Below are 72,089 nucleotides of genomic sequence, written 5' to 3'. Positions count from 1 at the left end.
GCGGTTAGAGTTGGCAGCTTGATGAGACAGTCTTTCATCTCGCGGAACGCATTTTCTGCTTCCGGAGTCCATTGGAATTGGGTTTTCTTCATGCAGTTTCGCAAGGTCTTGATGAATGGGAAGGATTTTGCCGCGTGGTTTGCTAGGAATCGATTGAGGGCTGCCAATCGTCCTGCGAGCTTTTGCATATCTTTGATGCTTGCTGGTGAAGGCATCCTCTCTATGGCCTGGACCTTTTCTGGGTTCACCTTAAAACCATCTTTGGTGACTATGAAGCCCATAAACTTTCCTTCCTCCATTCCAAATGAGCACTTTGCTGGATTCAGTTTGATGCTCACGCTGCGCAGCGTGTTGAAGGTTTTCTGAATATTTACCAGCATCGCGCTCTCTTCCCTGCTCATGATTACCAGATCGTCCATGTATACCTCGATGTATTTACCGATGGCGTCACTAAATGTTTCGTTCATCAACCGTTGATACGTAGCACCTGCATTCTTTAAGCCGAACGGCATCTTGGTGTAGCAGTATAGCCCCGTTGGCGTGCGTAATGCGGTTTTATCCTCGTCTTGAACAGCCATCTGGACCTGGTGGTATCCCTTGTAGCAATCCAGAAAACATTTCCACCGAAACGTTGCCAAAGAATCTATTTTCTCGTCTATGTCTGGCAACGCATAGCAGTCACGGGGGCATGCTTTGTTCAGATCCTTGTAGTCGACGCACATTCGCCAACTACCATTCGGTTTCTTTACCATAACTGGGCTTGCCACCCACGTTTGGTACCGGACTTCCCTGATGATTCCTGCGTTTAGCAGTTCTAACACTTGTTCTTTCATTGCATCATGTTTGATGTCCCCCAGGTGTCGTTTGGCATGCACTACTGGCTTCGCATCCTCTGAGACGTTTAGCCGGTGTTCCGCTATATGCCGTGGAACACCAACCATATCGGCCGGTGTCCAGGCGAACACGTCCATGTTGTCATGCAGTAATTTCTTTAACGCCGCACGCGTTAAGTCAGACATTGCGGGTCCCAGAGTGACCGTTTGTTCTGGGTATGCGCTATTCAATACCCATTTTTCTGCCTCTCTGCGCGGTGCGGGCTTGCTTGCTTTTGCCGGCCTGATTTCGTCTGTTGCTAGCACTTCCTTGCTTGCGTATATCAGCGCAATGCCTGTTTCGGTTGGAAAGCCTATGGCAGAATGTGGTGCGGAACAGATCATACTGAAATCTCCTTGGGATTCTCGTCCTAAGAGGATGTCGTGTCTTGAATGTGCCGGTAGCACCATGAATGTGACTTCTTCAGTTCTTGAATTTCTCCCATCAGAAAGTAATACTCGGAAAGATATTTGTCCTAGGGGAAAGACGGCCTCGTTGCAGAATCCAGTTAATGGGTAGTCAACTGGTTCCAGGCGCGCCTTGTCCTCTTGGTCGAATTGATTGAAGCACTGTTCATATATGATGTCTGCGGTGCTTCCGGGATCAATAAAGATGTAATCTGTTTGGTAGTGGCCGATCACCCCTGCAATGACTATTGGCCGCTTTTCTCTTGGACCTCCCCTGACAACTGGGAACACTACTTGCTTCTCGCGCCATGAATCATCCTGCGCGCGTTTGTTGTAGTTTTTTCTTGGTCGCCGTGGTCCTCCTTTCACCATATGAGTTTCTAGCTTTCTGAGCTTCTTGTTGTCTGGACCTTCATCTCTTCGTTGTATCTGGCGGTAATCGCGCTTTCCTCCTTTGACTAAGTGACCGAGCTTCCCATTTCTTAGAGCTCTTTCGATTTCTTGTTTTAAGCTGAAACAATCGTCGGTCAAGTGGCCCGTGTCTTTGTGGAATTCACAGAAGAGATTTGGGTCCTGACCCCTTTTGTTGCGCATCTGCAAAGGTGGTTTGAATTGATGGTTCTCTGTAGCTAGGACTTCAGAAGGTGTTTTGGTTAGTGGAGTCCACTGCTTTTCTCTATTTTCGCGCTTTACTTCTTTTCGATGGGCTATCTGATTGATCGTATGGCGTGCGTCGTCCCGTGGGGGGCTTCTTTCTCTGTTCCCAGAAGCCCTCCAGGGTTGATTTCTGCCCCTTCTGTTGTTTCGATCGTGATGGTTGTGTGCGCGCTGACGGTGATCGTCACCGGTCAGTTGCCTATCCGTCTGCGCAATGGTCTTGGCTGCTTCAATGAAGGTTTCCCAGTCTTTGGGTCCTCCATCTCGCCCTTTGATTCTTTTAACCAGATCATCGCACTTGACTGCTCGCATGAAGTGTGCACGCATCATTTTTTCTGGTATGTCTCCGATCTTTAGACATTCTTTGTTATACCTTGTAATGAAATCTTCTACGCTTTCATAATCTTTTCTCCATATGTTCAGACAATCACCTGGGTCTCTTGCTTGTCTTCGTTGCTGAGAGAAGTGTGCCAAGAACTTCTCTCGGAAGTCGACCCATGATTTGATTTTGCCAGCCGGTAAGTTGTCGAACCAAATGCGCGCCGCGCCGACGAATGTCTGAGCGAACAGGTGGCACCATGTTGGTAAGTTCCATCCGCCTGTTGCTCCCGCTCCTTTAAACACCTGGAGGTGATCGTCTGGGTCCGTCAACCCATTGTATTTACCTACGTTGTGTGGTAACTTTGTTTTGTCGATGGCTGCGCACGCGATTTCTGGAATGAATTTTGAATTTTCAGCCATGTCCTCAGGACGATAGCTCAAAGTGAAGTCATGCTCTGCTTTGGGGTTGTACCCCGCGCGCTTGGTTGGTTTGTAAGCCTCGTGTTCTGGAGGAAGTCTGCTAAACACTGTGGATTCTGCCTTGTACGTTGGGTCGTCTTCCTCCTCTTCCCATTCTGTATTCATGTTGCGTGCGCCCAAACGGGTTTGGATCGGCCTTCGTTGTTGATTGGGAGTTTGGACGAAGTTGCTCTCTGTTTCAGCATAGGTATCGCGCGTGTCTTGTATGCTGGGTCTTCTGACCTGTTGCACTGGTTCTCTTTCTGGTCGTAAGTTCCACGCGTTTGTCTGCTGAGCCGTGTGTGTACTTAGAGACCTTGGTTGTGGAGTTACGAATGTTGATTGGTTAGCCTGTGCTTGGAGCAAGGCTTGTTGTGCGCTGAGCTGCGTATAAACGAGGTTTATAGACGCCATCTGTTCGGCATACCAGGAAGCCAGAGTTTTTCCTTCGGGTAGCCCTAAAAGTGCAGAATAGTTGAGTTGTGCTTGTTCCGATGGCGCCGAAGGGCCTGGCCCATGGCTTACAGTCTGCATCGGCGGTGGGGTTTGATGTAACATCCCCGTTGGAGGTTGGAGAGCAGCCCCGTTTGTGGTTTGAGTAATGATTCTTGTTGGTGTTTGGAAAATGGGTCCAGTTGTGGTCTGGCTAGCAGCCCTGGACGCACTTCCAAAAATGGACGGAAACTCGTTGTTCAGCTGACCTTCTTGGATGGTCTCGTTCCTTTGACCGCGTTGGACGTGTGCCGTGTCCGAAACGAGTTCAAAAGAAGAGATTTCTCCGTCAACTGGGTGTGAATGATTCTGGTCTGCCATTTTCACGAGTGTTTTCTAAAAGAGAAAAAGAGGTGAGAGTGGTCTTGCGAAAAGCGGATGGCGCCAATGTTGAAACAATGGTTAACACAAAGGATAACCAAGGGGGTCGTTTCACTTATGGGGTTCAACCTCTTCTCTTGCTCGTATCAAAGGCCTGAGATCTGCAAAACAGTAAACACCGTTAGTCTCGTTAAGAGGGGAAAAGGGGGTTTTCCCTCTTAACCAGGCTCCGGCGTGAGAATAAGTACTGCTCTGAGATGAATAAAACAGTGTGTGTATAGAGTGAGTAAAGAGAGCCCAGATCCTTAACCTGAATGATGAAGGGTCCTATTTATAGCCGGATGGTGAAGAAGGAGGAAGCAGCTGTGCCAGCTGTGGGTGTGCGCCAGCTGTCCGACCAAGGGGAATATCCTCTTGGTCTGCTCTCTCGCGAAGGGTGTAGTGGTACACGTGGCGTCCTTCTATTTGCTTACGCTGGATACCTCGTACTGGTTGCGTCAGACTTGCTCCCTGGATCGTCGCAGGCCTATGTGGCCTTCTCTCAATGGTGACACGTGTTGTCCTTTATGTTGGGCAAAGCATCTTTGATGCCAGCTATGAACCGCCTAGATGTCTTCTGGAAGCTTCTAGAAGGTCCTGGTGACATGGGTGCCTTGTGTGCACAAAAAGTGGTGTGGTCCCTGCCATGTAGGCAGGGAATTGGGACCATACCTCTTCACAGTCCGACTTTCAAAAAAAAATTATAAAGCTGGAGAACGATGCATGCATGAGTTGTTTGTTGCATGTATAGAGATATAGCTACGGTCCCGATTATAATATTTAATATATCGTCTGTATAATCATTACCAATGCAGTATACATCTTTTGAATATATCAGTTTTGTTCTTACCTTTATTCATGATTCTATATCTATTTACTATTTATAAATATATTATATAGGTATATTCACTATTATATGTTAATTGAAGCAAAATTTTAAATAAAACAAGTCTAACGTATAAATTTATTAGCTTAAAGAAAATGAGGTCGAACTTATCGACAGTCGCAGAAAATATATCAAAATGTAAGCAAACGTTTTACCTGAGGATATTAAATGATAACTGTAAAATTAAAAAAAAAGGAACACTATATGAAAACGGGGCAATAGCGGCGACAGTTGTCGCCGCTAAAGGTGGCAATTTACGCCGCCATTGCTGATAATAAACCCCAACCTCAAGATCAGGATAATAAATGAATAACCAGGGATTGCTTGGGGACATCGTGTCCGTAAAGAACCAATAGCGGCGACAGAAGGCTTGTCGCAGCTATTGTTGTCTCCGCTATTGTAGGTTATTCTTGTAGTGGAAAAAGAGTGAGAACATGAAGATATATATTTGGAAAATAAAAATAACACACATACATTCATAGACGTGGACATTTTGTTAAATAGTTATAAACGTATAATAATATGATCAGAAAATGACCACTTCTATAAAAAAATACTCAATTTTATAAATACATATCCGCAATTAATAATTTGATCTAAATATAAAAAATTGACCCTGTTTTTTTTTTTTTTTTTTTTAACGGCAAATTTGGATCACTGACGGACCACTGGAGTATCATCGTGCCACCAGCAAAACCACCCGATCATATCCATCTCCACTAGGCAATAATGCTTATACACCAATTCAGGAGGAAACCCAATAAATCTGGGAAAACCCCCTTTGTAGGAATCGAACCCATGACCTAATGGTCATAAGCCTTATCCAAGCACCAAGATACCACTAGGCTATAATGCCATGGGTAAAAATTGACCCAGTTACTCATTAAGGTGAGACACCCCATCCTTATGTGTAACTGCATAGAGTTTTTGAAACAAATTCATCTATCATCTTTTTAATTATATACTTAATAATAATAATAATAATAATAATAATAATAATAATAATAATAATAATAATAATAATTAATAAATAAATAAATAAATAATAATACGCGGCATGAGAAGTTGGGCGACTGAAAATCCAGTTTGTTACACAAACGACGAGACATGCAAACTTACAGAGAAATTGCAAGGCTATTTTTAAATCCATGCATCTTCAGTCATTTTCATCGTATCACTCCTGTATAATATAATATATTGTTTTAATGTTTAATTTACAGCCTGTTATAACCTAAATAAATGAACATGGTGAAATCAAAATGTAACAGCTGTTACCATTCAAAATCATATATAAAACTTTGTTTATTGGTCAAGTACGTACAGCAACAACTTCTGGTCTTTGGATGGATATGAAATGATATTTATTTCATATTGGATATCTTATATAAATAAATAAATGAACGAAATAAGACGGGTATAATACATAAATAGATACAAAATAAGTTAATGTACGTAACACTATGTAGTTTGTTTTGCCATGATAACTAAAACGTTATTTTTAAATATAACTAGCTAGCATCTATGACTCGCGCTTTGCAGCGAGACTGCTAAGCCGAACAAAAAGGAAGCGTAAAAATGATGAATCACGCACGCACGTTACAGTGTGTTAAGTTGCAAAAATTAGACCGAAAAAGTAAAACATTGAAAAGAATAACTAAGTCGGCTTAGGGCTCGCGAGTTTCAAGTGAGCCATTAAACTGTAAAAATATAGACACAAAAACATTGAACTACACGTGCGTGTTGTAGCGTGTTAACTTGCAAAATCTAGAAGGATTCGTAAAACGACAAATTTGTAAAAGATGTAAAGTACAGAGGACCAAAGTTGAAAGTGGAAAAGTGTTGGGGTTAAAAACAAAAAAAAATGTTTGTGACAAATTTGTTAAATATGAAAACTATAGAGTTAAAAGTGTAAAAGATGAAAACTATGGAGGTTATGTAAAAGATGAAAACTTTTGGATTAAAAGTTAAAAAGTAAAAAGGTAATTAAAAAAAAAAAGAAATAGTGTTTTTGTGAGCATAATTTTTATTTTTTGTAAATTAATATAGAGTAAATATGTTCTCAAGATTGTAAAGTATAGATACAAAATAAGTTAATGTAAGTTGTTTGTTCTGCCATATGACAGCAATTTGTCACGGTAATAAGACTCCTCTCTTCGAGAGAAGATCAAGATTCAAATCTTGCATGGGTAAATTAGATTTATTTGGTATGATTTAAGAGTAAAGTTATTGTAATATTCGCCGTTTAAAAAAATTAAAACATTATTTTTAAATAAAATACGTTCTCAAAACGAATGGATATGTATTAGGATTTTTTTTTATTTGGTGATATCCTTCTTTTGCATGCATTGCAAGAAGATAAAGTTTTGGTCATGTTTCATAAGTACGGGCGGACCCAAGCGAGGGGTTAGGAGGGCGGGGCCCTCTTAAAAAAACTTTTTAGTTTATTTTATAGGTTAAAACCTTAATTGCATCTTTTAAAACTTTGGTTGAACCACTTCGTTCGCACCCATCACAAAGGGTCCTCGCCATTACAATGGGCGCCTCTTGATAGATCGTCATTGCCAGCGACAACCTCTTGAGATATCGCCCTTACAATGGCGGCTTATTGTGAGACCATTGTCAATCGCAACAACTCACATTGTGAAAAATGTCTAATATTTTACCTTTTGTGATGCATACAATATTCTGAAACCCTAATTAAGTAAAAAAATAGTGATGATTATTTAAATATAATATTATATATATATATTAAAAAAGGAGGTCCCAAAATCTTACATAAGATTGCTCAATGGTAGTAGGTGTAGACAGCAAGCACAGAAACACCCATGCAACTCATGCAGATTGCAGATCTTTGATATGCGAGTCGATGGGCACATGCTTCAAGGATTCTCCTGCGACTGCCGATGGAACTACCACTCCTTCATCATCTTTTTCATGAATTCACTCCACTTGCCCTCTTTCCATTTTAGGAAACTTATACTTTCTTTTAAAAAATTTTAGGGTTTCTTCATCACTCGTTTTCTTATTAAACATTTGAAAATTAAGTATTACTTTATACAAGTATATATGGAAAATTAAGTATTACTTAATACAAGTATATATGGAAGTTTTAAAATTATATACAAGTTTGTCATTCGAAAAGTAAATTATGTTATATGCTAGAGTAAACTGCCAAAATGGTCCCTGAGATTTGGTCACTTTTGTCATTTTAATCTAAAACTCAAATCTTTTGAATCTGGGTCCCTCTGGTTTCAATTTTGTTGTCATTTTCATTCAAAATCAAAAGAGTTAAATGCCATTTTAGTCCATGTGGTTTGGACCATTTTGTCAGTTTAGTCCAAATGTTTCATTTTTAACCTGTGGATCCAAAAAGGTTTCACAATTGCCATTTTAGTCCACTGGGTTAACTTTATCAATTTTTTCTGTTAACGAGAAGGCCAATTCGGTCATTTTATATGGCTGAATTGCCCTTTTAGTTAACAGAATTACATACAAAATAACCAAATTGGTCTTCTCGTTAACAGAAATAATGGATGAAGTTAACCAAGTAGACTAAAATGGCAACTGTGAAACCTTTTTGGACCCACAGGTTAAAAATGAAACCTTTGGATTAAACTGTCAAAATGGCCCAAACCAAAGGGACTAAAATGACATTTAACTCAAATCAAAATCTGGTCAGTTTTTTCAGTTAACATTCAGCTTTTTTGGTTTTTTTTCCCTTTTAACGAAGGACAAAATGGTCTTTTAACGTTTTCTTGTAACAAATTAAAAAAATCTGACCATTTCGCCCTTCCATAAAAGAGAGAAAAAAGACAAAAACTGGATGTTAACTGAAAAATCTGACCAGATTTTGCTTTTGGATGAAAATGGCAACAAAATTGAAACTATAGGACCCAGATTCAAAAGGTTTGAGTTTTGTACTAAAGTGACAAAAGTGACCAAACATCAGGGACCATTTTGGCAGTTTACTCTATATAGGATGGAGTAAACTGCAAAGTTATGTTATACACCGGGTGGAAACGAGTTGAGCTACTCGAGCTCGGTTTGAAAAGAAAACTCAAATGAGCTGAGCTTAAACGAACTTGAACCCAAATCTAAAATCCAGCTCGTTTAGTAATCGAGCTCGAGCCCGAGCTTTGTTTATTGAGTTCGAGTCGGATCGCGAGCCTAAACGATCCTACTGTTTATATATACTTTATTAAAGTGTCAAATATATTAAAACTAAGAGTATTGGTAACACAAATTAATAATATTGGTAACACAAATTATATAAAAAAGTGTCAAATATTAAAACTAAGAAGTATTCGGAGATATTGACACTGGTAGGAGTTCCAATGCACAATTCATGTGGAATTTTTTATGCTTAATGTCTACGTCTCATTGCTCCACACCATCAACCTTGGTCCTCTCTCTCCTTGACCACCTCTTCCACGGCCATGGAACTATCCACAGCAAGATTTCACGATCGTTATCCACGTTTGGCAGCTTGGTTTCACTGGGTTAAAAGACAGCCAGGTTCAGGTAGAACCACGACGCCTCAGCCACACCCCTAGATTTGGTTGATTTTTTTTTTTTCTAAAGTAATTAGGTGGAAGATTTATAATTTATATTGAACCTCGATAACAAGATGTGTTTTTTAATTTCTTTCAGCCCATCTAATTTTAGTTATTTATTTCCTCTTTGTATGATAAAAATTATGTAACACAATATCGAAGCGGTAACTCACAAACTCCCTTAAAAGGGTGGAAGGGGTACTCTCCAAATAGGTAGTGATAACTTTTTCTCTAGCCAATAATTTCATACCATGTCAACTTTCCTCTTCACTTTCCATTCTGCACTCAAACACTAGGGGTGCTCCTCACCATAGGGAGTAGTAAACAATTTAAAAAATAAATAAATGTTTGATTGGTTAGAAGAGAGTGAGGCCCACCATTAACCCTCTCTCTCTCATCTTTTCCCACATTGGTGACTACTCACAGTTTCACCATCTCACCGAAAATATGATAGCAACGCCTCACCACTCGGCAAAGAAGACTCACCGAAAGGGTCAGTGATGATGCCCCTTCCATCCTAAGTTAGCATACTGTCTATTTAACTCGCTGTCTAATTTAAGTATACTCAAATTGACCTATTGCTTAATATGGTGTGAGCCCAATAGACCCATATACACTTTATATTTGCCAAAATACCTATTTTTAAATAACGGGGCATAATTGCCGCCTATGATTTTACCACTTATAAATAACCTTTTTTTTATATTTTATTATAACCGGATAAATCATTTGAAAACACATTTTTTACTTGTAACATTTTGGCTATACTAAATGATTAAGTAATAAGAAGTTTTTAGTTATATTAGTGATTAAGTAATATGAAGTTGTTAGTTATATTAAATATAGATGATAAATAGCATAAAAAATTGCTTAAAACCCCATAACCAGAAAAATGTCAATTTCTTTGAAATTTGAAGAAAATCAAAACAAATTAACACAATTTAATATGCTATTATATATAATAGATAACTATTGCTATTTATCAATATATACATAAGTTAAAACTTACAATTTAGACAATTTGAATTACTAATAATTTGAAATGAAAAGCTACACATGATAAGTATGCTAGTACGCCTAAATCTTAATAATAGCTAGAGCACATGTTTCATTAATGAGTTTCACTTTGATATCATATTTTGTTTTTTTTTTTGTGCAAAGAATTAATAGTATAATTTATTATTTTAAGTTATCACAAGATTTTTATACTAATGTTTAAGAATTTTATTCCATTTGTTTTTTCTTTAGGTTGCTATACCGAATGACTGTATCGTAACGAATCAAACTGATACCGATCGAAGCTGAATTTCTGCCGCATTGTGCGAGGAATTCCACCATTTATAACTTTAAATTATATATTTGTTATTGTTGATAAGTAAAAAAACTAAACTCATCTCTTAATTTATTCCACCGATCAAATGTAAACTCATGGCTCTATGTAAATATTATTTACAATAATGAAAAAGAGCTTATATGTATGCTTGATCGTAAATAGATTACAACCATAAGTTAAATAGAATTTAGTAACTATATAAAACTAATTTAAATTCAAAAGTGTGTATTCATTGATTCTCCAAACTTGTATAGCTATATTCAGCATAATTATATATAAAATATATTAATAAAATAATATTAGAATTAGATTAAAATCCGTGCGAATTAGATCAATATCCTTAAATTATATCATAATTAATAATTATAGCTATATTCAGCAATAATTTATATTTATATTATATATATATTAATAAAATAATATTAGAATTAGATTAGACCCGTGCGAATTAGATCAATATCCTTATATTATATATTAATTAACACTAATATTAGAATTATTAGAAAATATCCTTTATGTTATTATATTATATTATATTATATTAATAATAATAATAATTAATAGTTAAAGACCTATATTAAAGAAGAAAATGTCACATGGTATAAGCTCGTGTATTACACGGTTAAATATAAAAAAATTATTGATTGACTATATATTTTATTTAATTTATAGGTGTTATAAACTGTGTATTACATATTTACATGGGTTAAATATAAAAAATATAAATCATAAACTTTTATATAATCATTATCACATGTTAGAAGAATATAACAATATTATAACTTTATACATTCATGATTCATGCTTTTTTATCACACAGGTTAAGGAAATATAAAACTATATTATTATAAAAAATGTATAATAGCGTTAATAAATGTAAACTCTAAATATAATAGTATTATAAAGTTAAAATTAATTTATGATTTTAGTTTTAAAACATCTTGTTTTTTAATCTCTATATATTATGTATATTTCATATAACATATTTATAAAGATTTCTTGTTTCTAAATCTTTATATATTATTGATTAGTTATAATTGGTCACATAACGATACTTGATCAATAATAGTCTTAATTAATTAGATACAATTGAAATTCGTCAAACATAACCATACTTGACCATGAGTAAGCATACATAATCAAGATTCACCATTTAGCAAAAGGACTTTCAATGAATTAGTGAAAAGCTTTATTAGTTTTATTTATAAGAGTTTTAATATTAATTAAAGTCAGATGGAGAGATCTTAAAAATTAAAATTGAGATAACTTATAATAAATAATAATAATTATTATTATTATTATTATTATTGAGATAACTTATAGTAAATAATAATAATAATATAACAACATCATAGCTTCCTTCTTGGGCAGCCTTTAGAAATGTGACTCATGACAGATTAAAAATCATACAAAAATAAGTCTTTATTAAACACAATACACAAAAACAAAACAACATTTTGTTTCATGTTCATACCATCACCAACATAGAGAGTCACTCAACCACCTCACCGGAAAACTGAAATATTAAACTTAGTCTTAACCATCTCCCAATGAGTCGATCTATTCGAAAAGAAGACATGCAAGTGAAGCTAATCTTAGCTCCTCAAGCCTTCGTCTCTACTAAATGTGTTAAATGGGTCAACTCGTCAGCCCGACCAGGTTAACCCGAACCTGACCCGTTAACCTAAATGGGTTCGCGGGTTCAACCTGAAACTGACCCGAACCCGTTTAGACTAAACCTAAACCCTCGAATTTCGTGTTAGGTTCGTGTCGGGTTTTCGGGCCGTGTCAGAAATTCACACCCCTAATCCAGGTGAAGGGCGAATACGGGTGGCGTCGGTTCGTCTTGGATGGGAGGCGAGGTTTTACCGATTATTCCACTGTCGTGCCTTCGGGCGGGTAGAGGCCGGGTTTTCGCGCATCTGGGAGAGCCAAGGGGCTAGCGGCAGTCAAGTAGTCAACTTTGGCCACAGCGCCCGGTGTCACGGTGGTTGGTACGTCGTTCCTTGTCGTTAAAAAAAAGACTCAATTTAATGCCACATGAAAATCTCTCCTTTAACTCACAATTTTACTTTTAATTTATTTAAAAATAATTTTGTTATCATTATCCTTATTATATATTATGAATTTGTAACCCAACTAGGCAATAAATAGTTGTACATGATGCATTAGTGTTTTATTTTGCATAACAATGTTGTTTTTTGGGGCTTGAGTTGTCGTATGTATTTGTCTTCCAGCCATGTATCTACCTACTTCTTATACAACAAGCCACATGTCTAGATATCGCGCTTAACATATGAGACAGTCGTTTTTTTCTCATGAAAGAGAAGAGGGAGATAGGCAGGCGACAACAACTCTCAAACCACCGTTCCAGCAATGACTACTAGGCTCCAGCGGTGACGATACCAGGCGGAAACGGCGGCAGCGAGGACCACTAGGCCCAAGAATGATTGCTGACTTTCCGCCGATGTGTACGCTACGTTTCTCCACGAACACCATTTGTTTTCCTCTGTCAGAGTACCACTCTACAATGACCACAAACTTCCACCTTCCACAGTCACGAAATTGATCCCTGGAGAGTTGATGTTTCATGTGCCGATCAGCCCTTATAAATCACAGAACACAGATCGAGAGCAAGACTGAATTGATGGCAACCGAGAAGTTATGTCTCATACACAAACCCTAACTCTATTCACAACCATGGTATGACTGACGTCACCCGTCATTTTACATTTGTTACCATGATTGGGTTTGGAGGATTTTATTTTGAGTAAAATTCAAAGCTTAGTTGATTATATTATTAAATTCTCGAAAAGTAGTGGTAGTAATATTTGAGGATGAAATCAAGGATATTAAGGTATGATTTTCTTATGTTATTGTGATTCTATGTGTTGTTTTGAATATGTTGATGTTTGAATGTGATTAAAAGATTGTGCTTAGTTTAATCGAGGTTTGGTGGTGGTGTTGGCTAGAGTAGAGGCGAGGAGCGATGATTGTAAGAGTTAAAGACCCTACATGATATTATGTGATAGCAGAGACTAGGGGTGCTAAACGGGTCGTGTTCGTGGGTTGGCGGGTTCAACCCGACCCGAACCCGAAAATTTTACACAAATCCGAACCCGGAAATCGTATCATACATAAAAACCTAAACGCGACCCGAAGTTTCATGGGTTGACCCGAACACGATCCGTTCAACCCGATTTTTTTATATTTTTTCTGAAATAAATATATTAAAATTAAAGTTTACTTAAAAAAACACAAATGTATATTCTCTTTTTAACTTATAATCATGGCATAAAATACACACCCCATTTAATTTATGTTAAAAAAATTAAATATATACTATTTTTGGTTTATCACAACAAATTGTTATTTATTTTCATTTCTTATCATTATATTTTCAGAAAGTTTCATGTGAGATACTTGTAATTTTCTTTACCATCATAGAAAAGTAACATTGTATAGCCAGTAAAAAGATATTAAAAATAAACGTCATTTTACTTGTTTACAGTGGCGGAGCTTGATCAAAAGTTTCGAGGGGACCAAAAGTCATGGGGCCCAATATATATATTGTATAAGTATTTAGGCAAAATAATTGGGGGGACAATCCTATGTAATTTTAAATTTTTCGGACGAAAGATAGGAAATTTTACACTTCTAACCGAAACATTCGGGGGGGGGGGGGGTGCATCCCCCACTTTACTGTAAGCTCCGCCAGTGCTTGTTTATAATGTTAAAATGGTAAATTTATTCCGTGCGGGACGTAGAAACATGCATACTACAAAATATAAAAGTATTTACATTAGTATTAGGTTTAGTTACACATTAACGTCCCCGTATAACCAAAAGGAAAATAAAACCGTGATATGTCAAAAAGGATATAGACGTGTGTTTTACATCCACCGTAAATCACTAAAAAGGAATACCAATACAGGTTCTGATAATATCGATATTTGTACTAATATTGTTTGGTCGGTACTGGTTCAGTTCGTTATAATACAATACCGATACTGTGTATAATTTATGATAGCAAATAACTTCTTTACAACAATATATTATATTTAATTACACATTGACGTTCTCATCACTAGTGCATAAGTAGGCAAGAGAGGTGATTGGGTTTTCAAATTGCACCCGCATCTAATGATTCATTTGAAAAAAGCTTTTTAGTATAACCGCATCTTTAGCATATTTGGCAAAAAAAATCAAGAGCCAAGATATGCGATTCTATAACCGCATCTCTTGATATAACAGATAGATTTCCAGATTTTGAGCATGATCTTCTTCCTATCTTTTTCCTTTATTACCCGAAACAAATACGGATAAAGTTCTAAATTTTCTTGATCTTCATCCTTTAATACTTGAAAAAAACAAAGGCTCACATTAAAGATTTATCATCTTTTTTACACCCCAATATTTCCATATAATCCGGTGGGGAGTATCGTGACGTAGTTGATATCATCATAGACAATTAAACACAGTTATAGCACAGTGGAAGGCTTAGAAGGTAAATTACTATTACAACCCAACTGTTCAAAGTACGAATGAAAGAATATACAAGTGGTTGTAATTAAAAATCCACAGGCGGATCATTAAATAAAGGGAATATGCCACAGAATAGTAATGCAGTTTTAGGAGTGTTCCAATTAGGTCACTAATAAAATTTATTGTTCCAGTTAGATTATTCTACTTTATTTTGGTGTTCTAATGCTAGCTATTTTACCTGAATAGCAGGTTATAGTCCTACATGGCATTTATTTATGGTTAGTTGTTTATCTTCTTTTATTACGATAATTTAACCCTTACATAATACATAAAACAGAGTTCGACAGACTTTAGGCATCTAGGGATTTGCAAGATCCTCTTTTTAATGCCAAGTAGCTCTAGCCTATTTCGTGAGGTACCTGTCACATAGTCTTTGGAAAATATGTCAGTTTACACTGATAAATACAATTAACTGTCTCATTTGAAAAAAATTATGAAAATTGGTTTAAGTGCTTGAAGCACAAAGATTCTTTTATAACTTGGGACAATTTCATTTAAAATCTTGTATACAGCTTTACATGTTTGTTATACATTTGGGGCCGGTTTGAAAACCGGTCATGATTAACTGACTCACTACTTATAAAACCCACAAAGGAGTTATCCCCAACTTGTGAGTAATTTAATAATTTAGCATTTGCATCTGTCGGGTGTATGCCTACACCCCGTGCATAGGTCGTGGCCATTAATAACTTAAATGAGCCGAGGATATCCAGGACACGGTCGTTAGCCCCCAAAGTTTATGTTATGAAACAAAACAGATTAAAACGGGTTATGCGGACTTATTAATCACAATCCGAATAAATGATCCCATACTCGACCAAGCGGTAATAATTTACTGTATTCCAAGCCTGTATAAGGGAAAATAAGTTAAAAGTATTTACCAGAGTTTAAATGCAAGAATTCTACTTAGCCGTATAATACTAAGACTTTATGCAGGTATCTTCTATCGAGGCTACTTAATCTGAAATGAAGGTTTTATTTAACCTATTAGGATACTAACGGATCTTATTTAAGTCAAGGACTTAGACCAGTTAGTTTTAAGGATGTTTTACGGTACGAAACGCTAGGTAAAGCGGAGACCTGATAGAATGTAATTTAGACCCAACAAGTATGAAGACTTGTATAATATGGGTAAACTAAATACATTCTGGATTTTGAAATTTAGATGACAAGGTTAGACCCGTTTCGGTTAATTCATGCAAACTAGTTACATAAGCCGAACCGAACGCGTTTAAGCATAAACGGGTTACTGAACGAGTCATATACAAGTTCCATATGTTGTTATGCTTAAAATATGTTATGAGATCAGTAGGATATCAACATGTATGCTCGGAAAGATTTTAAAACCGAATTAGGCCGCATAAGGGCATTTTGGTCATTTTAAGGTTTATAAAAGGGGTTTATAGGTAAACTGAAGTTCTGGTCAAAAACATTCTGTAAAAATATTTAATTTGTGATGTTATAACAGTAGGATATCATACATATGTGTGGTTTACCATTTATGGCAAAACTATGCCCCGAAAGGGCATTTTGGTCATTTCACATATGCTTTTAGAGACTTAATTGGGATTCTGAGTTCATGACTTATACCTACTGTAAATATATTTAAAATCATTTATAAAATCAGTAGGTAACAAGTCTTGGGTGCTAAATATGGTTTAAAACCATACTATGCACTTAATTAGCGTAAAAGTCGATATTTGACGATAATTCCGAGGTTTAAGCGATTATGAGATTTTGACCAGCTTTGAATGGTCAAATATTTTATTTTTCATAATACATCAGTAGCAAAAGGTTTTGCATGTTAATTATATGTGAAACTCATTTTATTCACAAAAAGGGTATTATCGTCATTTATAGGCATTATGCAAGAACTCATGGTTAAGGTTAGTATATAATCTGATCTATCATCCCAATAAATCCTAAATATGATATCATAACAGTAGGTAAAGAGTTTTGTGTCAAAATTATGTTAGAAACTTGATATACATGCCAAAGGGCATTTTAGTCTTTATAAAAGCATAATTTACGATTATTTGCATAACATCAGTTTATAACCAGAATGTAAGTGTCAAAATATTTTAAATATGTTTACTAATCAGTACCTAATCCATTTGCATGTTTATTTATATTAAAAAACTCATTTTTAGATCAAAGGGCATACTAGTCAATAAGCATAATATCGGAAACATGCATATAATTCAGATTACTAAGTGACCATGTAGCATAACCTCAGAGGGTTTTGCTACTACATAATATGGTCACAAAGGAACCTTAAGGCATAGAGAAAATAAGCTAATTCGGGTCAGAACTAAAAGTCAAAGCAAAAGTCAAGCTTTTGCGACTTTCGGTTGCGAACCGAGCTTAAACTTAGAATTGTCGGGTTGAACATGATTAGACATGTTCTATTTATGTTTACCAAGTTATTAAAGTGACAAAACATGTTTTATAACCTCTATATTATCAGATTTGATTTTTATTTTAAAATCTGACCAGTTTGACTTTTTATTTAATTACTTTGACCCGACAATTAACAAAGTTAACGTGGTAATTAGGAGGTGCTCTTTTGAGTGATTAACACCTACCTAATTACGATCACGTAGCCATATTCGCCAAGAACAATGGCTGGACAGTTTAGGTCTAAACCGAAAGTCAAAGCCGATTAGCGGCAACTTTGACTTTCGGCTTTTAAACGCATAAAAACCGAACTAGAGTGGCTAAGGACACTTACAACAGGTCCTAGCTCGAAGATTAAACTATGAGGAGCTTTCTTTTTTATCAGGAACCTCAGAGAAGTGAGAAGAGAAGAATTTGTAAGGTGCAAGTTTAAGTGTTCACCCATTGCACCTATTTATACTAATCCAAGGAGTTCTAAGATTAATCCAGGTGTTTTTGATCATCCTCAGATCATTCCAAGTGTCCTAGTGTCAGTAAATACCATCAAACAAGCCCTGGTTTCGAGTTCTGAGCATGCATGGTGGTTTGTGTGGGCAACAAGGCTGTTAACAAGCAGTTGTCCATTTTTTGGTTACTAGGCACTTTCTCGCTGGCCGCGAAAGATGACTCTTAAGTCTTCGCGGGCCGCGACTCTCTTATGGCTCCGGTAAAACAAGTTTTAAATATGGCAGTTTCAGTCCCTGGTCCTTATAACCTTCATATAACTTTCATTTTTAGCACTATTGGCCCCTATAGTTAGTTTTTAAGGATCTTGAAGGTTATATAATAAACACCGTTAGGCTCTTGTTTGGTTAAAGGTCACCCGAAGACACTAGTTTCTCTCATTGATGCTTTTAACCCTTCTTCTTGAAATCTTGTATAACTATCACATAACGATACCTAAACCTTTCGAATTCATTAACATGTATTCTCGAGAGTATAATCGAATATTACGAAGCCCCGGGTTCGTTAAAAGGTCACTCAGAGGTAAGAATTAACATGTTAACACGTTTAACCCCTTTGTCTTGTAAATTTTTCGATTTCTTTCACAAACGGATTCTCATGTCCAATAATTCACGTGTTTGAGAATACGAACATCGTGTAAGGTCAATCAGAGGCATAAGTTTAGCATTTTGACACTTTTAGTCCCTCCGTATACATCTTTTCACTGTTTGTCAACTTTAGTCCTTTAAAGTCAACTCTTTACACGTTTAGTGTTTAGAACACGTGGCTTCACATAATTGGACACGATTTTACGAGGTGTTACAATCTTTTTCCTTCGTCATATTTATACATTAAGTTGAAGGTTTTATTTCATTTTGGAAAATTTTACTTTAGTTTTATTTAATATTATCGAATACATTTTGTTATATTTAGGTGAAAGTCAAATTATACAAGTTTTTTTAGATATTTCATTCAATCATCAAGCAAAGGTATAGAATTTTACTTTGTTATGTGTGTATATATATCTGTGCATAATATATATATGAATGTGTGATATGAGTTTGTGCGTGTACATATATATATATATATATATATATATATATATATATATATATATATATGATTAAGATCATGAGTGAACAACTTCTTGAGAGTGAACTGAGTGAACTAATCTTGGCCCTTGATCATTTTTTAGATTAAAAGGGTAAGATTGACATTAGCCAAGTACTTTTAATTAAAATCCCTTAATTTTCTCCTCTCTTAACTCTCTCTCTTTCTCTCTCTCTCTCTCTCTCATTTATAATTATTTCTCTATTATTTTAATTATAAGAGATTGAAGGGCTAATGTTTTTTTTAAATAAACTGTTATGTTTCTTTTAAATTAAATATTAAACCTAACTAAATTATGATTTTTAACATATGTGTATACAAGTCAGTATATACAAGACTTATACACTTGTGTATTATTACAACTTGTTTTCACGGGTCAGTATAAACCAGATTTATACACTTGTGTATTATTCAAGTACGTATGTGTATACGGGTCGGTATATACCAGATATATACACCTGTGTATTATTCAACTACATAGTGTATACATGTCGATATATACCAGACTTATACATCTTTTCATCAAACATTGGTCTAATACATATATGTATGGAGAATGTAATTAAATATTTTTAATTGTGTTCTAGATGGAATAATATTTGATAATGTTTGTATTTTTTTAAAATTATGAAATATTAAGTTAGGTAATATGTGAGAGAAAAAAAATATAGAGAATGTAATTAAATATTTCTTTTAATTGGAAAGAGAAATCAGGAGAGAGAAAAAATTAATTAATTAAATGAAGATAAAAATATACAATTACACCCTTGTCTCTATTAAAATACATGTAAGTTACAAAAGATAATTACAATCTTGTCATTTAAGAAAAAATCTAGATCTACAAAATCAATGGTCAGGATAAATTCATTTTGTTCACAAATAAATCATTGTTCACTCATGAACCCTACCCTATATATATATATAGCAAAGTGAATATGTGGTGCATTTACCTATATATTAAAAATAGAACGTAATGAACAGTAACAATATTGTATTTATCTATAAGTTTAAATTTAAATTATACAACCTTATGAATATTACTTTTTATATTAAGTTGGATAAGTCTGGTATCAACCGGCTCTGGTATCGAAGATACTGGTACGCCCCGGTTCGGTATCATTAGTGCATTCTATATTATAATAATTTTTAAATTTGTATCACGGGTCGGGATAAACTTGGTGTCAACCGGTACTGGTATCGAAAATATCGGTACGCTCCGGTTTGGTATCAATACATAAAGGTAAAAACCGTCACCAGCCTGGTACAGAAAACGTCGAAAGTCAGTACCGAATTGATATTGAAAATCTTTTAGTTTGGAAAATTCAGTACTGCTAACCTATATATTAAAAATAGAACGTAATGAACAATAACAATATTGTATTTATTTATAAGTTTAAATTTAAACTATACAACCTTATGAATATTACTTTTTATATTAAGTTGGATAAGTCTGGTATCAACCGGCACTGGTATCGAAGATACTGGTACACCCCGGTTCGGTATCATTAGTACATTCTATATTATAATAATTTTTAAATTTGTATCACGGGTCGGGATAAACTTGGTGTCAACAGTACTGGTATCGAAAATACCGGTACGCTCCGGTTTGGTATCGGTACATGAAGGTAAAAACCGTCACCAGCCTGGTACAGAAAACGTCGAAAGTCAGTACCGAATTGATATTGAAAATCTTTTAGTTTGGAAAATTCGGTACTGCTACCCGGTAACATTTGGAAAATTCTTGATCACGGGCACCGTACGAACAACAATGGTATCGTACAACTTTTTTGTTGATTTTCTTCAACTTTTAATGATTTTTTAGTTTCAAGGGTAGGGATGAGCTCGGTGCCAACCGATACAGAATTGGCACTGATACCGAAGATATCGGTTATGGTACATGTATATGAAGGTAAAAACCGGTAGCGAACCGGTATCAGGAACGCCAAAAGTCAGTACTGAATTGGTACTTAAGATATTTGGGTTTGGGAAATTCGGTACTGGTACCCAATAGAAGTTTCATACGAACAACATCATTATCATACAATTTTTTTGGTTGATTTTCTTTCGGTTATCTTTTGGTGTTTTTTCTACATTTTATTTTTATTCTTGTCAACGGTTGGTTTCGGGAAATTCGGTACTGGTACCCAATACTATTGCTCATCTCTGACTACAAGTTTCATACGAACAAAATCATTACCATACAGATTTTTTGGTTGATTTTCTTTCGGTTATCTTTTGGTGTTTTTTCTACATTTTATTTTTATTCTTGTCAATGGTTCCGTGCGCAACGCGCTCATAGTGATTTCAAAACACAAGTAAACACAGACTAAATAATAAAAGAAGTTAGCCGCAACGCGGCGGGACGAAAAAACTAGTTTGTATAAATTATGTAAAGCAAGAGTGCATATGATGAAAATAATTGTATTATACAAGCATTCATAATTTCATATTATACAAGATATACCCACGTATTATACAAGATATACCCAAATGTATTTTACATTGATTGAAAACTTTAAAAACGAATACGGATACTAGTTCCGTGTGAGGCTCCCAAACCGGATACTAGCTACGCTGAGTGAGTTATGACAGTTTAAGTTGAAGCATAAACACATCCCAAATGCTTTATTTGAAAACCAAAACACCATCATTGTAAAAGCACCAACGTTTTTCATAATACATTAACATCATTTTAAAGTTTAACGACTCCAAACCATCACTTAAAACTGCTCAAAACTCCACCCATATCCTAGCTCCAATCATCCTACAAGTAATCCTTCCTGATGTGGGGCAGATTAGTTAAGCACCAAAGGATAACCCTCAAAGCAACTTGATTCATAGGCCGATTAGCTGTACTGAACCATATCCAGGACATAACAATTAATGGCCTAAAAACCCAGTTGTAACTTAACCTCATCCAACAACTACACAATTTAACGTCACTCGAAAACTGCATAATAGAACAACATTCATCACTCGCATCATTTAATATCATTCGTCAATTGCACAAATAATTATCGTTTACCCACAATTTAACTAGTGTGAAACACGTAAGCACATAAGGTGGGAACCTAACACATCAGTTGTTGCCTATAGGCTACCATCATTTGCCCTCGTTAGGGTTTCGTCTCCTACAATTTGACCTCGAAGAGTCGGTTACCTTCACATTAACCCCGAAGGGTCAAGTGTTGCCACTAAGGCTAATCATATAAACATCTCAAGGATATTTCTTGTGACCTGACGCCACCCCGAAGGTAACTCCGCCATCACAAGTAACCCACATCTCATTACCTGACGCCACCTCGAAGGATGCAGCCATCACAAGTAGCCCGCATTAAGCACCTCAAGGATGCTAATTCACATAAAGCACGTAGATACACATACAAGGTTAAAAGCGTGTTGACTACCCGACAACTACTACCTTCTCGTTCCCGCTACCACTAAGGTTCGGAACCTATGATAGAATTACCAATTAAAGTTTATCATGACACAAGTCGTGCTTTTAATATCGACACCTAGCACGCCCCATACCTATACGACCTCAACAATCACTAAATAAAATGCCATACGCTACCACAATACTAATAAAGCCCGATTAATCACTACGTATTAAAAAAAACATTGTTCGCGAAAAAAACGTTTATAAAACATTTTAATCGAAAAACTCGTTAATATATAAAACTCCTAACACGTATGAAAACATGTGAAATGCATGTATGCTAGCCCCGAAAATATTTAAAAAAATGGGGATTATAACTCACCGGTTGCAAAGCTTCAAAATACACGAGCTAACCGTCTCGAATTGCGTCCTCAAACAAAACCTCAATATAGCGTGCGAACCGCTGAAAGTTAGAGAAACAAGCGAAGTCGCGAAACTTATGATGGCATCAACAACCTACACGTTTTCAAACTTTGTCACACGACCTAAGCGTTCAACGTCTAGCTTCATTTGAATGGTTAAACACTTTACCCGCTTTTAGCCATGACTGAAAGATTAGGACAAAATTTTGGGTTTTACAATATTTATTCTATTACATTTTAGTTTATTTAGTAGATGTACAGGATGAAAAGACCAAAGTAACTTCACATGAAAGTCACATAGCTTGATTTAAATATATAAAATTAATGGAGCTTGCTATAAAAGATGAATTTGTTACACAAATGAACATAATAGATGGTTAGGGTGAATTTTTAAATATTAAGACTGAAACATGCAAGTTGTTACAAACCTAAAGAATGTTTTATCACTTTATGTAATTTTGTTTATTTTATATTCTTAAATTAATAAAGCTGCAATACCAACTGTTATATTACTGAAAACGAGGTACATGTACGACATTATATTGATAGGAGTTTGAAGGGGTATGGTCCTAAAAAGCTGCGCAGACCTTCTTTCAGGTCGCGCGCAGGACCATACTCCTTAATCAATAAGATGTTCAATCCAAACCTTGCGCGGGTTACCTTAGTAAGGACTTACCTCACGCAAGGTTTAAACATGAAAGAGCATTGATTTCGACACTTAGCATTCTGAATAAGAGCCTCCAATCACCTGTATCATGCGCGGGCTAGTTTCCGTGTTCAGCAAGGGCCGCGCATAGATATGGCGCAGGGCTACTTCAAAAGGCTCTCAAGATACAAGTGGCAGAGGAAAAGGGCCAATCCGCGTCCTTCAGGCTCTGCTCAATCGTGCTCCACGATCGTTTGACGTGCAGGAGACAGAAAGTATTAAAGGACGTTTATGTGGCACCAATCACAGGGCAGAGACACCTGCCCCACAATCTCCACTCACCTGTTGATGGCAGAGAGACAACAAGGCCGACAACAGTGACACGTGGCTCCAATCACGGTGCGCTAGCACCGGGGAACTTCTAGAAGCCATTACCGGTCGACACCAACGAGACAAGGAGCATATCCGCTATGTTGTCACCTTCCGGCCCAAGGCCCATCAGCCCACATCCGCTTACACCTCTCCGGCTATAAATAGGACCCTTCATTCACAGGTTAAACCATTCCATTCCCTCTACTCTTACTCTTTAAACACTTAAATCTCCTCAAAGCAGAAATTTATTCTCACGCCGGAGCCTGGTTAAGAGGGAAACCCCCATATTCCCCTCTTAACGAGCTAACAGTGTTCTGTTTTGCAGGATTAACGAATCATTAAGGAACTCAGAAAGTAATAAGAAGATTAACCTTTATGGTAGAAACATAAACCAAACTAATCCACTCATAAATTAGTTCCGTGTTTCTTCATTGGCGCCCACCGGTTTTTTACAAATCACTCATCTTCTTTTTCTGGGTTGTCTTTAAGTTGTTTTTCCTTCGATCATGACTGGTCAAGGAATCGTTCCGGATTTTGGCTTTGGAACAAACTCTAATGCAGTGCTGGGGGCGGACAATCAAAACGTCCAAGTCCAGCATGTAGAAGAAATCGGTGAAATCGAGGTAACCAACACTAGGGGACCCCGCGCGAGCATCACTCGCATCACCCAGACGGTAACCCCAGGAAACAATGGTGCTGGACCTTCAAATGCATCTCCACCTCAGAACATTTCGGCGCTGTTAGGGCTACCTGAAGGCGAAACTCCAGCCTCTTGGTACGCCAAGCAAATCGCTACCATCAACGCTGCGTATCAATCCTTGAGCGCATAGCAAGCAGTGTTACAAGCAGAACCCTCATCAGTCACACCTCTGGGTCAAAGTCAGGGGGCGCGTCCGATAGCCCCGCAACAAAATCTTCAAGGAAGGAATAACAGGCCTCCCCCAGCGAGAAGGCCAAGCGTGCATGACACGCGCGATACGCGGGGAAAGACATAAAGTTATTATGATTATCCGTCAAATATGCAGAGAGGTCCAGTTCAGAGCCGGCTCGGGCCGTGCAACTTGAACAATGAATGGGACGATACGGACCCAAACGACCCAACGTGGCAAGATGATGAAGGATCTTCGGTTTTCAACCGCTTACAGAGGAACCATGAATATTACAAACCAAGGCAGCACGTTGGGTACATCGAAGAGGCAGAGCGAGATTTCCGCCTCGCCTACCGACCAGCCGAAGCTGCAGAACACTCAAAGTTCATCCCAAAGATTTCTTTGGCGCCACTATCAAAGGAAAAATTGCTTCCCACAGTTAGAAAGTTTAATGGGCTGACTGATCCTGATGATCACGTCAGAGTATTTACAAGTGTTGGGTGCATGGGAGGATGGAATATGCCTATGTGGTGCCACCTGTTTATCCAAACTTTCACCGGGGCTGCTCGCGCCTGGTTTGACAGCCTCTCCCCCGGAAAGATCAAGTCTTGGGTTGATTTCAGGACGCAGTTTGTAAACCACTTCAGTCAGCAAAGACGTTACCAGCGCGACACAGCTGAAGTAACAGACATTTGGCGAAGAGAGAACGAAGGTCTAGAGGATTTCATCACTCGCTTTAACAAGGAGTGTTTAGAAATTGGTGTTGTAAGCGAACAACTCATGCGCGCTCACTTTAAGAAAGCCATTCGCTGTGATAGCCTCATCAGGACTATCACAGGAAAAGATGGAATGCCCAAGGAATGGGATAAGCTCATGGAAGCCGCGAAGATAGTCGCACAAACTGAAGAGTTATTGGCCGGTCACAAGAACTCTTACTCTGAAGACAGATTTTCCAAAGGAAGCTCGCGCGATAACAACAGGCGTAACAAAGGCAAGAACCCTGGATGGAAAGCCAGCCATTCCAGCGGTTATGACGAGCGACCCTGATACAGAGAAGACGCGCGAGACACCATTGATCGCATTGGTTACCGAAAGGCAGTGAGAAATGAGAATCGAGAAAAGCACTGGACTCCGCTCATCAAAACACCTAAGGAGGTGCTTATGACGGAGAACCATGATTTCAAGACTCCAAGGCCAATGACAAACAAAAAGGGACAGGACCCCAATCTATATTGTGACTTCCACAAAGATACAGGTCATCTGACCGATGACTGTATCAGCTTAAGACAAGAGATAGAGAAAGCACTGAAAAGTGGGTAGCTGAGTCATCTGGTGAAGAACGTGCGCAAAGAAACACGCCAGATTCAGCGCAATGATGATGGAAGAGACAAAAAGGTCAGACGCTTGGAGACTCATATGGTCAACGGACCGAGGTATAGCGCGAGAGATAAAGGCAAGCGCCCGTATGAGCCATCTTGGCAGGAGCAACAGGTCATTTTCCCAGTAGTACGTGGGGGGCCTCACGCCACGCGCCCCGTTGTTATTACTGGTATTATTGGGCATTACGAAATGGAATACGTATTCATTGATCCGGGAAGTACAGCGGATATCATCTATGAACAATGTTTTAATCAGTTCGATGACCAAGATAAAGCGAGACTCGAGCCAGTTGAATACCCTCTGTCAGGATTCTGCAACAAAATGGTCTTCCCATTAGGACAAATCAGCTTCCCCATCACGCTATCTGATGGGAAGCATTCAAGAACAACAATGGTCAACTTCATGGTGATTCCTATGAAATCAAGGCATGATGTTTTGATCGGAAGAGAAACACAAGGAACGCTAAACATGGTAACTTCCACACCCCACTCAGCAGTCGGGTTCCCAACCAAAACGGGGGTGGCAATCATATATGCAAAGAAGGAAGTGATGTCAACAGATGATGTGCGCCCGAGCAAAGCGGCAAAAGTCTCAGCGACTGAGCCAGAAAAGTGGGTTTTAAACCGCAAATACCCGGAGCAAACGGTGACGATAGGCCACGCGATCTCACCAAACATTCGAACTCACCTCAAGCAACTTTTGTTCAGAACTATGGATATTTTCGCCTGTACCCCGGCATATATGACCGGTGTCCCGCGCGACGTTACCAAGCACTGTCTAAACACATATCCCTCCGTTGAACCAAAAGTGCAAAGAAGGCGCAACTTAGGGGCGGATAAAACCAAAGCAATGAACGAACAAGTCTGCGAGCTGTTAAAAGCAGGAATCTTAAGAGAGGTGCGCTATCAGAGTTGGGTGGCAAACCCCGTAATGGTGGAGAAGTCAAACGGAGGATGGAGAATGTGCGTCGATTATACCGATCTCAACAAGGCATGCCCTAAAGACTGCTACTCTTTGCCTGAGATCGACAAAAAGATAGACTCTCTCGCACCTTACAGATGGAAATGCTTCCTAATTTGTTACAACGGGTACCACCAGGTTCAAATGAAGCTCGAGGACGAAGACAAGACAGCTTTTCGAACCGATCTCAGGATTTTCTGTTATACAAAGATGCCGTTCGGCCTCAATCAAGAGTCCCGAGGAGGACCAAATGTTAAAAGACATTGAGAAAATGTTCAACTCGTTGAGAAGTGTGAACATGAAGTTGAATCCTGCCAAATGTTCTTTTGGTATGGAAAAAGGGGAGTTCTTGGGATTTGTGGTCACAAATGGCGGCTTTAAAGTGAATCCAGAAAAAGTGCAAGCTATAGAGCGGATGCCGTCACCACGAACAATCAAAGAAATGCAGCGATTGGCCGGCCGCCTAGCCGCGCTTAATCGGTTCAAATCACGTAGCAAAGTCATACCCTTTTATCAGCACGTTGCGCAACTGCGTAAAAAAGGAAGAATTCAAGTGGACGCCCGAAGCAGAAACCGCATTTCAGCAAATGAAAGGATGTTTGATAAAGCTACCTACTCTGACCGCGCCGTTCGAAAAAGAGCCACTCATACTGTACTTATCCTCCTCGGATAAGGCAGTGGGGTCGGTATTGCTTGTGGAGAGAAACGGAGTTCAGACTCCAATTTATTACGTCAGTAGGGTGCTTACTGATCCAGAAACGAGATATTCAACAATGGAAAAGTTGGTACTTGCGCTGCTACATGCTTCTAGAAGGCTGCGCAGATACTTTACAGGACACGTGATCACAGTACTCACCAACTTTCACATCGGCACAATATTGCAAAAACCAGAGACGTCTGGGCGGTTAGCAAAGTGGGCGATCGAATTGGGTGGTCACAACATCTTGTACAGGCAGCGCTCAGCCATCAAGGGTCAAGTTCTTGCAGACTTCGTCACAGAAGTACCAGCGGATTAAATCAAAGATTGCGAGATTATTGAGACTCCCGTAAAAGACACGTCAAATGAGTTATGGTTACTATACACTGATGGGGCCTCAAATGAGGATGGCGCAGGAGCCGGATTGCGCCTTGTTAGCCCGGAGAAACATGAATTTACATACGCCATTAAGTTGGACTTCAAGAACACCAACAACGAGGCGGAATATGAGGCATTCTTGGCAGGCTTGCGCCTCGCCATAAAAACGGGAGCTCAAAATCTACAAGCACATGTCGATTCGCTTTTGATCGCCAGTTAAATCAACGGAATTTATGATGCAAAGGGCAGTTATGGCCTTGTATTTGGATCAGGCGAAAGAACTACTCCGACGATTCAAGTCATACAAGATAGTTCACATCAATCGCTCCGAAAACAAACCAGCAGATGCATTGAGCAAGCTTGCTTCAACCTCTTTTCAACATCTCACCAAAGTTGTAAGGATTGAAGTACTCAAAAACCCATCAGTTCTGCTACGTCAAGTGAATGTGATCGAGATAGGGCATTCATCTTAGATAACCCCTATAATCAAGTATTTGCAAGAAGGAATACTCCCTGAAAGCAAAGCAGAGGCAAGGAAGATTCAGAACAAGGCCTTGCATTATGAGATGAATGGCGGTATCCTGTACCGAAAATCCTTCTTAGGGCCATTATTGCACTGCGTGGACCCTCAAGATATGAACTATTTGATCAGGGAGATTCACGAAGGAATCTGCGGCATCCATGCAGACCCACGCATGGTTGTCGCGAAGATTATGAATGCTGGATACTACTGGCCAGGGATGCATGTCGACGCTCTAAAGGAGTTACGCAAGTGTGACTCATGTCAAAGACAATCCCCAAAAACCCTGCGCCCGAAGAACGATCTCATCCCTGTGTCCACTGCTTGGCCTTTCCAACAGTGGGGAATTGATATGGTGGGACCTTTCCCTGATGCTCCGGGAGCTGTGAAGTTCATAATCGTTTCCGTAGACTATTTCACCAAGTGGGTGGAGGCCAAAGCACTCGCATCAACAACTGCAATGATGGTGCGCAAGTTCATCTGGAAACACATCATTTGCAGGTTTGGCCTCCCACTCAAAATTGTAACTGACAACGGCACCAACTTTGCTTCTGAGGACCTCCAAGAGTGGATGAAAGAAATGAACATCGAACACACTTTCTCATCTGTTGCGCACCCTCAGGGCAACAGACAAGTCGAAAGTGTGAACAAAAGCATTGTTGAAGGGATAAAAGCCCGCCTGGGTACTAAGAGAAGAGGCTGGGTAGATGAGCTCCCAAGCATCCTGTGGGCTTATCGAACCATGCCGAAAACAAGCACTGGTGAAACCCCCTTCAGCCTAGTCTATGGCTCGGAGGCGGTTATCCCAGCTGAAATCGGCCTGCCCTCGCCGCATTTGACAGCAGTCAACACAATCGATAACGAGGCAGAGCATCGTCTTGACTTGCATTTGCTGGAGGAGAGGCGCAAGAATGCACGAATTAAAGAAGCCAAGTACAAGACACAATTGGAAATGTACTACAATGCGAGAGTGTGCATTTATACCTTCATTCCAGGAGAATATGTCTTCAGAGACAATGAAGCTTCAAACGCTGAACGCCCAGGAAAGCTAGCACCCAAATGGGAAGGCCCATACTTAATACACGAAGTGCTAGGGAAAGGGGCTTATAAGTTGCGCACCCTGGACGGATACATCATCCCGCGCACATGGAACGCGCAACAACTGCGCAAGTGCTATATGTAACTACTCTTGGCCTTGCGCCCTTACTCTCTCATGATTGGCTATGCACCTTTTTATTTTCCTATGTTGGCTAAACGGCCTACTTGTACGCAATGCATGTTGGCCTAAGCGCATGTTTTCTTAATCAATGGAAATATATGCCTTATGTTTTCTTTTATCATGATGACTTCTACGTTACAAATGCATGTTAAACTTTTGATTAGCACGAAAACACTTCAGTAAATTACGAGCTCTTGAGTTACGCCTCCAAGGTCCTCCGCGAACACAACGCAAGACCGGGCAGTTACACTCGCACAAGAGCCACACTTATATTTATTCGCGCTAACTTAACCAAATTTTCTTACAATAGTGCAATAATTATAACTAGACAAAGGGAAAGCAAACATAAAGATTATATTAAACAAGCGCAACCGCGCAATGATTACATAAAAAGAGAACCATCATCGATTCAATCCAAAATAAGCGCGACCGCGCGATAAGTTACATCTTGACACCTAAAAACAAATTACAAGGCATGTCAATACTACCTACTCGTAACCATCACCACCATCATCGTCGTCACCATCATGTTTATCATCATCACCATCGTTTCCACCATCGTTATCACCTGCTGGCTCTTCTTAATCGGATAGCTCGACAGTTTCTGGTGGGTCAAGGAGGGAATTTAGCCGGTGACACCAGTCATCATGCTTCAGCGCATCTGCGACCAGATCCATCACAGGAAGTGATAGATGGTCATAAGCCTTTTCAGCCTGGGCTAACTCAGCATTAGCCTGATCAGTCACTGAGCAATGACTAGTGTCAAACCGTTGTCCAAACACCTCTTCAGCATGTTGCACACACTCAAGATAGCCTCCACGATGACCTACCACACGTGAGGCATCTATGAGAGTAGCAACAGCGCCATCCAGTTCTCCAGCATTTAAGATCGAGTTGGCGATCTGTAACAAAGGCAAGGGATCAGAAACAAGCTTTAGCAAACAAAAGTTTAGGAAAAGGAAAAACATACCAGAACTACTCCCCGACCACGCATCCATTCAGCTTCGGAGACCAGCGTGTCAACAATGCCCTAGGCCTCAGCATAATTGTTTTGCGCCACATTAAGGGCAGATGAGCTTATGGCGCGCGCCTCCTCGGCCTTCTGCTTGGCTTCCTCAGCAGAAGCAGCTTTGCCTTTCTCAGCTTCGAGGTCGATCTCCAAGAACTCACTTTTGTCCGCCTGCTCTCGCAGGCGACGTTTTAACTCGACAATCTCAACGTCCTTGGCCGCGAAGTCCTTATCCTTGTTAGATACCTGCGCCTTCACCTCAGCCAGCTCAACCTGCAAAAGATAAAGGATTTAGATAATTCTACAAACAAAAAGAATTAAGGAGAGATAGTAACATTTTCCGAACCTCAGCATTCTCCTTAGCAGCCTACACATCTTCGACCTTGCCGGTCAGCTCAACAACCTTGCCTTCAAGCTCAGTAATCTTCGAGCGCGCCGCATACATGCGCTGGTTATCTTTCTCACATATTTTCTTCCATTCAGCCTTCTTTTTAGCCAGAAGGTCTTCAGCAGCACGAAGCTTGCCCTTAAGGCCATCGCGGCCCCACTCTTCTGATTTCCTATCAGTCTTGAACTTAGCCTTTTCCTCAGCAAAGGCAGCATTAGCTTTCTCGAACTCCTTAGCTTGCCTCACAAGACGCTCTCGATACTTCTCGCAGTCCGCTTGCTCCTTGACCATCGTGCGCCATTCCCGCACGATCTGTTGATTGGCGGCGCGAGTGTTGGCCTCCCCAACAACATAAGCCTGGTACAGCCCATCATGGGTTCGCGCTCTTTGGCGGTTCACTTCAACAGGATGGAAGGAATTTAAGAACCAATCACGACACGGTGCAAACTCATTAAACGTGTCCTTTTGCTTTAGACCCCAAGGAGCTTGGTGTGGAGCGTTGCCGCGCGACTCCTCGGTATATGTTTTGTAATAAAGGTCACCTACAATATCTTTGGGACCGATGGGAGATCGCGGTATCAACCCTCCAGCACCACTGGAACTCGCGCCACCAGCAGTAGTAGTTTTCTCCTTGTGAGGAGCAGAACCGGACCCCCCAGTAGTAGAAGTCACTTGAGTAGTCTGAACAGGGGCATTAGCTGGTGCGGGTTTAGTTGGTTTCTCAAGCTCAGTTTCCTTTCTCTTCTCATGATGGGGCTGGTCAAGCCCCGTGCTTTGAGTAATTTCCAGACCCTGCGCCTTCTCGCTCGCAGTTGTACCAGCGGCCCTGGTATCCTTCGGATCAGCTCCGACAGGCTTCTCAACAATTTTTTCCTGGGTCTTCTCCTTTTCTTTCCCTTCCTCAGCAGTTTTCTTCTCCTTGAAGGGTTTGATGGTAACCTTGGGCCTCTTCTGCGCCGGCTCCGAGGGTTCTGTGATGACAACACCTTTCTTTTCAGGGGTCTTTTTTTGGCCTCTGCAAAAACGGGGTGTTAAATAGACGGAACAGCGAAGAAAGCAAGGTAACAAAGATACTAACCAGGAGAAAATTTGTACAGATAGCGCAGGTTGCTCTGCTTCCCGATCAAGGGAACACCTCCAACCTTCGAAGCAATAGACACACCAGCTGTGGTCTCAGTTCTACTTCTTTTCCTGCTTACTAGCTTAGCAGCAGTTTCCTCCTCATCTTCTTCCTCCACTTCACCAAGCGCGATGGAGGATGGAGTAGCGCCAGCATCTGGGTTGCGAGAACCCGCGCTACCTGAGCTCTTGGAACCAGCAGCTCCTATCTTCTTCTCGCTTATGCGCGACAAACCTTCAAGTGAGTCACTGATAATCACATAATCTTCCAAGTTACTCTGACGAAAGCAAAGGGTACCTTTATCAGCAGCACCAGGCACTGTGCGGCTGCTCCCACCCTTCTTACTGGTCATATCAGCATCGATGGTGATAACCTTCTTCTTTTTGGTCTTCTTCTTCTTCTCTTTGGGGTCAATACCCAAGTCGCGCAACACACTTGCAAAGATGGTAGAACAGGAACTTAACTCTCCATTGGTAGATCCGACAGACTCCTCACTGGAAAGATAAACAGTCTCTTTCCCAGCAGAAGTCAAAGCGCACAGAGGTCGAGGGTTAGGTATATGCGCACCTTCGGTTGTAGTAGGTGGATCGGCGGAAGCATCAACAACTGGATACATGAAATGACCTTTAATCTGGTCATACCAGTATTCCTCCCCTGCTCTAACCGGGCGCACGCCCATGGACCCACCAAAGGCGGGGAAGGCAGCTTGCCACAGATACGCCTCTACACGCGAAATTACATAGTTAAGCACATGCCAGATCCTCCTTCAAAATCGGCTACCAAGACGATCTCACCAAACACTCGGTTCGGGGTGGCAGTAAGCTTCCGATACCAACTTTCCGTCTTGGGAATTGCCAGATCCTCCTTCAAAATCGGCTCGGACCATGCGCAGAAGGTCATGGCGATCGGTATCACCTCCTCGCGAATAAAAAAGAACTTCGGTTTCCAGTCATGAAAACTCTTAGGAGGCTTCAGAAGTATCTTCTTCGCAGCCCCCGACTGGCAAATGAGTAGAAGCCCATGTTTCTGATCAGTTGATAGAAGACCCTGAACCTTTCCACAGTCGGCTCAACATCATGGGATCGACAAAGAAACTCGAAGTGTGGAACCCTAACCATTCCAGGGGGACTCATTTGCGAAATATGGAACCTATAGAACTGCAGAATATGGGCCATGAAGTCCGTCGCCGGTAACCGGAAGTTGCCCTGATGAAAGAAGTCTTCAAAGAGGGTGATGTAACCTGGCGGTGCATCAGCGGCCGTCTAGTTATGGCCGGGGTACCGAGCATCCCATTCCGGTGGAAACCGAAAACTTCGTGTGATTTGCTCGAATAGCCCTAAGTCCCACTTAAGGACGGGAATGGGACCTTCTTCACCGGGATTCTCTTCCTGATGTTCTTCAGCCATGAATGCGAGTTTAAACTTTGAATATTCTGGAAAAAGTTTGAAGATGTGACGAAGGACCTTGAAGATCTGCTACCGTGTTCTTCAAGGATTTGAAGGTTCAAAGAACTCGAAAGAAAGTAGGGAGGAAAGATGATAACAGAAAAGGAAAAATGATATGCTCTCGTCTCTCATCAGATATATATACCCATCGCATTTAATGCGATGGGTAAATGTTAGGATCTGAGTTTGGATTGATTGTGATTTGTGTTTGAATTAAGATGAACAATGAAAGAGAAGTGCAGCGGAAATTAAATGGAAGCAAACTTTTCACAATCAAACAGGAGAAATGATTTCAAACATACACTTTCAGCAGAGAATCAAATGCTTAAATTTATTTTCAAACTTTGATTACACTTGCATGTATGCTTACAAACTCCCCCTCAGCCCGAGCTCAGTAATTTGTTCGTGCAGAAAGAAGATGGTGAAGAGCTAATAGAACAGTACAGAGCACTGTTCTATTTATAGGCACGCAACAAACCACTGAGCATCTAAGCTGACGTCACCATGAAAGTGACATCTAACCTCCTAACAAACTCTAACCTCTGACCTATACAAACACTGCTATGCTAACTACTGATATTACATTTCATTACATAAGGTAAACAAAACAACTGCTGCATCCTTCCACTGCTGTGAACCCAGCAGTACTTGTCATGATCAGCAGTGCTTGAACCAAGGCAGTAGATTGGGCAGCAGAGCTTTAGTTCTTTATCAGTCTTTGACTTGATCAGCAGTTATAGGTCAGCAGTTTGTATGATCAGTGGATAGGAGGTCAGCAGATATCGAAACCACTTTCAAGGGGAGAGACTTGTATGCATAACATTTGCTTATTCTGGATCCACTGCTCTGGTCCAGTTTTGGCTTTTATTATCTGTTCCTTTGGCAGGGTTCAATCCCAACAATCTCCCCTGGAACAGATAATGCCAAAACTCTCCATTATTGGTAGATCTTTATTGCCTCATCAGCAGTTCCTTTATTTGCCCTTTGAGTTGTAATTCAAAGGTTAAGGCATTTGTGTCATCATCATCCCTGCTAAGTGGAAGATCAAGGAGATCCTGCAAATCTTCAAGACTCTGGCCAAGAGCTTGTTCCCTTGTTAATTTCTTCACTTCTCCACTAGACTTAAACACTGTCAGTACGTGGGTCTGTTTATCAGTTTTCCACTTTAGTACTTTTGAGCCTGGTGGGTTTCTTGGGAGATTTTTATTGGATGAGGTATTTGGTGATGCAGGCCTATTCATGACTGGCTGAGCAGTACTTGCAGATTGTTCCAATTCAGAATCTTCTTCATCATTAACCTAATGCCCTCTTTTACAAGGTCATCACCAGCAATTAGATCTTGAATTGTTTCAGCACCCAACTGGTTTTGACTCCTTCTTTTGTAGATGGCAGCACCAGCTGGAGCAGCGGTTCTTTTGACTTGCAGCTTTGGTGGTCTTTTTGAGACCTCTGCTTTGGAGTAGTCAGGCTTTTGTGGAACTGTTGGATCTTTCTTCCTAAGTTCTTCCAACTTTTTGTAGGTGGCCCTGACCCTATCTTCTCCCCACTTTGATACTGAATTATTTGACCCATAATCAGCTGCTATCAGCTCCTCTTTCATTCTCTTCAACTCTAAGGCGTTGTCAGCTTCAAACTGTTTGAATTTTTCAGGGGGAATATGTTTGACCTTAGTTTTGATCATTTCTTGAATCCTGGCTGCCTCACTTTCAAGCTCAGGACTGGTCCAGTTTTTGTACATGTGTTTCTCCCCCTTGTATTTCTTGTAGGTCATGATGTTATCAATGTAGTCTTTTCTCAAGGACTCATTTGCCCTTTCTGAGATTTGCTGACATACATTTTTAGCAAATTGCTCCATAGATCTGACCTGTGTGAGTAGAAACTGATAGTTTTGCTGAAATTCTCTATCAGATTTCCCTTGTTTATTTTTGGTTGAGATATCCTATGCTTGCTTGGCCTTGATTTTCAAATATTCTTCAATATTGTTTGGCCTGGGATATCCTTCAACTGATGGCAAACTCCTTTTAGCAGGGCCATCCTCATAATAAAAAGATTTGATTTCTTCTCTAACTGCTATGAGTTCCAAGGGAAATACAACACCTGCAGGAGGTAATGGCTTTTGAATTTGAGCTGAAGAGAGAGGAATGGGTTTTGGAATTGTGACAAGTGATAGAGGTTTTGATGATGTTGGTGGTGATGGAGAATCATCATCTGGTATGATAACCCTTCTCCTTTTTATTGTAGGAGACGCAGATGATGTTTTGAGTGGAACAGTTGTGGTGATATGAGAGGCAGTGGTTTATGATTGACTAACAGCTGTTGAAACAACTGGTGTTTCAACCACTGTTGTCATTACAACAGATGTTGTAACATCTGCTGTCTTCTGCTTTTTAACAGGAGGTGATGGTGGAGATGTTGTTTTAAGTGGTGATGGTGGTGGTGGTAAGGCAGTGATTGTAGTGTGTGTTGAAGTGGTGTGTGTTGTAGTGAGAGTAGTTGTTGAAACAACTGAAGTATCAGCAGATGTTGATACAACAGGAGTTACAACAGTTGTTTGGGTGGAGGTTTGATGTTGGGGGCTTTTGGACGGTGGTTTTGGAGTATGCTTTGTGAGTCTGGATGGTGTGGACTTAGGTTCCCTTACTTTTCTAGTAGGATTTCTTTTTGGCTTAGGATTTTGAACATCCTTTAGCCCAGAACAACCCTGCGCATTCAGCTCCATGTAAGCTCTTTTCTCCTCATTCCACCTTGATATATCCTTTGCCGCTCTATCCCTTTTTACACTTATTACACCTTCATCAAGTGCATTCTGGGTAACATCAACCTTCTTGCTACCATCTGGCAAGGGAATTTTCCTTAGCATAGCATCCTTTTCTGGCTCAATATACAGACCATTATCAATCCCTTTCTTCCTCCACTCCTGAATTTTCTCCCCCTTTTTGGCATTATCTGGGGGGAGTTCGTCAATAAAAAGAACTGATGGAGGAGCAGTGCCAGTGGTTGTTAACAGATGGGCCTTTATAGCCTTGATGTATGCTTGTGTGTTCTTGAACCTAGACTCCATTGTTTTTCTCAGCTTTTGAACATGTTTTTCATGTTGCTGGTCAGCCATCTGTTGTAGTTGTTGGAGAAAAGGTTGAAAAAGGTTCCATAGTTCATTTGTAGCATCTGCTGGTGGTGAAGCAGGTGCTTGAGGTGGAACAACAGTGGATTGTACCTTTTGTACTGCCAACAACTGATGCAACATTTCTTTGATTTCTGCAACAAAGGTATCCAGTTTTTCAACAAGATTCGTCAATTCCTGGTACTTTAAACCATCACCCAATTTAATGAGATCATCTGATTTCCCACTAGCAGTGGTTTTATCAGAGGTTGAGGTAGGGAGTGTACTCCAAACATCAACAACTGATGCCCCTTTTTTCTTGGTACTGGGGTCTTCTTCCTTCAACACTTAATAGTCTTTTGATGGAACCAATGGTCAAAACAAACTCACTAGCAGATATCAGAGGTGTTATAGAAGTAATTGCCTCCAAGGAAGTCTTATTGATGTAACCACTGTCCAAGTGCAAACCAGTGGGTTCAACACTTGTAGTGGTTGCTTCACTTGGATTACCACCAAGAGTTACTTGTAACTCAAGGGGTGTAACCTCCTCAGGTTGTGTTGGTGGGTTAGCAAAGATTGATGCATCAGGCCCAGTCTTTTGTTGAGGCATATTCTCATGAACAGGTGACTGAGAAGGACTGGTTTATGCCTGGTTCAAATCAACTGCATCCAACAGGATTTTTGTATTTGGTGGAATTGTGGATGCGAGGGCAGGTGTAGAAAGAGAATTTGCCCCGGGCATTGGGCTGTGGATGATGGAAACGAGTGCTTCCAGAGCGTCATGATGTGGTGACCCTATTTGTACAATCTGTTCTTTTTGAGAAGAAGCAGGAGGAGTGTCAGGTATGGTTTGAGATATTTTTACCAACTGCTGTGAGGAAGTAGCAGCAGTGGTTTCTTGTGACTTTTGTGCTGTCACTGGCAGTTGCTCTGGTATCTCATCCTCTAGAGTTGCCTTTTTGGTAGGTTTTGGGGGGTTTTGAGTTTTCTTTTTCTGTAGCTTTTTGGTGATTGTAGGTGTGGGTTTCAAAGCAGTTGTTTTGCTGCTTTGATCACCTAGAGCAGTGGGCTCAGCAGCAGATACCTGAGGAGCAGTGTTTGCTGCTAAAATCTGCTCAGGCACCTCTGCTTGTGTTTTGCAAGGTGTTGACATTCTTGTAAAAGTTTCAGCAGTTAAGCTGTGCATTTGAATAAATTCACCTTGGTTTATTACAGAGATATCATCCTTACTGAATTTCTTTTCAAAATAATAGCTTAGAAATCTTGGAAACAGTAAGAATGATTTTGTTTCAACATTTTTAACCAAATCATTGAAGATTTCCTTGGAATAGTTAAAATTTTCTTCTTGTAGAATAGCATATCCCAAGTTTTGAATCTTCAATGGTATTTCATTAAAAGATGTGGTTTTATTTGAAACACACATAAGGAGGGTATGGAATAAAAACCTTGTTGCAGGAGGGAAGAAACCTTTTTGTAAGGTATCCCTCTTCATCATTGTGTCTGCATACCCTCTTTCAATGAAGTCAATTTTTAACTCAATTTTAGGAAAAGAATTTTTACCTTCTTGATCATCGAGTTGAAAGACCTCTGATATGGATTGTGGTGTTATTTGGACTGCTTTTCCCTGTAGAGTAGAGTTAATGGCTATGACATCTTTGCCTTGTTTGTCAAGGGTACATGTCACACCCCGATTTCCACGTGTCTCACCGGTGGGCCCGGTGGGGGATTACCGTGACGATGTTGGCAACAATATAGTCAAACCACACAATTATATAATGCACAGCGGAAGCTTAAAGACAAATATATAAATTTCAACCTCTGGTTGTAATATCAAATGTATTACAGAAGTTGAATAAATCCACAGCGGATCGTAAATAAACATAAAGTATTGTTCCATCAGATACTGCAATCAAGCTTGCGAGACTTATCACGACGCTAGGGAGCTAATACCAGCCAATTTACGTTTAGGTACCTGCACTTAATCTTTTTGGGGAAAATACGTCAGTTTACACTGGTAAATACATTCAACTGACACATTTGAAAATGTTTATTAAAATTGATTTGAATGCACAAGGCACAAACTCTTTTATAACTTGGGAAAATTATAATAAAATCTTGTGAACGTTTTACATGTTCTTTTATGCGTTCAGTAGCCCGGGTCGTGCCGGGTTAAAGATTTATAGACACACCACGTTTGCGTAAAACCGTAGTATAAAAACCAACGGCTACGTCTTTTAATTTAATGTCGACACTTTATACCGGGTGTACGCCTATACCGGGATGTCGATGGTCGTGGCCATTTCGTAAAATGATGCCAAGGATATCCGGGACAACGGTCATTAAACCCCCCAAAGGCTTATAAGCAACAAAACTGTTTAAATGAGCCGATCATATGTAATCAATTAACCACCTAAGCGATGGAATTATATAATGCTCAATCAAGCGGTATTAATATACCGTAACCCAAGCCCATATAGGGGAAATAAGTTAAAGTATTTACCTTTGCAAGTATATTTCCTTAATTGGATTAAATCACCGATAGCTTTTACTGGGGCTCCTAATCTGGAACGAAGGTTTTAATTAACCTCTTAGAATCCTAACGGGTCGTTATAATGGCCGTAGCCTAGACCGGTTGGTTCCGATATATATAGATATGGTTTAATCGCGCGAAAAGGCGAAAACCAAGAATGGAGTGTGATTCTGTCCCAACAAGTTCAGAGACTTGTTTTATATGGGTTAATGGTTCACACTCTGGATTTTGGGGTTCAAATAATATTATTTGACCCGTATCGGCTAAATTATGAAAACTAGTTTCATAAGCCGAACTGTGCGCGCAATAGGCGAAACGGTTAACCGTGGGAGTCGTACGCTTATTTCCTAAGTCAATATGCCTTAAATGGGTTGTGGTATCAGTAGGATACCTTCCGTGATGCCCGTAACGAGTTTAAGTTAATATTATGCCCCGTAGGGGCTTTTCGGTCATTTTAAAGGCTTTAAAAGGGCTTTTCGAGTTCTACAGGAAATCTGAGTTTCCCGAACAGCTTATAAAGCTTAAAATACTTTATTTATTATTTAAAACCAGTAGCAACTGGAATCGGGTCAAAAGACCTTGTAGAACTCATGTTTTGGCCGAAAAGGGTATATTCGGTATTTACCGAACCGTAGCCATAACCGCAGGTTATGAGCGAGGTAAAAATTATTAAAAATCTTTAAAATTCCCAAAATATTAGTTTATAACAGTGGGCAAAAGATTTGGTGACGAAATCTTGGTTTAGATAGGCGTTATGCTAATTGCGCCGTTAATTACTAAAGTTTACTTTAATTGCGCTTTTTAGCATAACTCTCATTCTAGACCTCGGATTGACGTGAAACTTTAAGGACATGCTTATAATTTAATAAGCAAGGTTTTGGTCTGTTCACGTGTCCGAAATACTCGTTTTAATTTTAAAAGGCCGTTACGGTCAACTTTTAGGCGAATGACGGAATTGCGCAAAAGACTCGGATAACTCATGAACCGACCACAGAGGTTTACACCAACATGTGACCTGGTCCTAAGAGAGTCCTAAGGTATATTTATACCTCACTAAAACGGGTCAGAACTGAAGTCAAAGCAAAAGTCAAACTTTTGCGATATTCGGCTCCGAACCGGTTCAATATAGCAAATGATTGATTCAAACGAGCGCAAACAAGTTTATATACTTATTATCATGTTTTATGATTATCAAAACAGGTTCCATAACATATACATTACAGATTATGCACAAATCGCTAAAATAGCTTTCTGTTGACTTTTTAACCGCACGTTTGACTCGATATTTGACATAGTTAGAGTGGTGATCAGAGGGAACCCTTTTAGGGGTTTATTACCTCCATTGATACCAACTTATAACCACCTTTGATTCGTCATAAGACAGAACCATCATGGACATAATTTAAAGTCAAACCGTTTTTACGACGGTTTGGTTTTTAGCTAAATACTAAGCATAAACTGAACTACGGATGATCAAGGTAACTTACAGAAGTTAGAACTTGAATATGGAGCAGAGAAGGATGCTTATTAGCTCTTGAGATGACCAGAGAATGTGTATTTGAGTGTGATGAATGTTATGAACTTACTAGTGCTATTTATAGCAAATGTCATGGCTCAAGATCATTACACACAACTCTACAAGTGCCCTTGGATGAATGGCAGGTGTATTAGAGGGTTATGGGTCGAGTAGGGGGCACCCATGCCTCATTGATTGGTGTTTGGTCGTTCAAACGGTCCAAAGGTCAAGTAGTTACAATGTTTCTGCATCTGGGCGTCCCACGCGGCCCGCATGGGAGTTCCATGCCATTTTAATGCGGGCCGCCTGAGTTTAAGAACTCAGACGCGTAATTGAGGTGGCTCGCGGCCCGCCTCAACTTAAGTCTAAACCTCACGCGGGCCGCCTGAGGTTTATAATTCAGAAATTTTAAATCTTTTGTCATGATTACAGAATCTGGTAATTAATAACGAAATCTTTCGTAATGATTTACCTGACCTTTCGGGTTTGAAGGGGTAACTTTGCGGTTTGGCCCTCGGTTATTTACCGATAGGGGCCTCGTGTTATTTACCCGCGTTGTTAAGTCCCCGTTTATTTTATTAATTGTTCAGAAAGCCTTAACTTTCATTATTGACGCTTTTAACCCTTCTTATACGAATCTGAGTATAACTCTCTCGTTTTAAGACGGAACGCAGCGGAATTTATATAGTATATTCTGGTGAGCGTATAACACTGTTACGAAGCCTTGGGAACGTCAAAGGGTCACTCAGAGGTATAATTAAACATGTTGACACAGTTAACCCCTGTAGCTCGTAATCTCTCACTTTCTTCCGCGTTTCGCTTCCGTACGATCTATGTTTTATTTGTTTGAAGGTACAAGCGTTATTTAGGGTTACTATACAGTATATTTACCCTTGTTGACATTTATAACCCTCGAATTTATATACTTTCAAGGTTTGTCAAAATTAGTCCTTTATTTATTATAGTAGCCACGTGTAAACAAATGACACGTGTTAACACATCATTGGACACAAAAAATTCGAGGTGTTACATCCTCACCCCCTTAAAATAAATCTCGACCCGAGATTTACTCAAATAAATAGGGGTATTTTTCTTTCATTGCAGCTTCGACTTCCCACGTATATTCAGGACCTCTACGAGCATCCCATTTGACTTTTACAATCGGTACGTGCTTTCTGCGAAGCTTCTTCACCTGTCGATCTTCAATCGACAAAGGTTTTTCTATAAATTTTAAGCTCTCATCTATATGCACATCTGTGTGTGGAATCACCAATGATTCATCGGCGAAGCACTTTTTGAGATTGCAGATGTGGAACACATTGTGAATTCCGTTGAGCCCTTCAGGCAAGTTCAACTTATAGGCAACTGATCCGACCCGTTCAATGACCTCAAAAGGTCCTATGTATCTCGGACTCAGTTTGCCTTTCTTGCCGAAACGCATCACCCCCTTCCAGGGTGATACCTTAAGCAATACCTTTTCACCTACTTCGAAGTGAAAGTCCTTACGCTTTGGATCAGCGTAGCTCTTCTGCCTATCGCGGGCAGCCTTGAGACGTTCCCGGATCTGGACAATCTTGTCCGTTGTCTGGAAAACAATCTCTGGTCCTGATAATTGGACCTCTCCTACTTCCGCCCAACAAACAGGCGATCTGCATTTCCTACCATATAATGCCTCGAAAGGCGCAGCCTTTATGCTGGTGTGGTAGCTATTATTGTAGGAGAATTCGATCAGGGGTAGATTCTTATCCCAGTTACCACCTAAATCGATCGCACATGCACGAAGCATGTCTTCTAGCGTTTGAATAGTACGCTCACTTTGACCGTCCGTCTGTGGATGGTAAGCCGTACTAAAGTTTAAACGCGTGCCCAAAGATTGCTGGAAACTTTTCCAGAAATGAGATGTGTATCTAGTATCCCTGTCGGAGATAATAGACACAGGTATGCCGTGTAAGGCTACAATCTTATCAACATAAAGTTGGGCTAACATATCGGAGCTATATGTCTCCTTGATGGGTAGAAAATGAGCTGATTTAGTCAGCCTATCGACTATGACCCATATTGTATCGTTTCCTTTCCTGGTTTTGGGTAACTTGGTTATAAAGTCCATAGTTACGCATTCCCACCTCCACTCGGGAAGTTCAGGCTGTTGTAGCAAGCCAGACGGCTTTTGGTGCTCGGCTTTGACTTGAGCACAAGTCAAGCACTTTGCTACATGGGCGGCTACAGACTTTTTCAAGCCTATCCACCAATAATTTGCCTTTAAGTCTTGGTACATCTTATCAGCACCAGGATGAACTGAGTATTTGGAACTATGGGCTTCCTGGAGAACAACATCTCGTAGTCCTCCATAAACAGGAACCCATATACGTCCGTTCAGCCTCAAGATTCCATCCTTGCTAAGAGTCAACTGCTCCTCAGTTACTCCCAGCTTTTTTTTAGGATAATTAGCTTCCAACACAGCCTCTCGCTGTGCAGCTAATATCCTTTCAATTAGATTGTTCTTGACTTCAATGCTCTTGGCATTGATTCGAATGGGTTTTACCCTTTCCTTTCTGCTCAAGGCATCGGCGACAACATTCGCCTTGCCGGGATGGTACCTGATTTCACAATCATAGTCGTTCAAGGTCTCCATCCAGCGGCGCTGCCTCATGTTCAACTCTTTCTGGTTGAACAGGTGCTGGAGGCTTTTGTGATCAGAATAAATCACAAATTTAATGCCATAAAGGTAATGCCTCCACAACTTCAGTGCAAATACAACGGCACCCAACTCCAAATCATGGGTGGTGTAATTCTTTTCGTGCACCTTTAATTGCCTTGAAGCATAGGCAATTACCTTGCCCTTCTGCATAAGCACACACCCCATGCCTGTGTGTGATGCATCGCAGTAAACTACGAATTCATCTGTACCTTCTGGCAATGTCAGCACAGGTGCGTTGCTTAGCTTTTGCTTCAGTATTTCGAAGGACTCTTGCTGCTTTGGGCCCCAAATATACTTTTCTTTCTTCTTGGTCAAGGAAGTCAAGGGCGCAGCAATCCTGGAAAAATTTTCAATAAACCTCCGGTAGTATCCTGCTAACCCCAGGAAACTACGAATTTCGGTAGGCGTCTTTGGCTCTTGCCAGTTCATAACCGCCTCTACCTTAGCGGGATCCACTTGAATACCACGCTCACTCACAACGTGTCCTAAAAATTGAACCTCTCGTAGCCAGAATTCACATTTCGAGAATTTGGCGTAGAGTTTCTCACGCTGTAGTAATTCGAGAATGCAACGGAGGTGCTTCTCGTGGTCAGCTTGGTTCTTGGAATAGATAAGGATATCGTCGATGAAGACTATGACGAATTTGTCCAAGTACGGCTTGCAAACGCGATTCATGAGATCCATGAACGCAGCCGGTGCATTTGTGAGCCCAAAAGGCATCACTAGGAACTCGTAATGACCATAGCGAGTCCTAAATGCAGTCTTGTGTACATCTTCATCTCTGACCCTTAGTTGATGATAGCCCGACCTTAAGTCGATCTTTGAGAAGTAGCTCGCTCCTTGCAGCTGATCAAATAGATCATCGATCCTTGGTAAAGGATATCTATTCTTTATGGTAACTTTGTTCAGCTCACGGTAATCAATGCACAACCGCATTGATCCGTCTTTCTTCTTTACAAACAGAACTGGTGCTCCCCAGGGAGATGAACTAGGTCTGATAAAACCTTTCGTCAGTAGTTCATCCAACTGGGTCCTCAGTTCTTTCATTTCCGTTGGAGCTAGCCTGTAAGGTGCTCTTGCTATCGGAGCCGCTCCAGGAATGATGTCTATTCTGAACTCCACTTGTCTATCTGGTGGCAAACCAGGTAGTTCTTCAGGAAAAACCTCGGGGTATTCAGAAATGACAGGAAGATCCTCGATCTTCGGCTTTGGTCCTTCAATTATCACCTGAGCCATGTAAATTACGCAGCCTCTGTTCAAACACCTTGAAGCTTTCAGCATAGATACGTCTTCGGGCAACCCGTACTGCGTATCCCCTCGAATGGTAAGAGATTCACCACTCGGAGTCTTCAAAACTATCTGCCTTTTGCCGCAAATGATTTGGGCCTGATTATGAGATAACCAGTCCATGCCTAGCACAATGTCAAAACCCGCTAATTTGAAGGGAAGTAGAGATAAGGGAAAAGAATGGTTCCTAATGGACATTTCGCATCCTTCTAGAATAGTAGAGACGGTTTCTATCGTGCCGTCTGCTAACTCTACTTCGTATTTCACGTCAAGGGTTTTGATAGGCATATTTAGTAGTTGGCAAAATTTCTGGTCTACAAAGGATTTATCAGCGCCAGAATCGAATAGTACTCTTGCAAATATATTATTTACGAGAAAAGTACCTGTAAGCACATTGTCGTCCTTAACCGCTTCCTTTGCATCCATGCGAAAAACTCTCGCATTTGACTTCTTCGTCTCTTCCGCCTTCTTGGCATACTTTGGGCAATTGCTCTTGATGTGCCCTTTTTCATTACAACCATAGCAGGTTGCATCCTTGATTTTCTTGCACTCCACAGTTTTATGATCCTTGGACTTGCATAGCCCACAGGATGTAGTCTTTTGTTGCGACTGTGAACCAGACGCAAACCTACACTTCCCGGAGTGAGGTTTCTTGCAGACCTTGCAGTGAGGTCTTCCATCAGCTTGCCCCTCCTTCTTTGCCTCCGACCCTCTCTTGCCCTCACCGTTTCCACGGTGCTTTTTCCCAGACTTTCGTGAGGTATCATCCTCACGTTTTCGCTTTTCAGCCTCCTTGCTCCTTTGTGCCCTCAGGCGGACAGCATCAAGTGTAAGAGACAAGGAGAGGTCAGTAACTGACCTGAAGGTCGTCGGCCTAGAGGCCTTCACACTGGCCTTGATCGCCGGCTCTAAGCCCCCAATGAAACGGGCAATCCTTCGAGGTTCTGGTGTCACAAGATATGGCACCAGGCGTGACATGGTGTTAAAGCTTGTCAGATATGCTTGACAATCCAAGTTTGTCATCACTAGTGAGACAAAATCCGCCTCAATCTTCTCAACCTCATGTTGAGGGCAGTAGTTTTCTTTTATGAGGGTAATAAACTCCCCCCATGACATTTTGTATAAGGCAGACTTACCTGAAGCCTGCACCAGAGCTCTCCACCACGCCAGGGCCTCGCCCTTGAATGACTGGGACACAAACTTTACCACGTCCCTCTCAGCGCACCCACTGATGTCCACAATCGTGTCCATCTCGTCTAGCCAGGTGATACAGTCAACCGCACCTTTCTCCCCTGTAAATTCACGGGGCTTACATGATACAAAGTATTTGTAGGTGCAACCCTTAGCACTGGATGCATCAGTATATTCTCTATCGCGATGAACGCTGTGCTCAGTGGACGAGTGTTTGTCGTCATCTTTCTTGGGTTCAGAGGGTGGTTTGGAGTGTGTCTTTGGTTTAGAGGGTGGTTTTGACACGGTTCTGCCTTGGGACTCAGTATATTGACGATCAATAGCTGCCTGAACAGCATTGTCAATCAGAGCCTTCAGTTGTGCGCCTGTCAAATGCACTGACGCATTGTCATAGTCATCTTCATTTGTGTGGCTGTTCTCTCCATTGGGATCCGCCATTGTAACTTGAATCTGTTACAGAAGATAACAAAATTTTATTCAGGAGATTATTATATAATTGTCTTTTATGACAATTTGTCAACCATGGTATAGAGACCATATTTGGTTAACTTATTATTTCATTAATATTAGGATTTGAATATATCCTATTTCAACTATATAAATAGTATTGGCGGCATAAAGCCTAATCATGATGATGTTTTATAATATTAGCCGAGATTTCAGCGAATCAAAGGCATAGAGAATTGAACCGTAGTCCTTTTATCTCTTTCTGACAGGGAGTCATAGACCACCACTGCCTTTTGTCGTTATAAGATAATTGTTACGGCCCATAGGCACTACACCTCTAATGGATGTTTTAATATAGTTGGCCCGTAGGCACTACATCTCTAATGGATGCTTTAATATGGTTGGCCCGTAGGCACTACATCACTAAATGGATGTTTTATAATAATATTGGCCCGTAGGCACTACATCACTAATGGATGTTTTAATAGTACTGGCCCGTAGGCACTACATCACTAATGGATGTTTTCATAATACTGGCCCGTAGGCACTACATCACTAATGGATGTTTTATTAATATTGGCCCGTAGGCACTACATCACTAATGGATGTTTTAATAGTACTGGCCCGTAGGCACTACATCACTAATGGATGTTTTCATAATACTGGCCCGTAGGCACTACATCACTAATGGATGTTTTATTAATATTGGCCCGTAGGCACTACATCACTAATGGATGTTTTAATAGTACTGGCCCGTAGGCACTACATCACTAATGGATGTTTTAATAAGATTGGCACGTAGGCTCTACACCACTAATGGATGTTTTAATATAATTGATCACCTTCATTGGTGATTTAACCCACGATTTATAAATCATTTAGTTGAGTTTTGAAATCCTTAAAGGATTATTGTATGAGAATGACGTGCGTGATTTTTAACGAATCACATCTGCCATGATGGTTAACATGCGTACAGAGGTTAATAGGGAATCAGAATCTTTTCAATTAGGTCGTACCATCTTGACTGGATCTTAAAAGACACCAAGCTAGGTTTCACCTTTAAGATTCTTTATTTAGGCAGATCAATATAAAAGGAATGGTTTTGATTTATTTTATACATATTAAAACAAAACTCATAACATACATTCCAAAATCTCAAATACAATTACATATTGCCCTAAACGGGTCTTTCAAATAGTACGTGCCTCTATAGAGGTTTTAAAATAAGTGACAAGTCCACGCAGGGACTAATACAAGATAGATGTCCATGCAAGGACTAAAGATAAGTCCACGTAGGGACTGAAATACGATAAGTTGTCCACACAGGGACTTATTTTGAAGTAGGAATTACATTCGTACGACTATTAAGGGCTAATGGTCACGTTTCTTCTTTTTGCCCTTTAGTAGGTTCGCCAAGCCTTTGAGAAATCCTCGGTGGCTCTTTTTCTCTTCTTCGAACTCTCTCTCCACACGATCTAGTCGATGGAGTATTTCTTCCTGTTCAGGAGGAGAGAAACGTGGCTGCGGCGCTTGATGTGGAACTGGAGGTCTGGGAGGTATTGGATACCCATGAGCTGAGTAATCCGGTGGTCCCATGTTTCCATGTGCTCCGTCAGGGTAGCGCGCATTATATCTAGCCGACACCACATATGGGTCGCGCTCATAGCCGTAGTTGTATTGTGCTTGTGACGGTTCGAACGGGTTGTAAGCCGTCGGACCCGTATAAGCAGGTATGGGTTGGTCATACCCAAATGGTGGCGAATTCTGTGCAGCTGGTGTGGAGTTCGCCTCCTGTATAGGACTTGAAGGTCCTTCTTCTTGTAGTGGCGGATAGTGGCTACTACTAGAATGTCGAGGAGTGCTGAAGTGGATACCCCCTCCTCCTCGGGTAGACATACGAGCATTTGTCCTCCTACGCCTTGGCGGATCAGGTATTACTGGTTGTGCCGGTGGCGGAGGTGGTGGCGTAACTGCCTCAAAGCGTGAATCCTCAGAGGGATCCTGTGGATGTCTCGGTTGTTGAGATGTTTGTTGAGGTGGTGTGTAGTACCACTCATGTCGGTCAAACAACGCTTGGAAACTGTCTAGTCCTTGATAGGGCGTTCCATGGAAGGATGACCCATCAGAAACTTCTATCGGATGCGTGGGCGTACCACGAGCTGGTTCAGTAGGATCCTCATCTTCCTCCATGGGATCTTCAGAAAAGTGGTCTTGTGGACCAAGCGGAACAAATCCTAAAGGTTCCTGTATGTAGTCAGCTGGATTAAACTGACTTATGTAGTATGGAGTAGGGTCGTCATAATTCCGGTGCGAAACCGAACGTTGTAGAGGTATGAAGGAAGGTTGTGGGTTATTGGGATCATTCTCTGAGTTTGGCCCAAAGGAGTGCCGGTAGGATGGCGTCGAGCTGTGTGAAGTGGAATGCCTCGCGGGTTCGTAAAGATCTCTTCGTCGTTGTGGCTCTTCGCTCCGTGTCATCGAAGGATGTCTTGTACCAGATGGTCCAGCTTCGTTATCGTGATGTGTCACGACTTCTCCTCGGCCTCTTCTTCCCCTTCCTCTTCCTCGGAATATAACAGGTGGCATTTTCCTGCTTTATAAAACTTTAAATTCCAATAATAAAAGAAAAGACAAAAAAAAAGAGTATTAATCCGAATTTGTCCTAAGTTCTTGTCTAGACTCAAGTATGTGCAATTGTGTCATTGAGATTAAACACAATAGGATAGTGTTTAATTCACTCAATGTTGGCTCTGATACCAACCTGTCACACCCCGATTTCCACGTGTCTCACCGGTGGGCCCGGTGGGGGATTACCGTGACGATGTTGGCAACAATATAGTCAAACCACACAATTATATAATGCACAGCGGAAGCTTAAAGACAAATATATAAATTTCAACCTCTGGTTGTAATATCAAATGTATTATAGAAGTTGAATAAATCCACAGCGGATCGTAAATAAACATAAAGTATTGTTCCATCAGATACTGCAATCAAGCTTGCGAGACTTATCACGACGCTAGGGAGCTAATACCAGCCAATTTACGTTTAGGTACCTGCACTTAATCTTTTTGGGGAAAATACGTCAGTTTACACTGGTAAATACATTCAACTGACACATTTGAAAATGTTTATTAAAATTGATTTGAATGCACAAGGCACAAACTCTTTTATCACTTGGGAAAATTATAATAAAATCTTGTGAACGTTTTACATGTTCTTTTATGCGTTCAGTAGCCCGGGTCGTGCCGGGTTAAAGATTTATAGACACACCACGTTTGCGTAAAACCGTAGTATAAAAACCAACAGCTACGTCTTTTAATTTAATGTCGACACTTTATACCGGGTGTACGCCTACACCGGGATGTCGATGGTCGTGGCCATTTCGTAAAATGATGCCAAGGATATCCGGGACAACGGTCATTAAACCCCCCAAAGGCTTATAAGCAACAAAACTGTTTAAATGAGCCGATCATATGTAATCAATTAACCACCTAAGCGATGGAATTATATAATGCTCAATCAAGCGGTATTAATATACCGTAACCCAAGCCCATATAGGGGAAATAAGTTAAAGTATTTACCTTTGCAAGTATATTTCCTTAATTGGATTAAATCACCGATAGCTTTTACTGGGGCTCCTAATCTGGAACGAAGGTTTTAATTAACCTCTTAGAATCCTAACGGGTCGTTATAATGGCCGTAGCCTAGACCGGTTGGTTCCGATATGTATAGATATGGTTTAATCGCGCGAAAAGGCGAAAACCAAGAATGGAGTGTGATTCTGTCCCAACAAGTTCAGAGACTTGTTTTATATGGGTTAATGGTTCACACTCTGGATTTTGGGGTTCAAATAATATTATTTGACCCGTATCGGCTAAATTATGAAAACTAGTTTCATAAGCCGAACTGTGCGCGCAATAGGCGAAACGGTTAACCGTGGGAGTCGTACGCTTATTTCCTAAGTCAATATGCCTTAAATGGGTTGTGGTATCAGTAGGATACCTTCCGTGATGCCCGTAACGAGTTTAAGTTAATATTATGCCCCGTAGGGGCTTTTCGGTCATTTTAAAGGCTTTAAAAGGGCTTTTCGAGTTCTACAGGAAATCTGAGTTTCCCGAACAGCTTATAAAGCTTAAAATACTTAATTTATTATTTAAAACCAGTAGCAACTGGAATCGGGTCAAAAGACCTTGTAGAACTCATGTTTTGGCCGAAAAGGGTATATTCGGTATTTACCGAACCGTAGCCATAACCGCAGGTTATGAGCGAGGTAAAAATTATTAAAAATCTTTAAAATTCCCAAAATATTAGTTTATAACAGTGGGCAAAAGATTTGGTGACGAAATCTTGGTTTAGATAGGCGTTATGCTAATTGCGCCGTTAATTACTAAAGTTTACTTTAATTGCGCTTTTTAGCATAACTCTCATTCTAGACCTCGGATTGACGTGAAACTTTAAGGACATGCTTATAATTTAATAAGCAAGGTTTTGGTCCGTTCACGTGTCCGAAATACTCGTTTTAATTTTAAAAGGCCGTTACGGTCAACTTTTAGGCGAATGACGGAATTGCGCAAAAGACTCGGATAACTCATGAACCGACCACAGAGGTTTACACCAACATGTGACCTGGTCCTAAGAGAGTCCTAAGGTATATTTATACCTCACTAAAACGGGTCAGAACTGAAGTCAAAGCAAAAGTCAAACTTTTGCGATATTCGGCTCCGAACCGGTTCAATATAGCAAATGATTGATTCAAACGAGCGCAAACAAGTTTATATACTTATTATCATGTTTTATGATTATCAAAATAGGTTCCATAACATATACATTACAGATTATGCACAAATCGCTAAAATAGCTTTCTGTTGACTTTTTAACCGCACGTTTGACTCGATATTTGACATAGTTAGAGTGGTGATCAGAGGGAACCCTTTTAGGGGTTTATTACCTCCATTGATACCAACTTATAACCACCTTTGATTCGTCATAAGACAGAACCATCATGGACATAATTTAAAGTCAAACCGTTTTTACGACGGTTTGGTTTTTAGCTAAATACTAAGCATAAACTGAACTACGGATGATCAAGGTAACTTACAGAAGTTAGAACTTGAATATGGAGCAGAGAAGGATGCTTATTAGCTCTTGAGATGACCAGAGAATGTGTCTTTGAGTGTGATGAATGTTATGAACTTACTAGTGCTATTTATAGCAAATGTCATGGCTCAAGATCATTACACACAACTCTATAAGTGCCCTTGGATGAATGGCAGGTGTATTAGAGGGTTATGGGTCGAGTAGGGGGCACCCATGCCTCATTGATTGGTGTTTGGTCGTTCAAACGGTCCAAAGGTCAAGTAGTTACAATGTTTCTGCATCTGGGCGTCCCACGCGGCCCGCATGGGAGTTCCATGCCATTTTAATGCGGGCCGCCTGAGTTTAAGAACTCAGACGCGTAATTGAGGTGGCTCGCGGCCCGCCTCAACTTAAGTCTAAACCTCACGCGGGCCGCCTGAGGTTTATAATTCAGAAATTTTAAATCTTTTGTCATGATTACAGAATCTGGTAATTAATAACGAAATCTTTCGTAATGATTTACCTGACCTTTCGGGTTTGAAGGGGTAACTTTGCGGTTTGGCCCTCGGTTATTTACCGATAGGGGCCTCGTGTTATTTACCCGCGTTGTTAAGTCCCCGTTTATTTTATTAATTGTTCAGAAAGCCTTAACTTTCATTATTGACGCTTTTAACCCTTCTTATACGAATCTGAGTATAACTCTCTCGTTTTAAGACGGAACGCAGCGGAATTTATATAGTATATTCTGGTGAGCGTATAACACTGTTACGAAGCCTTGGGAACGTCAAAGGGTCACTCAGAGGTATAATTAAACATGTTGACACAGTTAACCCCTGTAGCTCGTAATCTCTCACTTTCTTCCGCGTTTCGCTTCCGTACGATCTATGTTTTATTTGTTTGAAGGTACAAGCGTTATTTAGGGTTACTATACAGTATATTTACCCTTGTTGACATTTATAACCCTCGAATTTATATACTTTCAAGGTTTGTCAAAATTAGTCCTTTATTTATTATAGATGCCACGTGTAAACAAATGACACGTGTTAACACATCATTGGACACAAAAAATTCGAGGTGTTACAGTACAATTTTTCCAAAACTCTCTCTGGGTTTGCAGGTAGATGGGAGCATCTGCTGTAAGCAAAGTTTTGTACTTTGACGCAGTGATCATATCAAGGATGGAATCAAAGGTATCGATGGTGCCGGGTTTTGTGAGAAGACCCAGAAGATTGTGAGAAGGTTTGTGTGGAATTTCTGTGGGTTTAGCCTTTTGAGAGGCCCCTTTTGAAGATGATTTTGCGGAAGAATTCGATTTAGTCATTTTTGGAGAAGACGTTCGAAGAAATTTGTGAAGAAATTTGTGAAGAAATTTGAGAGAAGGAGATGAAAACTGCTTTGAGAAGAGAATTTTTATAAATTCAATTCGACAGTAAAAACCTGTTTGGGGTTTAGAAAGGGGGTTTTATAGAGAAAAAGTGAGTGCTGACGTGGTAGCGGTTACAAAAGGTCTGACCACTATGTACTGTCCACATACCATCCCCTGATGAAGAGAAGGACAGTACTTTTATGAAAATTACTGAAGAAGGCAGTGGATGTAACGGTACTGAAGGCAGTGGATGATTTTTGCTATCAGTGGATTGCTCATCAGTGGATACAACACTGCTTTTGAACAGCAGTGTTTATCAAAGGAATGAGAGAGCAGGGGATGATTTTCAGCAGTGGACAGACTTTTGAAGTAGAACAGACTTTTGAACTCATCAGTGGTTATGGCAGACTTTTAAGGATTTTAAAGAAAAATTCATTTTTAGCTATTTTTAAGGATGGATTTTTGATTTTCTAAAAACATTTTAATGCTTTTATTCATAGAAAAACAAGATTTTGCCTCTTATTCCATGTTTAGCATGCCAATCCTAGAGATCAAGCTTTCAAATGTGGATGTGTCTAATGCTTTGGTTAGCACATCTGCCAGCTGATCCTTAGTTGGAACATGATGCAGAGAAATCAAACCTTTTTCATAGCAATCCCTCACAAAGTGATGTCTGATGTCGATGTGTTTGGTGGTTGAATGAGAAACTGGATTTTTTATGATGTTTTCTGCTGCCTGGCTGTCCAACATGAGTGGTGTCTTCAAGGCCGTGATACCAAAATCCAGCAACTGATTTTGAAGCCAGAGCAGTTGGGCTGTATAGCTTGCAGCAGCTATATATTCTGCCTCAGCAGTGGATGTGGAAACAGCTGCTTGTTTTTGCTTTGCCAAGAGACTAAGCAATTGCCTAGGAATTGGCACCCTCCTGAAGTGGACTTCCTTGTCTTGTCACAACCAGCAAAGTCACTATCTGAGAAACCTGAAAGCTCAATTTTACCATCAGCTGGATACCAGATACCAAGTGTGGGAGCACCTTTTAGGTATCTAAATATCCTTTTTACAGCAATAAGGTTTGACTTTCTAGGGGCTGACTGGGATCTTGCACAGACACATGTTGCAAACATGATATCTGGTATAGATGCAGTTAGGTACAATAAAGACCCAATCATGCTTCTATATAAGGTCTGATCAACCAAATCATCCTTTTCATCAGACATGACCAATTTATCGGTTGCAATGGGTGTACTGCATGGCTTACAATCATCCATATCAAATTTCTTTAAAAGTTCTTTGGCATATTTGCCTTGATGGATGAAAGTGCCATTTTGCAGTTGCCTTACTTGGAGACCAAGAAAGGACTGGAGTTCACCCATTGCACTCATTTCAAACTCAGCTGTCATGAGTTTCCTGAACTCTTCACACATTTTATTACATCTGCTTCCAAATATGATGTCATCTACATAAATTTGGATAATCATCAAATCCTTCCCTCTCCATTTTAAAAACAATGTTTTGTTAATTCTGCCTCTGGTGAAACCAATGGAAAGTAGAAAGGTGGAAAGAGTTTCATACCAGGCCCTTGGTGCTTGTTTCAGGCCATACAAAGCTTTATTCAGCTTGTAGACATGATTTGGATTAAATGGATCCTCAAAACCTGGAGGTTGACAAACATAAACCTTCTCTTGAATCTTACCATAGAGGAATGCACATTTGATATCCATTTGATACACCTTGATGTTGTGGTTGACAGCAAAGGCCAGAAATAATCTGATTGCTTCAAGTCTTGCAACAGGGGCAAAAGTTTCATCATAGTCAATGCCCTCTTCTTGTCTGAAACCTTGAACCACAAGCCTGGCTTTATTCTTGACAACAATACCCCTTTCATCAGTTTTATTTTTGAAGACCCATTTTGTGCCAATAGGACTCACACCCTCTGGCAATGGAACAAGCTCCCATACTTGTTGTCTTCTAAACTGTTGGAGCTCCTCTTGCATGGCTTCTACCCAGCTGTTGGCTTTCAGTGCCTCTTGGTACTTGACTGGCTGATGGAGTGATAGAAAACCAGCAAAAAGACAAATGTTTTGGGATTGACTTCTTGTGAGCACCCCTTCATTGATGTTGCCAATAATTTGATCCGGTGGATGAGATTTCAAGAAGATGAGCTCTCCTTGGTATGGAACAATGGCATTGAGTGGTGAGGGCTGCAAATGTGTATCATCTGAGCTAACCACTGCTGTTGACTTTGATGACCCAGCAGTGGCTTCAAAAGATGGTGGTATAGGAGGTAAAGGTGTGGACACATGCTGATTTTGATCCACTGTTTGAGGATAGTGCTTGATGATGTGGAAGCAGTGGTTAATGGGCTACTTTGGTCAACAACTGTTGAGGTAGCAGTGGTTGAGCTTTGACAGCTATTTTGGACATCTGCTGCTCTTCCCATTGTGGCAGACTTTTGTTGAGGAATGATGATCTCATACCCATAGTCTGGTGATGAATTCTCAGATGGACCTGCACTGTTAGTCTTGACAGTAGTATTTTCAAAAGTGAACTTATCAAGATCAAACAAATTTGCAGGATTTGCTGGAATTTTCAGTGATGAAAGTTCATTGAACTTTACATTCAAAGTCTCCTCCACTGCTTTGGTCCGTGTATTAAACACTTTGTAGGCCTTAGCAGTGGTTGAGTATCCCAAGTGGTAACCACAATCTACTTTGGCTACAAATTTTGAGATGGAATCTTTTAAATTCAAAATAAAGCATGGGCAGCCAAATACTTTAAAGTATGAGATCAGTGGTTTGATTTTATACAGAATTTCATAAGCAGTCTTTTTGTGCCTGGGGTTGATTAAAACTCTGTTTTGAACATAGCAAGCAGTGTTTACTGCCTCTGCCCAAAAAGTTAATGGCAAACCTGAATCTGCAAGCATGGTTCTGGCAGCCTCAATCAAAGTTCTGTTCTTTCTTTCAACAACCCCATTTTGCTCTGGTGTTCTAGGGATGCTGTACTGACTTACAATCCCTTTCTTCACACAGAAGGCATCCAACTCCTTATTTTTGAATTCTTTGCCATTGTCACTCCTGAAGACTTTCACTGGAAGGTCAAATTGCTTTTCAACCTGTGTCACAAAGTCTTGCAAAATGCCTACAGACTCATCTTTTGAGTGTAAAAATAAAGTCCATGTAAACCTAGAAAAGTCATCAATAATAACCAGACAATATCTCTTCTTTTTTAGACTCATGACTTGAACTGGGCCAAACAAATCCATGTGCAACATTTGCAAACACTGGGTTGTTTTGGACTCTTCAATGGACTTAAAAGAGCTTTTATGCTGTTTACCTTTTAAACAGGAAACACAATGCTCAGGACATGAAAACAATTTTTGTGGCAAGCCTCTAACTAGGCCATTTTTTGAAATTTTTGTGATTGTCTTGAGATTTGTGTGCCCCAGTCTTCTGTGCCAAAGTTCTGTCTCTTTGTTAGAGGCGGCTGAGAACAGACAGGCATCAGTTCTGGGACACTCTTTTGACATATCAACAACATAAACATTGCCAATTCTTTGAGCAACAAGTTTTGTTTTTCCAGATTTTATTATTGCTTCAATCTTTTCAACCATTTCTGGTCCAATAATCCTACAACACTCCTTTGTGAAGAATGACCCATACCCCTTATCACTCATTTATGAGACACTCAGGAGGTTGAATTTCATATTGTCTATCAGATTGACATTTTCAAATTTTACATTTCCAGACTGAACTGTACCAGACCCCAGAACTTTCCCTTTACTATTATTCCCAAAGGATATATCACCCCCTCCATGGATTTTGAAATCTTTGAGTAGGGCTTTACATCCTGTCATGTGCCTGGAGCCTCCACTGTCTACATACCAAAGACTATCTAAGCATGCAGAAGCTCCCTGCACATGAAGTAAAAGGATTAGTTCATTAAGTCTCCAAAGCCAATAAGGCTTTGGATGGGGTCTCAACAGTTTCTGGGATGGTGGCAGATCCATGGACAGTGGTTAGCTCAGGGGTTTGAACATTTTTTGGAATGTGTTTCTCTAACCACTGTTGGGGGTCTTGACCAATCATCTGTTGATAACTAAAAGGATGCCTGTTCACTCTTGGTTTAGAGGGCCATTTGTAGGTCTCATAAACGTGTGGAATCCTTTGGTATGATGCGTTCTCCTTGCCTTTTCTGAAATGATTGGCAGGAGGTGCATCAGTCACCTGTACATCTCTTTGAACAGATGTTTGGTTCGGCTGTTTTGTGACAGCTGTTTAGACAGGGACAAACAGTGGTTGTTTCTTGGTGAATTTGACAGATGATGTTGATGGACTCAAAGATGTTTTTGCAGTGTATTCATTCTTTTTTTATATCAAAGTTCTTGAGATACACACATTCTTGAGTTTTATGGTTATTTTTATCACAGATGGTGCAGCTTTCAGCAGGGACAATGACACTTGTTTTGTTTAGATCATATGCTTTTAGATGAAAACAGTCTTTTGTTAGATGATTTCTCTTTTCACAAAAATCACAAAACAGGTTTTTGATCTTTTCTCTTTTCTTCCTTTTCTCAGATTCCTTAGCAACAGAGTTTTGAACCTCTATTGGGATATCTTTGATAGGAATGACCTTTGCTTTTGGAGCTTTTACACCATCAGTGGTTGTGAAATCCATTGGTTTGAAGTTTTCCAGGATGTCACACTCATCAGACCATGTGGGTTTAAATTGGTATTTCTCAATCTCCTCAAAGGTTGAGGATCCCACAGATCTTTTCAGAGTTTACCAAGTTTATCAGTTATTTTAACCTCTTGGTCATTTTTGGTGGTTGGTATTATTTCAGATGAACCAGCTTGTTTTTCAGCAGTGTTTACAAGAACATCATATTTTCTATGTCCTATACCAAACTTGACATTGCTTTTAAGCTGTTTCTCAAGCATAACCTCATACCCTTTACAAGATTCTACCCATCTTTCATAGGTGATCTGGGTAGACTCTTACTCCTTTTTACAAACTTGGTATTTTTCTACCATAGTTTGGAGTTGAGTTTTGGTTATGCTCTGCTCTTCTTTGAGACTGTTGATCTATTTATCCTTTTCAGCCAATTTGTTTCTAAGTTCTTTTAATGACTTTTCAAATTTGACTTCATCAGACAAGACTTTATCCCTAAGGTTTTTATTTACCTCTTTAATGTTAGCAAATGCAATAATACAATTGTCTGAACATAGTTTTTCAAGAACTTGAGGTGATACCTTAGCAGCAGCCATCATGGCACAATCACATTGATGATCTTCTTCTTCATCAGCTCTAACTTCTTCTCCACTAGCTTTCTTCTTTTCCTCTTTCTCTGTGTCTTCTTTGGACTAGGGGTCAGACAGTGGTTCAATTAGGGTTTCTGAACTTTCTCCCAGCAGTAGTTCACCAGCAACTGCAGTAACCACTGCTTCAGCAACTTCATCCACTGTTTCAGCACTTAGCTGTTCACCTTCAGTTTCAACCCCTTCTGGTATTGACTCTAATGCCATCAAACAAAATTCATCATTAAAATTATCATTAGAAACATAGAGTGCAAAATTTTCATCACCAAGCTTATCAGGCATGCTTCTCCAGTCAACAAAGCCTTGGGTAAAGAAACTTTGTTGATCTGGTTGTACAACTATTGGAGCAGCTTGTTGAGGTGCAACAGGTTGCACTTGTGCCTGAGGGACAGGGGCTTGAACATACTGAATTTGTGGAACAGTGGTTTGAACATAATGCACAGGCACAGGGGTTGCAGCATAGTGAGCAGTGTTAACATGTGCTGCAGGGGTATATTGGGTATAGTGCACAGTGCTTTGTTGTTGTGGTCTAGGGTTTGAGCTGGGATGAGTAATTATTGGACCAGTGGCTTGACTCCTGCATTCCCTAGCAAAATGACCTAGCCTATTACACTTATAACACTTGATTTTTGACTTATCCAACCCCACTTTTAAATTCCCATGAAGCCCTGGGAATTTTCTCCCTGTTCTTTTGTAGAATTTGCTTGTTCTAACACTAAGCAAAGCCAATTGATGCAAAATGTCCATCTCTTCTAAGTCTGTGGGATCAAAATGTTGCAAATCATTGAGTTCAAAGCATAAGTTATCTGACATCTGGTTTTCACAATTTGCAGTGAAAGCATAACTTGCAGAGTGAGAATCAGAGTTGTTAAAATTTCCACCAGCAGTTATGTCAATAAAATGATCATAACTCTGATCCTTACTACTGCTACCAGATTCTTCCTGACCAAAAAGAGCTGTGCTGCCAAATGAATAGTCATCAGCAACTTTACCAGACTCTTGCAACTTCCTTTTCGGGTTTAACTCCCTTTCATAGGTCAGGAGTCTACCATGGAGTTGGGTCAGGGTCAGATCTTTGAACTCAGCTGAATTCCTGGTGACAAAAGCAATTGTGTCCTATTTTTCAGGTAGTGATCTAAGGAACCTGCTATTTTGAGTTGCATTTGGAAATGTAACTTTAACAAGCCTTAGTTCACTAATGAGACAGCTGAAATGTTCAAATTGTTGGGTTAATGATTCACCCTTGATGTGACAAAATGTTTCATACTGCTGATTCAGAATTTCCCTGTTGTTTTCAATAACCTCTTTCGTCCCCCCAAATTGTTCCTTCAATGCATCCCATAATTCTTTGGCAATGTTACAATGTAACAACCCAACATAAATTTCATTTGGTAATGCAGATGCTATGATGCTAAATGCTTTGGCATCGAGTTCGAACTTTTGAAAATCAGTTTCAGTATAGTTTTCAGTTGGTTTAGGAACGAACTTCTTTGCATCCTCAGCACTTGGCACCATAGGAACATGAGGACCAAAAACAACAGACCTCCAACATCCAGTGTTCTGTTGAGCAAGGATGTGACCCATCCTTCTCTCCCAGATGTTGTATTCATTACGTTTAAGCATGGGTGGTTTGAAAAGAGAGCCAATATTATTTTTATCATCTTGTGATTGTGACGTCATCCTGGTTGTTTTACAGGCACTGATTAATCAACTTTAATGATGATTAAACCTTGCTATGTTTTCAATGAAACGAACAAACTATCAGTATCAACGATTGCGAGCTGAACTATTTATGTCAAAATGATTGTTGAATCAAATTTGAGTGTCCAAGCTGTGATACCAATTGTTAGGATCTGAGTTTGGATTGATTGTGATTTGTGTTTGAAATAAGATGAACAATGAAAGAGAAGTGCAGCGGAAATTAAATGGAAGCAAACTTTTCACAATCAAACAGGAGAAATGCTTTCAAACATACATTTTCAACAGAGAATCAAATGCTTAAATTTATTTCAAACTTTGATTACACTTGCATGTATGCTTACAAACTCCCCCTTAGCCCGAGCTCAGTAATTTGTTCGTGCAGGAAGAAGATGGTGAAGATCTAATAGAACAGTACAAAGCACTGTTCTATTTATAGGCACGCAACAAACCACTGAGCATCTAAGCTGACGTCACCATGAAAGTGACATCTAACCTCCTAACAAACTCTAACCTCTGACCTATACAAACACTGCTATGCTAACTACTGATATTACATTTCATTACATAAAGTAAACAAAACAACTGTTGCATCCTTCCACTGCTGTGAACCCAGCAGTACTTGTCATGATCAGCAGTGCTTGAACCAAGGCAGTAGATTGGGCAGCAGAGCTTTAGTTCTTCATGAGTCTTTGACTTGATCAGCAGTTATAGGTCAGCAGTTTGTATGATCAGTGGATAGGAGGTCAGCAGATGTTGAAACCACTTTCAAGGGGAGAGACTTGTATGCATAACATTTGCTTATTCTGGATCCACTGCTCTGATCCAGTTTTGGCTTTTATTATCTGTTCCTTTGGAAGGGTTCAATCCCAACAGTAAACGTGCCGAGATCACCGCGCGCGTGCCCAATCACAGAACGCCACGTAAGGCGGGATTATCGAAGTGACGGTTACCACGCGCGCGTGGGCCTCACTCGCCTGACGGAAAGCCGAACCGTTAGGGAAAACTTGATGACAGCCGTGTCAGCAGTCAACTCAAACGTCGCCATCAGCGACATTTGCACCAACTCGTCAGAATTCAAATTTCGAGAATTTTCCCGCCCGAAGTGACTACAAACTTCATACAGAAGCTACTAAGGCCGCGCACAAGCAACTTAATCAATAACCCCGCGTGTTTTAACGTTACAGGCAGTGAACCACCAAGAGCCAAACCTGGTAGCCGCGCCGTAGTAACTGACAAGCAATTACACACGCGCCGTCAACCAGGATCAAGCAAGCATTTCCAAGCATTAACACTTCTTTTTTCTAAGTCCAGAGCTCCAACCACTTACGTTTCGCATGGTGCAGCACTGGACTGGGGGGACTTGAAGGGGTATGGTCCTAAAAAGCCGCGCAGACCTTCTTCCAGGCCGCGCGCAGGACCATACTCTTTAATCAATAAGATGTTCAATCTACCTCGCGCAAGGTTTAAACATGAAAGTGCATTGATTTCGATACTTAGCATTCTGAATAAGAGCCTCCAATCACCTGTATCATGCGCGAGCTAGTTTCCGTGTTCAGCAAGGGCCGCGCATAGATATGGCGCAGGGCTACTTCAGAAGGCTCTCAAGGTACAAGTGGCAGAGGAAAAGGGTCAATCCGCGTCCTTCAGGCTCTGCTCAATCGTGCTCCACGATCGTCTGACGTGCAGGAGACAGAAAGTACTAAAGGACGTTTACGTGGCACCAATCACAGGGCAGAGACACCTGCCCCACGATCTCCACTCACCTGCTGATGGCAGAGAGACAACAAGGCCGACAACAGTGACACGTGGCTTCAATCACGGTGCGCTAGCACCGGGGAACTTCTAGAAGCCATTACCGGTCGACACCAACGAGACAAGGAGCATATCCGCTATGTTGTCGCCTTCCGGCCCAAGGCCCATCAGCCCACATCCTCTTATACCTCTCCGGCTATAAATAGGACCCTTCATTCACAGGTTAAACCATTCCATTCCCTCTACTCTCACTCTTTAAACACTTAAATCTCCTCAAGGCAGAAACTTATTCTCACGCCGGAGCCTGGTTAAGAGAGAAACCCCCATATTCCCCTCTTAACGAGCTAACGGTGTTCTGTTTTGCAGGATTAACGAATCATCAAGGAGCTCAGAAAGTAATAAGAAGATTAACCTTTATGATAGAAACATAAAACAAACTAATCCACTCATAAATTAGTTCCGTGTTTCTTCAGAGTTATAATGCACAATTCAACTTGTATTACTGTGTAATATTTGGAAAAAAAACATATGTTTTAACAACTGATTTATGGGCATTGTAGATGAATGGTTCATCGTCAATGTTCGATTAGGTTTATATGAAATTTCACTTGTATTCATACTTTTATTTCTGATTTATCATATTATCTAGAAGAATTTGTAAATTGATGATTTATCTTCATAAAGTAAAAAGAGATAAATAACTCATGTTCTTCGATTTGGTTAAAATTTATTTTTCTTAGAAGTGTTAGGTGGATGAAGAGTGTTGGACCAGAAAACAACCTATCTTTTTATTTTTCCTTTCAGCCCATGTATGGCAACTGGCAAGCTTTTATTTTCCCCTACTCTATAATAACTTATTTCCATTTTATTACCTTACTAATAAAATTCAAATAGGGGTGGCGGCGCACCTTATTGCTCGTCTACCTTCTATTTTGATTTAACTTGACAAATATGTTTGGTAGTGATCAGTTGTGCTATATATTAAAAAAATTATGATATATACTAGTATTTAGGACCTGTGCTTTGCGACGGAACAACTAAACCGAACAAAAATGTAGAAGTAAAAACGTTGAGTCACGCACATTGCAGCGTGTTAATTCACAAAAATTAGATCGAGGCGTAGAACATAAAAAATAATAACTAAGTCAACTTAGGACCCACACATTGTAACAAAACCGTTAGATCACAAAAAAATAAAATAACATAACATCAGTGAACCACACACACGTTGCAGCGTATTAACTCGCAAAGTTTAGACCGAAACGTAAAACAACAAATTTGTAAAAGATGAGAAGTATAATGGACCAAAGCTGAAAGTGGAAAAAATGTTACGGTAAAAAATGAAAAAAAAAAGGTTTTTGACAAAGTTATAAAAGAAGTAAAATGTAGCGGTGAAAATTCTAACAAAATTGAATAGTAACTTCTACTTACAAACCAAAGTCGATAATTAATATATGGTTAATAATTTTCTATAGAAAAAAAAAATTCTATCTATAAAAACACGGTAATTAATACCGTCGAAAGGTGTCATAGTTTTTATTTTGTCCTAAAAAAAAAAAGAAAAATGTTTCTAATCTTAATTTTGGTATATTGAAGTTCTTAAATTTGTTTGTAATATATTACCAAACTTATATAAATCGTGAGTTTTCATTTTATAACACGTAAATCGTAATGAGCTATTCTTTTAACATTTCTGAACAGTTTTATTTTTATTTTGTTATAACTGGATAAAACGTTTCATCTCATTCTTTGACGACTTAGTTTATGGCATGTTAAGAAATTTTCAAGTTATAGCAATTGCATTAAATGATAACGTAATACAAATTTGTTATATTATATGATAAAAAGGACTTTTATTAAATAAAAGTAGAAATACATAAAATCTCTTTATACCCGAGTACAATAAACCTTATTTAGTTGTGAACAAAATAAATAGTATTTAAAATATATATTTGGCTTTACTTAATTATTATTTACCAATTACTTGTCTATATAAACACCACATTCACATTTCACACTCATTATCACTTTATCACACCTCTCTTTACCACCCATTTACTCACACTCCATTGATCATCTTCTTCTTGCAAGGATTTGGGGGTTCACCCATGGCCTAACATGATGGTTGCAGAAATGTTGCTGTGCAGCCAAGAATGAATTGCCTGAAAAACAACTGTCGGTCTATTAGACCGTAGGTCAATACAAAGGCAATTCATCTTTGGCTGCATTCTACTTTCTGTATGTCATGCAAGGCTGTTGTCGGTGATATTGAATTTGCCTTGCAATGTTCTTCATATTCAAACATTTAAAGCAATTTCTGCTTTTGAATTAATGCTTTCTTTTTTTTGAATTAATGCTTTCTGATATTAAGTTTTACAAATGCAGATTCAAATCGATCAAATAATTATGACTTCCCAACAATGGGTCAAAGCGTGTTGCTCAAGGAAGTGCATCGGGTTGTAAATGGACCGGACGCGAACTTGAAATTTCTGAAAAATCAAAAAAGTGTAGGTTGCAGGGGCGTCTGTGAGAATTCATATCTCATGTTTAAGCTCGAAAAAAATGTATACCTCCGTAATGTTTTATTATTATTATTATTATTATTATTATTATTATTATTATTATTATTATTATTATTATTATTATTATTATTATTATTAGAGTTAATTGCCATTTTAGTACTTGTGGTTTGGGTCATTTTGCCAGTTTAGTCCAAAGGTTTCAGTGTTGCCATTTTAGTCCAACTGACTTAACTCCATCCATATCTGCTAAGTCTGCCAAGGGCATTTTTGTCATTTCATTTTTCTTTTTATTAAACCTTTTTTCTTTATTGCTTTTTCTTTTAAATGAAATGACAAAAATGCCCTTGGCAGACTTAACAGATATGGATGGAGTTAAGTCAGTTGGACCAAAATGGCAACGATGAAACCATTTTGGATCCAGATGTTAAAAATGAAACCTTTGGACTAAACTGACAAAATGGTCCAAACCACAGGGACTAAAATGGCAATTAACTCTTATTATTATTTCATTTCAAAATCAAATGAGTATTGGGCTCACTAAAGCTAATGCCAATGGGTTAACTTCCAAACCATAAAAAATGTTTTGTACATGGGCATATCTTGGAGTTGGTATAGGTATACTATTTAAAAAAAAGTTAACATTTATATCGGACTTTTTTTTTATAAAAAATACGTGCCTCTCGAAATCACAAGCCCTATGCGATGGTCCTCCCCGCACACCCTCATCACCGTCCATGGTAGGTTGGTGTCGGACCTTTTAGGTTGGAACATGACCGAATATGAATTTTGTATGCTAAGATGTTAAATTCATACGTTTAAATGTATCCATAGTACATAACCTATCAGTCTATCACAATACACACAAAATTTCTAATGATTTTCTTTATTATCAGGACCGAACCAAACCCGAAATTACCCAAAAAATGAAAAAAACGATCTATATTTTATACACACACGGACGCGTGCGCATCCTCGGTACGAAAAGAAAACATTTGGACAACCTATTTAATTTTTATGATTTATTAAAACATTTGCACTATTAATCTTCTTTATTAGTTGCATCTTTTACTTTTATTATTTGACAATTATTACCTTTCTTTATAATATTTTTCTATAATTTTTTTTATTGTTCATATATTTCAAATATTTTATAGAAAAAAATAACAATTTATATTTTTAATTTTTTTTCCTAATAATACGTTTAATTTTTTTTTTCCGATTAATGCTATCTTACATAATTATTTTTTAAGAGATAGGAAACTGATTTTTTAAAATTTTTTTAAACATATACGGTTATGAGTTGTGACACATTATAATCAAAACTATAAATTTTGGAACATTTTAACAACAATTGACTCCTCAATTATCCTTGTTTACTTTAAATATACGATAATCGATTTCAATAGAATTATAAATTTTGGAACATTTTAACAACAATTGACTCAATAACTATCATTGTTTACTTTAAAAAAAATACGATAATCAATTTCAATATCTATTGATTATATTTTGTTAGGTTATAATTTTCATATAAAAAACAAGTATGTGGCGTCTGTTGTTTTAACAAAAGTTTTTAAATTATTATTCATATATATATATATATATATATTATAATTTCAAGTAATTTACAGTTTATAGTCTTAATTTGTTAAAAAATATAATGAATAAATAAATGTGTGAAACAAAGTCACCTTGTTTCATATACATGTTAGACAGAAATTTAAGCGTCTAAACACCACAACAGAATGTACATACAACCAGTGTACACACGCAAAAAAAAATCTAACAATATTGAATGGGAGCTACTAAATGTACCCCATATTGTTACTTTTTATACCCTTTTTCCATAAAATCACATTTAAACTTGTCATATTTAGCCCCTAAACAAGTCATATTTTTTTAAAAGTATACTAAATGTACCCCCTCTTGTTACTTTTTATACCCCCTTTCCATAAAATCACATTTAAACTTGTCATATTTAGCCCCTAAATAAGTCATATTTTTTTAAAAGTATTCTTTTTTATTACAAAATAAATTCAAAAGTGTAAAAATATATTATAGACGTTTTTTTTAATTGTTTGTTTTTTATGTTTATTAAACCATATTTTTTAAATTGAATGATTAATATGTGCTAAGGCTTTAAACACTATTTTAAAAGAAAATTTTTTTACTTTTTTGATAAATAAAAATTTTTAATTATTTATAAACACATCTAAAGTATTAAAAATTATAAAAGTAAGACCTTTAAAATACAAACTAGACGAGAAAAAAACATAATATAGACTTTTTTCAAAAAGAAAGTTCAAAACTTTTTTTATTATTTTTATAAGAAAAATGTTATTATTTATTTGTAAAGATTTCAATAAGAAAACATAATCAAAATACTATTTGAGAAGATGTCTTTAGAAACAATATATGAAACCTTTTAAAAAAAATATGATTTAAATAAAAATTAAAAAATAAATAATTAAAAAAATGTATGTAATCTTTTTTTTACGCTTTTGAATTTGTTTTATAACAAAAAGAATATTTTTTAATATGATGATTTGTATAGGAGGTAAATATTAAAAGTTTTAAGTTAATTTAATGAAAAGAGGGTATAAAAAGTAATAAGAAAGGGTACATTTAGCCTACCCCTATTGAATATACAACAAACTACAAAAACACTAACATACGACCACTTAGGATAAAATCATCCATCAGAAGACACCAATATTTTATCTTTATTGTCTTCTTTCGATTCCAATGTTGACTTCAAGAGAATAGGAAGAGAAAGAAGAAGATCGAGTTGGTACTCGACTGGTTGTTGCCATTGACGGCAATTGTGGTGGTGCAAACTACTTTTACGGCGGCTTAAGTTGTGGACGATACACAAAAATAAGGTACTCACTGGCGTCGAGTAACACTAAACTCTTTCTCCTATAACCTTTTGGTGGGACAAAATGACATCAATAGTACTTGAGTTTAGATAATCATCAATCATAACGTTACTAAAAAATTAAAGATCGACACGGCCGTAGCATTGCTGTACAACTATAGCTATAAAGAAGAAAGAATGGAAGGACATTAATATTGAGGTTTTACCAAATATATTTAGCTTTGAGTTATTAATAAAAATCATTTGAATAATTAGTTAGTGGCTATTTAATATTTATATTGACTTGTAGAAATTGAAGGGAAAACGAGTGAGATTATATATGTTTGTAATTTTATATTTTCACGACTAGGTATATAAATTAAGGTAAATTCTACAAAATACTCAGAAAATAAGTCCCAAATTCAATTTTTAAGATAGAACAGGTGAGTCACCGGTTTTACCACAGTGACCCTTTAGGCAGTAGGTTTTCTCTGGAGCGGTGGCCTGTCGGGTCACCAACGCCATGTGTGTTCGCGGACATGGCCACGTGAGTGATCTTTTGCCATTAAGTTTACCCGGGTGATCAGGCTTTCTTGATCGTTAAAAAAAAGATAGATTCACATGATATTTCTATTTGTTGATTAAATGCTGAGTCTATTTATTGATTAAATGCTGAGTAAATTTAGGATAGAATTTGTAAATAGTTTTGAAGGTATAGAATTAACCTTCATTTCCTAAAGGTTTAATGGAAATGATTCAAATTGTGTAAGGGGTTATTATACAAATATAACAATTTATTTATATAAATGTGGACCAAGTATGAGTGAGATGTGAGAATGTAAGTAGATCATTCTTACTGATTCACTGAACAACACAACATAGATACGTCTCTGAATTTTATGTAGATTTGAAATGTAAGTGGGGTCATCCACTCATCCCCACTACTTCATTCTTCTCTAGTTTTAGATAATCTAACATATATTCATATACCAACAATAAAGACGTGGGGAGACACATCATCACATCATGTATACGGTTTTTTTTTTCTTTCTTTTTTTTTTTCTAGTCTTTTTTATAAGCTACGATGCTAAGACTTTTTTTTTTTAACCGGGTGATAAATGATCTCTTGTAATCTTGTATTAATGGGCACTTGCATAAAATATTACTTCATGATTAAATGAAAACTTACGCATCGTATATGAAAAATAAGTGTCGCTGATGGATGGTTCGTTGTTAATGTTTACTATCGTTATATAAAAATGTACTTTTATATTCTGATTTACATATATATTATCTACAATAATTTATAAATTGATGGTTTATCTTCATAAAGCCTAATATTTAAGTAATTTTTATTTAAAGAAGAAAATAAAAAGAGATCAATAAATTTAAAAGGGCCGTATGGTGTTCGATTTGGTTAAAAATTATTTATTTGAGAAGTATTAGGTGGAAGAAAAGTGTTGGACCTGGATATCAACCTATTTTTTTTTTTTTTTTTTTTTTGTTTGTTTTTCCTTTCAGGCCATCAATGGCAACTGGCAAGCTTTTTTTTACCCTATTTTTTAATTAATTTAGTCTTTTTTTAATTATTGATAAGAACGTAAGAAATTATAAGATAAATTACTAGAAATTATAAGATAGATTCAGGTGATGTTTTTGTTTATTTTTTTCAAGCTTAGAGTAAAATTTGTTTAGGATACAAATATGTAAAAAGTTAATGGAGATATAGAGTTAACCTCCATTTCCTAAAGGTTCAAGGTAAATAACTCAAATTGTGTAAGGGTCTTTAGCTAAAACTAACATTTTATTTATATAAAGAGAAAAATTGCTCGGATAGTCCCTGTGGTTTCACCTTATTTCAGCTATAGTCCCTATCCTTCTAAAACGACTTGAATAGTCCTTGTGGTTTTCCGTTTTGTTCTCGGATAGTCCCTGAGTCTAACTTCAGTTACTTTTCTCAGTTAAGTGGGTGTTGAAATGACCAAAATACCCTTTCCTTAAAAGGCCAAACCATAGGGACTATCCGGGCACCTTCTCTTTATAAAACCCATCCACCCTTCATCTTCAACATTAAGAAACCCTAATACCCACACCCTGCTTCTCTTTAAATCCACTACCAAACACCCCCTGCCTCTTGTTTTCCCTATCGACGAGCACAAGGGAGTCCGACTGGACTCCGGTGATGGGTCTCACATTACATGCTGATTGACGAAAATCCTGAATATCTTGTTTCGTCGGCTTCATGTTTCGTCGAACAGGGTAGAAGATGGATAATAACAGGTGATGTCGGCTGCTGTTACTGTTCATCGAAGAAAAGAAAGTTGTTTGCTGAACTCAGTCACGAATAACCTTCGATTCAGCTTAAATAGAAAACACCTCAGAGTTCAATTATGAACCGGCGGTGGTTGTTGATTTGTCGCCGGAGAAGCTCCAATCAGAACAGTGCTCGGTGGTGTGTGGTGATTGTTGCAGGGGTTACAGTTGTTAGCGATGATTATAGACTGAATGTTTGATTTCAGAAATTAAATTTGGGGTTTCATTAGATAAGAAAGATGAAGTTTAGGGTTCCTTGAAACTGTAATCGCAGGAAGTGTGAAGAGAAGAGACAAAGTGAGATGTCGGCTGTTTTTCTATGTGATTTAGGGCTTTGAAGTTTTGATGGTTATGGAGCTTCTGTGGTGAGCGATGGCTGCGGAACCAGAGAGACAGAGAGGAAGAGAGAGAGAGAGAGAGACCGAGGAGAGGGAGAGAGATGGCGGAGGTTGGTGAGTGGCGGCGGGTCGCGGCGGTGGTGACGTTCTCTCAAAGAAAATGGAAGCACAAAGCTCACTCGTGCGCTCGGTCACAAGTCCGACGGTCAAACAATCGAGTTGCTCATTGGTTGAATTTGATCACTGTTGTACTTGACCCGTATCTGCTGTTGTGGTTAGTTCGGGACCTGTGTTGCCATTGGTGTTCATAACATACATTGAATTAGTTCAGTAGTTTGGTTGGGAGTTTAAAGGCAGTGGATTTTATGAATCTTGATTGCTTCTGCACATATGTTTGACTTTCCTAGCCTATGTAGTCATGTAAATCCATGTATTTTAGTTTCGATGATCAATCTGGTTTGGTAACATGTGCATTTTGGAAAGTGTTAGAGCTGGGTTGTGGGTTAGTGATTTGGGGAGTGTTTTGTTTGGAATAAGATGAATTGGTTGAAGAAGACGGTGGTTCTGCGCGGCGGAGACCGGCGGCGGCACGGTGGAGGGTGGAGGAGGGTGTGATGGTGGGGTTTTATAAATAAAAATGAAGAAGATGCCCGGATAGTCCCTATGGTTTGGCCTTTTAAGGAAAGGGTATTTTGGTCATTTCAACACCCACTTAACTGAGAAAAGTAACTGAAGTTAGACCCAGGGACTATCCGAGAACAAAACGGAAAACCACAGGGACTATTCAAGTCGTTTTAGAAAGATAAGGACTATAACTGAAATAAGGTGAAACCACAGGGACTATCTGGGCATTTTTCTCTTATATAAACCTGGGCTAAATATAAACTAACATCTAAACATGTAAGTGGAGTCATCCCCCACTACCCCAGTAAACACAAGATAAACAAAGCATAGGCAGTGGCGGACCCAGGATTTTATTTCAATGGGGTCCATTTTCGGGTCGGTCCTCGTTCGGATCGAGTTAAAGTGAGGTTTGAACTAGATTTTTTAAAAAAATAAGAAAAATGGGCTTATCAAGGATTGAACCCATGACCTCTTGGTAGAAAAGAGGGAGATTTACCACTACACCAACTTTCGTTTTATTTCTATGGTGTCCACCTAATTGTATTTATGGGGTCCATATACAATTTAATATACTGAATCTACTATTATTTTTAAAAAGATTGGGGTCCGGGGACCCCGGTGGCACCAATGTGGGTCCGCCCCTGAGCATAGGTACGCATAGTGGCGGATCTAAAAAAATACTTATAAGGGCAATATTTCCCAAAAAAAAAAAAGTAACGAAATCTAAAAAACTTCAATTTTTTTTTTCAAAATTTACACTATCGTTGGAGCGTCAAGGGCTAGCAGGGGTTACCCCTATTTACAAGCTATATCCGCCCCTGAATACACATGTAGCGTGGGGAGACACAACGATAGAGGCTATTTTTTCCTAGTTTGTTTATAAGCTACCAAGTCCTACCCTTTTATGTACTTAAATATTTTATATTTTTAAATTTAATTAACTACAATACAAATTTATTCTTGTTAATACTATTAGAAGTAATAATGCAGAATTCATCATGCGTAATATTGTTTGGCGTTATTTATGTTGTTAAAAAAATTATGTGTAATATCCAACGTAACAATTTGTTTGTTTGTTTGTTTTTTTCTTTTGACCGAGTGATATTTGAGATAATGCATTTGTTATGAACGGAATGATATCTTAAATCAACTGGTGATGTGAGACTTGAATAAAATAATACCATTAAAAAAAAAACTTATAATTGTAGATGAAGGGTATATTTGGCAAAAGTAGCTGGTGGCTGGTAGCTGAAAATTGGAAGCTGGTAGCTGAAAATTGGAAGCTGGTAGCTGTAGGTGGTAGGTAGTAGCTGTAGTTTTTTTAGATATATTTGGTGTTTGATAGAGTAGCTGAAACTTTTAATAAAATGATCAAAATAGACATAAAAAAATTTAGAAAGTTGGTGCATTAAAAAGTTCCTTATTTTTAGAGGTTAAAATAGTCATTTTTTCTCTAAAAGCTTGTAGCTCCTTCTAAACGCTACTAGTGAGTATGTTTGGCAAAAGTAGCTGGTGGCTGGTAGCTGAAAGCTGGAAGCTGGTAGCTGGTGGCTGAAAGCTGGTAGCTGTAGCTGGTAGCTAGTAGCTGTAGCTTTTTAGATATATTTGGTGTTTGGTAGAGTAGCTGGAGCTTTTAATAAAATGCATAAAATTACCAAAATGGACATAACTAAAAATTTAGAAAGTTGGTGCATTAAAAAGTTTCTTATTTTGAGAGGTTAAAATAGTCATTTTTCCCTAAAAGCTTGTAGCTCCTTCTAAACGCTACTA

Source organism: Helianthus annuus, chromosome 13, assembly GCF_002127325.2.
Source record: "Helianthus annuus cultivar XRQ/B chromosome 13, HanXRQr2.0-SUNRISE, whole genome shotgun sequence".
NCBI lineage: Eukaryota > Viridiplantae > Streptophyta > Magnoliopsida > Asterales > Asteraceae > Helianthus > Helianthus annuus.
This window is presented reverse-complemented; position numbering follows the sequence as displayed.